This window comes from Silene latifolia, chromosome X, assembly GCF_048544455.1.
Source record: "Silene latifolia isolate original U9 population chromosome X, ASM4854445v1, whole genome shotgun sequence".
Classification (NCBI taxonomy): Eukaryota; Viridiplantae; Streptophyta; class Magnoliopsida; order Caryophyllales; family Caryophyllaceae; genus Silene; species Silene latifolia.
Window position 1 is genome coordinate 128,119,865 of NC_133537.1, and position 72,089 is coordinate 128,191,953.

Here is a 72,089-nt window from a genome sequence, read left to right on the forward strand (position 1 = left end):
TCGACCGTCTGGATGCTTTGGAGCATCGTACTAGACCCGACTACGTGAACCCGTATAAGACCCGCAACATCTGATTTCCTCTCGTCCTACCCTCATTAGCCTTCCCTTAATTAGCTTTTCTTTTTATTTCATCTTATGGTGTGTTAATCAAACTCTTATTCGGCCCACTTTGGCTTTACACATGTTTAATTCTTAGTTTGTATGCTAATTATCTTTTGATGCTTATAGTCTTGCATGTTATTTTATTTTTTATGGCGTTTTTATCTCTTGTCTCGTCTTATATTATTCTAGTCATTTTTGATTTGTTCTTAACTTTTCGATGATGTCAAGAGGGGGAAAGAACGTCTATAGTAAGCATCTACCTAAGCTTGCTCCTTGTCAAGACCGATTGTCTCTTAAAGTCCTTAAGTTTCGGTTTTTGAATAATTGTCTTAATCTTGCGTTAATCTTTATTATCAAGATAACGGTATTATATTGAGGGGGAACTTTTTCATTAGTCACAATTTTAGGAGACTTGCCATCATCAAAAAGGGGGAATTTGTTGGACCATATAGCTTATATGTTTGTGTTTTGATGATGTCAAGGTGTTTTACATTTTATATACTTGTTGCGTATAAACGTTTGTTAAGTGTTTTAGCATTAACCTATTACGAGCAACAAAGAGGATTGTGACGATTACATGAGAAGTTCAAGCCTTTGTTCAAGATCAAACAATTCAAAGATTCATTCAAGTATTATGTGAAGACGAAGTTTGTCTAAAGAATAATCAAGCTTGGATGATGATGTAGCCTATACTCGAAGATCTCCTTGAAGATTAGAATAGTATAGGTGATTATCTCGTAATGGTAATCAAAGAATGAGTTTCTTAATTAGTAAAGTTATAGCTTTGCAGCTATAACATTACTAGTAAAAGAGCTCAATGTTATAGCTCTTCTACTATAACATTGAAATGCTGAGTTTTTATACACGACTTATAAATGTTTCGAAAATTGTTTTATCATTGTTTAAAGTTTACTTTAAGTGTTTTAATGGAAGTATTTATTTTATAAAGCCCGGTTTAGTGAGGAGTCCGATTTTATGGTTGGCGTTAATTGATGGTTATTGGATCAACTTATGAGTTGGACTTTACTATCAGTTAGGGTTTCCATATAGTCTCTCCTAAAACCTAAATTCTAATTATATATTAAGATTAGGGTTTGCATGATTCACGAGCTTATGAGCCGTGTTATGCGTGTTGCCTAAGAGATATTAGGTAAAGATTTTATTCCTTTATAAAATCTTTACATATCTTATATCTTACTTAATATATTTGTTTATGGTAAAAGATATTCTTGTTTTAGGAAATCTTATCATAAATCTTAGAATTTATAGTAAAGATAATATTTGGAAAGATTATATTCTATCTTTTAGAATATTCTTTATTATCTTTTATGGCTTTTTGGAAAGAGATAATAAGAAGATATAATTTGTAATTATATTTTATTATTTCGGCTATTAGGGTTCTTGTAGAAACCGTGTAGCCTACATCTTCTTTGCCTATAAATACTTTGCTATTTACAACATCTAAAATAGAGACCTTAAGCATAAAAATTGTTTTCATATTTTAAAGAGAAAACCGTGTGTTTTTAACGAAAACCGATTTGCAATTTTGGAAGGTCGTGTATTAAAAAACTCGCATACTTGTTCTTCAGTTATCGTTATAAGATAATAGTGCTTAGTTGATTTCTTAACTTGTTCATTAACGTGAACCTTTGTTAGAATCATTAGTGCTTTCTTATTAGCGTAAGTTAGTCACTCGAGTATTTAACGGTACTCTTTGAGTTACAGCTAGAGTTAGTTGTACGAGTTGGGTTAGTAAATTTGTAATCCGTAGAAAGGTACTAAATTTATTAATCGAGAATAGTGGACGTAGGTTTCGACTTGTGAAACTGAACCACTTCAAAAATCCGTGTGTCTCTTCTTGTTTCATTCTTTCGTTTACTTTGCTTACAATCGTTAGTTGATTAGTTAAAGTTTAATGAATAAACTTTAAATAAACAATTACATACGCACAATCGAAAAAGCTTTAAAAAGTTTTAAATCCTCAATTCACCCCCCCCCCCCTCTCTTAAGTATTTTGAATAAATAGACTCTTCAGCCCCTCTTATGGTTAATTGGGTGTCCTACTTGTCTTGTGTGGTGTGGGCTAAATTATTCAAGCTGGGACTAGGTCCTAGGTGAGTATTTCGGCCTTCATCATAGATAGGCCATTATAGTCTTTGACGAGTGTATGTTCACCGCTTAATAGCCTTTGTGTCTTAGCTTGGTGGGTTTATATCCAAGTTAGGGCATGACCTCCTGACGTACTCTTAGAAGTATGTGGTCAGCTTAAGTACTAGCCAACCCTTTGGTGGACTCCTTAGGGGTACTCATGTGGTGTTATCATGGGTCTTGGATGCGGTAGTTTTCTGCATGTCGCTAGGTCTGCGCAGGTTTAGGACTAGGGTGTTTACCTTACCTCGTGGTATAGAATCGAGTTACCGAGTGACTATTGACTGTACTAAGAACTTATGCGTGTCTCTAGATATATTGTCCTTTCTTGTTTGATGATTCTATGAATCATAGAAGGTGAGATGCAAGCCGGCTATGGTTGATAGAGTTTGGATTCCCGGATGTTATGTGATTCACATGATAGTGTAGTATGAGTCGGTCTAGTATTCACATCCTAGGACTATGTGTTGTTATATTGTTGTTCACATGATAAGCACGATTGTCTAGCATCTATATGCTAAGGCTATGTGTTATTCATATTCATATTTTTATGTTTACATGTTATATTAATTATGACATTTCGTGGCTGGGAGAACTCGGAGTTACTCCCCATTTTTGTGGCTTTCGTATTTGTATAAAATGCGATCGACAGGTATGGTGATGCTTATATGGGGTTCATGGACGAGCTAGCGAGCAAAGTAACCTTGGGACTTACTTAGAATTGGTTTTATTTATGGAGACTCTTATACGAGTTTTTATGTCACATACATTTTAGGGACATATGTCTCCCTCTTTACATTTGGTTGTATAACTTTGCTATTCGCGACTTTAGCGATGGTTATGTTTTGTGTAGATACCCGTATCCGTCGATATTGGAATTTATAGAGAACCCGACAAACACCCGATGATGATAGGACACATGTATTCTTTAGTTGTCATTGTCATTATTTGGGTTCGTTTTACGATGTAGAATGAGTGTTGTCGACGGAGTATTTTATTAATTTAAATGATATTTAAATTAAGGTTTTTTTAAGATAAATTCATTTTATTGCTTTATTTTGAATTTATTTTCTAAAATTTATTTTATTGAAAATAAAATAAATAATTGATTTGAAAAATCATTTTATGAGTATATTTGATTTGAAAAATCATTTATTTTAATGTGTTAATTGTTTTGAAAAATCGATTTAAAAATCGAAAAGAACTCGTTTTAAACACGTGTTTTAGAGCTCGATTATAGCTCGGTTTTTGGGCCCGTTTTCTTTACGAGTTGGCAAGAATATCGAGTACACTAACCAACCTAAGCCTCTACCCATCCAACCCCAGTTCGAACCCCATAACCACGGCCCAAATCATGCCCCAAATCACCCCCAAACAGCCCGCATACACAAAGCAGCCCCCCCTGTTTTGCAGCTCAATCCCGAGCCCAAAACCCGCTCCAAATACCACCAAATCCCATGCCCATTAACTCTAACCCATACCCTAGTATCCTACCCATATTACCTTAGCTTAACCACCAAGAAAACCCCTCTCAAACCCTCACAAAAGCTGCTGGACAGCAGCTATGCGTGAATGAGCCCGTCTGCCTCTCCCCTCTAAAACCCTACCTTAACTCCTTATAAATACCCCCCCTTCACCATACATTCATGCCTCTAAGTTCTCCATACATACAACCATCACTTACAAGCTTTAAACTCCAGAAACAAACCCTAATTGCCTCTCAAAAACCCTCCACAAAACCGACTTGCAAACTGGAACAGTTTGTGTGTCCTCTTCGAAATACAATTCGTTCCTCCTTCAAACATCCATCAAAATTCGAGTTTATTGTTCCAAATTAACCATACAACATCCATCTACACATTATACACAGATTTACGAGCCAAATTGCCCTTGAGAGTACACGAATTCCCTCGAAAAACAGAGTGTTATACACTCTGTTTTTATGACTTTTTCTGTCTGTCAGTTCTGTTTGTGCTCGTTTTTCGTGCCCAATAACTCAAAACGAGCAGGGGTTGCTTTAATATATCTGTTCTCCTCTCTTTCTAGTTTTCAAAACATCTTTTAAATCGAATTTTCACCGTGAAACGAGAGAGAAATCGTTGTTTGAAAGTTGCTGTCCAGATTTGCCAAAAACGTGTTGTTTGCTTTGTTTCTTCGTCGACGACGGCCTCTCGAGATAAAATCTACCATCGATTACGACCCAAGACGGTGTCAACGATACATGTAGGTTGATGGTGCATCAAATCCTCCTCTTTCTCCCTTTTATTTCGTTTTTTATGTTTGTTTTTTATAGTTCGTTTTTGTTTGTTTATCGTTTTTTGTTTATCGATTGTTCTCATTAACTATGAAACTAGTTTAGTCCGAGTATGAGTTAAAGTACCACCATGAACACCCGCGTTGACTTGAGATGGGAAAGAAACCGCTACATCAGTCGGTCGTACACCCCCGTCTCATTTACATATCCTCGTGTTCAAGGTAGGGCATTAATAAAACGAATTCTGACTTCGCTCTTCGCTTTTGACCCTTCTCTTCTCTCATGTGATTCGACCTACCCCTGGACCATTTACATGTTAGTATGACCTCTGATTGTTAACATATAACTCGTTTAGATGATATTAGATCAGTTTAATAACCTAATTAGACACTTTAGGGTACATCGACATAGCTTTAAAAATCAACTAACAATTCTGTAAATAATTGAATGCATCTCTCTCTTTCACATAATTTCTCGCTAGTATAAGAGTGCGTGATTAGCACCTTCTTATTAACACTCGATGAGTTAACTTAATTAGCGAACTTGACCTAATTTGACCCCTTTTAGGCCGTGTAGAATACACCTTTGCGCGACATCCTCTCAATCGATCAACGTCGTTTCTAACTTGTTTTCTAACTTGTTTCCTATCCCGTTTCGCAATCATCTATCTAACCTAATGAACCTGACCTAGGACCTAGGGTTGGACGTGGCTTTAGGCCGTGAGGCTTGGCCGTGTCCTTTGGTCTTTCTTGTTTTGTTTGTTTTGCATCGTTTGTTCTTTATTGTTTTTTCGCTTGTAATTTATCGTTTGTTCATCGAGTTGTAATTTTCAAGTTAGCTTTCTTTTATCGAGTCAAAACCCTTTCCAAAAACCTTAGTCTTGTTTGGTTAGATGGTTGTGCCCCAATGCAAGTAAGAGCGTAGTAAATCGCATGTTGTTTAAAGCAACATGGCCCGGTTTATGCTAATGCATGCTTTGGTGTATGGCCCAATGTCTAATTCGATGAAGATTAAGTGAAACCACACATTATGAGGAGTGACCCAAGGCCGTGAGTCATGTAAGCCGTGGCCACCCCTTTGTGCACGTTTTCCTAGGCCGAATGGCCGTGTAATGCATCATGTACGGTTTTGTGTGTAGCGTTGTATTTTAGATCGAGTTGTATCTTTAATTTCTTGTTGTGTCGGCATGAAATGCCTGGGTTGTAATAGGGTAGATCCCAACGGCTCCCCCATTCCCATCAAGCCTTGTTTGTTTGCTTTACATGTTGTTAGATCAATCAACCCACATGCTAAATTACAACTTTGACAAAGTTAGTTTAGTTGCATCAAAAACGACATAGAAATTGTTGTCACATGTTAGGGTTTTAAAACGATGTTTGCATATCATATATCGTAGTAGCTATGACCTTGTTTGAAATCCGACACTTGACTTAGTAGAGGCCGTTATCGACGGGCGGAGTTAGGTGTCCTTATGGGCTTCCTAACACGTACCCTCACCCCTTACTCAAGATCTATGGTTTGTGGATCCGTCTAAATACCATTGGATTACGAGAGTCATTCAAATCGAGTGATATAGGGTACAAGTCTTTATCTTTAATCACTCGTAGTCGATTGGCTTTATGCTTTTCGATGAAAGGTGTAAAGTTGACTTGAACGGTTCCAAGTTCCCAAAAAACTTGGTGGCGACTCTAATTTGTCTTAATTCGATTCGAAAGAACCTCGAGTCGATTATGCCTAGTGTGGATCCCGAGGACGCAGTTCCCGAGGGCCTTGTCCACATTTTGAAACTTTTATTTAGACCTTGTATGTTTTGACACCTTTCAATTTGGATATCTTTATAATAGGTTCAGGTTTTAAAAATTACAGGTTTTTACCCAAATGAACCTATTACAAACATATCTATGCAGTTTTATTCTAGAATTACGTGTTTACTTATGATAGCTCACCAGGCTGTGTACATGGCCCACATATTAACACGGGTCCTTTATAGCGCATTTTGTCCTGACTCATGCGCATCCCGGAAACCTTCCCAGGAGGTCACCCATCCTAAGACTACTCCCAGCCAAGCACGCTTAACTGTAGAGTTGTTTTGCATGGATGACCATAAAAGAAAGTGCACTTTGTTGATATGAGTAGTACTTTCAATCCCTTTAAGCACTAGTCATTTAAGCCTATCACTGGACCTCTTCAATTACCGTGGGGTGTTACAGTCACCCCCACTTGAAGAACGCAACGTCCTCGTTGCGCCTGGGAGCATAACCGCTAACCCAGAATCCTCCCCCGCTAGGTGTGTGATCACAATGGAGCGTATAACCACTGCCTCCAAGAGCGTATAACAACTGCCTCCGATCACCACACGGTCGCAGGGTTGCTCTGATACCACTTGTAGCACTCCGGCCCAGACCGGGTCGGGAGCGGTTACTTATGATAGCTCATCAGGCTGAGTACATGGCCCATAGATCAACACGGGTCCTTTATAGCGCATTTTGTCCTCACTCATGCGCATCCCGGAAACCTTCCCAAGAGGTCACCCATCCTAAGACTACTCCCAGCCAAGCACGCTTAACTGTGGAGTTGTTTTGCATGGATGACCATAAAAGAAAGTGCACTTTGTTGATATGAGTAGTACTTTCAATCCCTTTAAGCACTAGTCATTTAAGCCTATCACTGGACCTCTTCAATTACCGTGGGGTGTTACAGATTTGGAGGTAGTTGATGAAGAAGAATTACAGACCTTTGTAACATTCGAGGCCTCATCAGGCCCGAGTACATTATCAGAGACCATAGATACATCTTGTGAACTATTAAGACCACAACAACCAGGTGGCAAAACTGGATGCGACAAGAGCTTATTTTCTTGCCCAGCAGTTTCAGAACATGACGACGATGTGCAAGTTACCGTCTCAACCATCTTCCCCACCAATCCAGCAACTTGATCTTGGGGAGAAGAAACAAACACTTTCCCTGCTCGAACAACTTCTGCATCTAAGGACTCAACGATAACACGCTTACCATTTTTGTTAAGTACTAGAGACTGCTTTACGGCTTCCAGCTCGTTGATAATATCTTTATTATGAGGCTCAATCAAATTGGCCTCTTTCAAAGTAGTACAGGCCTCAGATAACCTGTTCAATCTTCTAAGGGCAACCGCCTTACGAAAAAGAGTTTTAGCATTGCGGGAGAAATTTAAAACCATAGAACAGTATGTCAAAGCCACCTCAGAAGCCGGAAGCTTATTCGCACACGCTGCTAAATTTAAACACAAAGAAACAACGAGCGATAAAGATGAATTTAAATCAAGCACGGTTTTGTCTTTGACAGACGAACTCAGTAAACGACTTGCTTTATCATAACAATCACGGGCTTCAGCAAACTGATTTTGTCGAAATAGACTATTACCGAAATCTTTAAGGGCTTGGATTTGAGAAAAAGGCGAAAAATCTAACTGTGTAAGGACCTTCAGAAATTCAACTTCCTCATCCGACAACTTCTCATTACCATAAAAAAGAACAAAGTATTCAAGAAACTCATAGGGCGTCATAGGTTAACAATTAAGGTATACTCTAAAAAAACGAAAACTGAAAAAACTTACAGAAAACAGAGTGAAGGAAGGCAAGAGAGGTTTGAAAAACAAGAATAGAAAACTACTACAACCAACCAACCACACAACACCAACCCTACCACACCACCTTCACCATACGCTCGATCACAGTGTAATAGACACCACCACAATATCCCCAACAAAGGAGGTCAGGTTGCTGCTTTCAAATGAAAAACCACAGCCAACCCTTGAAGACCAACAGACGTATAGACTAGGAGAGCATTGAAAACCGAGAATACATCAGAACAAAAAAGCAAAGACGAGAGAACCGAATCTTCTGCATATTGGAATCTAGCTCCAAAAATATCCAACAACCTAATCAGCACACAGCTGTGTAAAATCGAAAATTAAGATTTGGAAATCAAACCTTTAAATCGATACCCCAGAAAGTCGATGAAATTGCGCAAAGATCTGAACTTTGACAGGAAATTGTGATTTCAGATTGCATAAAATTGGGGAAAAGGTGGATAATTTGAGGTTTAAAGTGATCGGAAACAACATAAAAGTCAGAAAGACCGATGGGGATTATGTTGATTTGGAGAAATCGTAACAGCTAGAGAAAGGTGGGTCAAAACGGAGATAAAGAGAAGCAAACTGTGGTCGAACGTTTAAGGCCGCCGGAGATTAGACGAAGAAAGACCACATCTCCGGCGGCGCCGAAGGAGCGTGTGGGAGGTGAAGGAGGAAGGCGGTGGTAGCAGACCAAGAGTTACTTAATTGAGGAGGAAAAGGTAGAAAGAGGGGAGAGGACTTTCTCTCTCTTTTCACTTGATATTCTATATTTTTTTTAGACAACGTTGTACTATTATAGATGAGAAAAAGTTCAAAAACATACATACCTGTTACCATACAAACTGAGGGCCAGTAGAGACCCACGGACTAGCAAAAGCAGAACTAACATAACTAATATTACAAACAGAGTTGACACAATTACAAAGACGACGCTTTTTAAACGGGGGATAGTGGTCAAGCTGGAGCGAGCAATCTTCTTTTCTCTTACAACATGTAGCCCGCTCTTGGGTTCCTGTAAACCTGCAAAAAGTAGTTGAACGTTTGACCATCAACATAGATTTTTTCATTACCTTAGCTCGAACCTGTCGAACAATGACGGCTAGTAGAGTTTGCCACAAATATGCTACAAACTGCTCTTGAATGCGTCTTCATAGCTGCCGAAAATACAAACTGACTTGGACATGTGAAAGAGTTAGAACCAACCTTCAGAGGTGGGTCTAAAATGGCGCCTTCAGACAATGAAACATTGGTAACCTCGCAAAAGCGATCGGAAACCTTCTCGGTTGACAAACGAGGCTTCTTAACTTCAAGAGAATTAGCCTCTTCGTCAATGAACTTAACATGAATAATAGCTGGATCAATGTCCACTGCTGGATAAGGGTTTTTTGGCAAATGAGGGTAAACGGGAACTGCCGATTCCCGTGGAGGATCGTCATGGGGAGTTCCCGACAAAGCTGATGATTGAGAGAAAAGGGGGCGAACCTTCATGTAGGCCCCAGATTTGGGATGGTAAAATTCTAGGTTCCTCCCAAGTTTCATGTTTTCGTAATCTATGCAGGACAGATACAATTTTTTGTGAGCTTGTCTTTGTTGGGGTTGGTGTCCTTAACAGTTAGTGCAAGGACTTATAAACCTCTAAAAGGATCAAAGGGCATACTTTTGGTATTATTATCAGTTGATCCACGTTTATCAATAACGGTTGGCTTGCTAGATAAGTTTGACGTTATTGTCATACAGATGGCGGTGATCAACTGGTCCCTAAAAGTCACACCTATAGGATACGTTTGAGAGACGTGACAGTATGAAAATACAGTCATGTAGATGCCAATTTTGACTAACCAGTTAGTCTGAGTTATTTGACTAATATTTAGTCAAAATGTGATGTTGAGATATGTTATTTAATACGGATTAAATAATAATGGCTAAGACGAATTAAACGGTTAATTCGTAAAATTGAATATAAGCGTTTTATATTTAATTAAATGTATATTGAATATAATTATACAATATTGTCTTTGTCGGACATGTATTAATGATTCAACTAATCCGTGTTATTAGTTGATGTTTTAATATCCGATAACCGATGACAGTTTATAATATATACCGCGTCGTATACATTTTAGCCTCGGACCACGAGTTGAACGTAAGGAGAAAGCGGAAGCCCATTCCCTCCTTGATCCACTCGGCCAAACCGAGATTAGGAGAACAAAAGGAGAGCTCCTCCTCTTGTTTAACCTAATCATGATTAGTGAAAAAGAATTAGGGTTTTGGAGATTAAGTTTTCTCTGAAACTGAGATCTCACATCTCGAAAAAAACTCACATCAAGTTCTCCCAATATTGCAAGACAATCGGAGAACACGTTCTAGCACAAGGGCATTTCTCGGACGGTCTTGGGTGCAACAATTAGGAGGGAATCTCTGTTGATTTCTGTTCTTTACGCCGTGCATCAAAGGACCCGAGGTTGAATCTTTATCTTCATCGTTTCATTGTTGTATTTCGTTTATGACCATATTTCACATGTTAAATTTACGTTATAGTCCTAAATTTAAAGGGTCTTATACGGATATTACCCCACAAGTGGTATAAGAGCGAGGCCACGTAAATTTTCATTGTGATTTTTCATAAAACGATTTTGAAACGGTAGTTTTTTGTCTCGAAATCCGTGCCTTGGATACACGGATGTTGCGTTTTTGTTGAAACCGTGACATGTTTTACACGGTTGATTCACTTTTTCCGTTTTGTTCTTTTACATATTGTTATTTTATACGGAGATTATAATAATATGTCAAGTTTTGTCAAATTATAAAATTGATTTTATGCGGTTTTGATCAAAATTGAATTTGGTTTTGTGTTCACAAACTGTTTTCACGAGGGTTTTAAGTTTTCAGAACTTGTTTGGTCTCGATCGAATGGATTTCTACTCGATCGAGAGCTTTTTCTGTCTTGTTTTTGTTCGATCGAGTCCTTGCAGTACTCGATCGACCCTGCTTTAAAACCCCACTTTGCTCGATCGAGAAGTCCTCGTACTCGATCGAGCAGATTTGCTGATAAAAGCTCTCGATCGACCTCCAGTACTGTCGATCGAGTACTTCCTGATTGGCAAACCCCTCGATCGAATGGCAGCCTCATTCGATCGAGCCCTTTTGTTCCTCGATCGAGCACTTATGTCCCTGGATCGAGGGATTTTGTTTTGCGACTTTGAAAATTTATTCTTTTTGCTTTAAATTTTCTTTTGGCCTTAATTTGTACTTTATACGGATATTGTACACTCGCTATGATTGTGAAACGGTTCACACACGTACCATTAAGTTATTTTAAAGCGTATTTAAAGTAACGGACTGTATTAGATTAAAATTAAATTGATAGAAGCGGTTTTATCACATGAATTTTAATCATTAAAAGGTGGTTTGGATAAATTTCACATAATTACGGAATTATGTCACGAATGAATTTGTTTTTAGTTGATGCATTTTATTTATCGTTAATTATGAATGTTTTTGAATGCTTTTTATTACGTATTTATTTATTTATTTTTGCAAACAGTTGTAACTTAGTGTGGCCTTAGTAGAACGTGTTACCGTAATGATGGAACACGGTCTTGGTTGTATTTTGAGATCTCGTATCTCCGTTTTGGATTTTTCACTTGTAATTACAGTTTTAATTAGAATGTAAATAGGTTTATATTTGTAATTTTAAATTGTAATTTTTGAGAAGACCAAAGATGAAGATCGGATGCTCACTCCCGCTACATGGATCAAGATGGAACATCAAGACAAGCTTGTCGGGTCCAACGGTGGATTCCAAAGTTGTTTTATGTTTTATTTTACTAGGATAGGCCACACTAGGAATTTTTATTTACGTATTGCATTCAATTTTTATTTTATCGTAACGATAGTATGCATCATTTTCCGCCTAAAAACCAAACCACCTAATTATTACATGAAAACTGACACATATAGAGGTCACGAGTTAGTTTTCTTTGACATTCTCATGTCACACGATCCATGCTAAGCCATCACCTAAATTAATTCATTCACGCAGACGCTAGTTATTCGTTCACTTAATATGAATTATAATTTAGTTGATGGGATCTTCCTCGTATAATCAAAAATTGAGAACGGTCTTTATAGGTCAAACTCCAATGAGTCCCTTCTTCGTCGGTAGGCATAATATGACCCCTTCTACGTCGGGTAAGTTGGAACCGATTGACCTATTTTATCTCAACACTATGATCACTCGTACGATCCTGTGATTATGGTGGACTATAGATAGGATTTACAGAAATCTATCGACCAAGAGTTCTTACGAAAGAATTAGCTAAGGTTGAGTTGGCTTATCGGTTTACGTAAATTGAGTCTTGGGATCACTTGTATCATTCTTGAGGGAGATCAATTATGCAAGTGCGAGAGTCTACACGTTAAAACGAATTTTTAATAGACTTAAATCACCTCGATGAGTTGCTTATTTCGTTTTTGTTTTTCTTTCTTTTTCAGTGTAGATCACGAACTTTTAAAGCGCTAATATCAAATGGTCTGGTTCTACCGATAACTCAATGCCAAGTGCCACATTGGACCGTGAGTCCTGGCTTCGGATCTTCATGAATCGGATGAATCAGTCTACTCGATCGAAGAATGATGGATCAAACTTCACGGATCGGGAGGCGGCATTACGGAATGCTGCGCTGGCCGACGGAAGCTCAAATATCTATTGGAGCCCATCCCGGCAAACCAAGGTCCCACGGCTAGAGTCTTTGAAATCACCAAGTTTAATGATTTACGTATGGAAGCGGGTGCGATTAAAAACGTACTCATTTTTGCAATGGAACCCAATTTGCAGAAACGCTTCATAGCCCATGGTGCGAACAAGATTTTCACCACGCTCACCAAGGAATTCTCGAAAGCACCGAGAATCGTGACCTATGAGCATACCACTCGCTTCTTTGATGCGAGACTCCAGAAGGGCCAACCAGTTAGCCCACACATTCTCAGCATGATTGAGAATGTCGAAAAGCTGGAGACCTTTGATTGTAAGATCAGCGAGAACATTGTGATCGACCGCATACTTCATTCACTCCACGATGGTTATTCGCAATTTAGAGCGAATTACTATATGAATGATTTGAAGAAAACTCCCCATGAATTGCACTCCCTCCTCGTACATGCACCGAGAAGGACATGAAGTTCGGTGGGAGCATGAAACAGGATGTTCTCGTTGTGACAAACAAGGGAAAGGGTAAGGGCAAAGCTCGAGCAAACCTAGCAAAGTAGGTAAGGCGAAGTTCAAGAAGTCGGGTTCGGGTAAGAGTGGACTGGTGAGTCGAGCACCTCATCGGGCGCGACAAAGAGCAAGACCGAAAACATGGAATGCCATCACCGCCACAAGATCTGGGCATTGGAGGCGCACATGTCCTGTTTATCATGAGGACATAAAAGCAGGTCGCGTTAAACCGGTTGGTATGTCTTCTTCTTCTACTTTTATTCATATGATTGAGATTAACCACGCAAGTTACGGAACTTGGGTACTTGATACTGGTTGTGGTTCTCATCTGTGTAATCATGTGCAGGGCCTCCGAAATCTCGAGCCTCTCGTAAAGGGTGAGGTTGACCTGCGTGTCGGGAATGGAGCAAGAGTGGCTGCCGTCTCGAAGGGAACATATGTGATCCAGCTTCCTAGCGGATTTGAGTTATCATTATATGATTGCTATTATGTACCCAGTCTTTCCAAAAACATTATTTCTTTTTCGCACTTGACAAACTTGGTTTTTCATTTGTAATAGAGAATAATACCTGCATTTTCTCATTACACGACATGATTTATGGCAAGGCAGTCTCCATGAATGGAATTTATGTTTTAGATCAGACAACCGAAATATTACACGTAATGAATAAAAGGTTAAAGGTTGGTGACAAAGATCAGACGTATCTATGGTAATCGCCGTATGGGACACATTAATGAGAAACGCGTAAAACAGCTCATTAAACATGGAGCTATCTCGGCCTTTGATTTTCAATCATTTGGAACGTGTGAATCATGTCTCATCGGTAAGATGACTCGAATTTCCTTCAAAGGTGTTGGAATGCGCGCTGCTGACCTATTAGGACTCATACACACGGATGTATGTGGACCTATGTCAATCACCGCACGAGAAGGCTATAGGTATTTCATCACTTTCACGGACGATTTAAGTAGATATGGATATGTCTACTTAATGAAGCACAAAAGTGAATCCTTTGAGAAATTCAAGGAATACCAGAATAGGGTGCAGAACCTATTAGGTAGGAAGATTAAAACACTGCGTTCAGATCGTGGTGGCGAGTATCTTTCTCACGAGTTTGATCAACACCTTAAAGACTGTGGGATTGCCCTACAGTTAACTCCACCTGGAACACCTCAATTGAATGGTGTGTCCGAACGGAGAAATCGAACACTACTTGATATGGTTCGATCCATGATGAGTCACACCGTGTTGCCTGACTCATTGTGGGGTTATGCTCTTTTGTCAGCCGCTCTAATTCTTAACCGAAGTCCGTCTAAAGCTGTTGACAAGACTCCATATGAACTATGGAAGGGAACGGTCCCTAACTTGTCCTTTATACGGGTTTGGGGCTACGAGGCTAATGTCAAGTGGAGACCTGAAGATAAGCTCGGCCCGCGATCGGTCAAGACATACTTTATAGGTTATCCTAAAGGAACACTTGGTCATTACTTCTATTCGCCAATCGAACAACGTGTTTTTGTTGCGGCTAGTGCGACATTCTTAGAGAAGGAATTTCTCGAGAATGCAAAGAATGATAGAACCTTCGACCTGTCGGAGATTCCAGAACCAAATACCGAGCAACCATTGGAGGAACCTATTCCTTCAATCCCGGCTGCGGTGAATATTCCTGAGGAACCTAGGAGGTCGGGAAGAGTCTCTATTCCTCCAGACAGATACATTGGTATGGTCGAGGAACATGACATAGATGACGTTCTACTCTTAACGAGTAGTGAACCCGCAACCTATAAAGGTGCCATGACTAGTTCCGACTCAAAGCTATGGCTTGAGGCCATGCAATCCGAGATGGACTCTATGTATGAGAACAACGTATGGGATCTTGTTGTCTTACCTGCTAAGGTTCGTCCCCTTCAATGCAAATGGCTTTACAAGATAAAGCATTCTGTGGAAGGTCAACAAGATATCTATAAAGCACGACTAGTTGCTAAAGGTTTCACCCAAGTGCCAGGTTTGCACTACGATGAAATTTTTGCACCCGTAGTCATCTTTGCGTTCCATTCGGATTATCTTAGCGATCGCCGCGTTTCATGACTATGAAATTTGGCAAATGGATGTGAAAACCGCCTTCTTAAACGGCTTTTTGGAGGAAGAGTTGTACATGGTACAACCCGAAGGTTTCATCGATCCACAACATCCTAAGAAAGTATGCAAACTTAAGCGTTCCATTTATGGACTTAAGCAAGCATCTCGGAGTTGGAATCATCGCTTCGACCAAGTGATTAAAGAAAATGGATTTACTCAATCGGTCGAGGAACCATCTTTATATATCAAGTCGAGTGGGAGCAAGATTGTTTTCCTAATATTGTATGTTGACGACATACTCCTGATTGGGAATGACATACCTCTCTTAACTTCGGTGAAAGTATGGTTGAAAAACCATTTCCGGATGAAAGATCTGGGAGAGGCACAAAGAATTCTAGGCATCCGTATCTATCGAGATAGATCACGACGGATGTTATCTCTCGATCGGGAGTCTTACATAGACAAAGTCCTAGAGAGATTCAAAGCATGACTAACTCCAAGAAGGGGTTTCTTCCTATGGCTCCGGGGGTGCATTTGAGCAAATCTCGAGGCACCAGAGACACCGGAAGAGAAAGAGCGCATGACACGGATTCCTTATGCTTCGGCTATAGGATCAATCATGTATGCCATGATATGCACACGTCCAGACGTGGCATATGCATTGAGTATGACAAGTCGATTCCAACAGCATCCAGGTGAATCACATTGGTTGGCTGTCAAGAACATTCTTAAGTACCTCCGGAGGACTAAAGATTGGGCATTGACTTATGGAGGCGAACAAAAGCTATGCGCAACCGGATTACGAGATGCTAGCTTTCAAACGGATCGTGATGACTCGAAATCTCGATCGGATTCGTTTTTACTCTTAATGGCGCTGATCGGTGGAAGAGTTCGAAACAAATCTATTTATGTGAGATTCTACGATCGAGTCCGAGTACTATGCCGCGTACGAAGCTACAAAGGAAGCGATATGGATGCGTCAATTCTTACATGGACTATCCGTAGTGCCTAGTTCGAATGACCCGATCACCATCTATTGCGACAATAGTGGTGCCATCTTCCAAGCTAAGGAGCCAAAGTCTAGCAACAAGTCTAGACATGTACAACGGAAAGCTCATCTAATCCGAGATTACGTGGAGCAAAAGGAAGTAGTGATAGACAAGATTGCTACCGATGATAACATAGCAGATCCTCTCACTAAAGCATTACGACAAGATAAGCATGAAGGGCATGTTAATTCCATGGGAATTAAACGTGTTCCTAAGTTGTAGTACTCTTTTATGGATTAGATTCATTCCCTTTTGTACTCTATACGACATCATCGTCTTGATATTTTATACATATTTTGTTTTTTCATGTGGAATTGTACGACAATTTTTGAACACCACAAAGTGAACTGAACGAACATTTTATTTTTCAGTCCTTAATTGCCCACATGAGCTGATAACTCTGGCAATTATTTTGTGACGTTGGTTGATGGTGGGTTCAACGAGCCATAAGTCAACCGGTTGGTGACCAATCACGAGAGGCGATTTATACGGATATCTCGTAGGACACAATTGTGACATCGACGTGGAGTCCTAAATGTTTTATAACATTCGGTGCCCGGTCGTGGATAGGACTTCTATGGTGATCCTAAGAGTCGATTCTTTTGACTATCGACTGTCTCTTGAGACTAAGGCAGATTTTGGGTGACTTTGGTTTCTTTCTCACGGTCATCCGTAACAGGGGGCCAAGTAGATTTTTTCGGGTCATTTCATGCGTGCTTAGATCGGAAGGAGTCGAGTTGAAGGAAATATTCAGCCTTTATCAGTGCACCCGATATTTCTCGGGGCCACTCGAGGAGTCAGAATCGAAATGCATGGCCATGCTCGGATACGGATTCGTTTTATCGGTTAAGTTACTCTCTAGTCGGGGAAACCACTCTAGATACGAGATCGATTGTAACATACGACCTTTGCGGATCCGGATCGCAAATTGTTTTACATTGAGTGGGAGAAATTTTAAATGAATATGAGAATCGGTTATCGCACATACACTTGTACGGACAAGTGGGAGTTTGTTGGAGCTTGTGTCCTCCAGTTAGTGCGGATAACGTCATTGCACATACACTTGTACGGACAAGTGGGAGCTTGTTGGGGTTGGTGTCCTTAACAGTTAGTGCAAGGACTTATAAACCTCTAAAAGGATCAAAGGGCATACTTTTGGTATTATTATCGGTTGATCCACGTTTATCAATAACGGTTGGCTTGCTAGATAAGTTTGACGTTATTGTCATACGGATGGCGGTGATCAACTGGTCCCTAAAAGTCACACCTATAGGATACGTTTGAGAGACGTGACAAAGTATGAAAATACGAGTCATGTAGATGCCAATTTTGACTAACCAGTTAGTCGAGTTATTTGACTAATATTTAGTCAAAATGTGATGTTGAGATATGTTATTTAATACGGATTAAATAATAATGGCTAAGACGAATTAAACGGTTAATTCGTAAAATTGAATATAAGCGTTTTATATTTAATTAAATGTATATTGAATATAATTATACAATATTGTCTTTGTCGGACATGTATTAATGATTCAACTAATCCGTGTTATTAGTTGATGTTTTAATATCCGATAACCGATGATGATTTATAATATATACCGCGTCGTATACATTTTAGCCTCGGACCACGAGTTGAACGTAAGGAGAAAACGGAAGCCCATTCCCTCCTTGATCCACTCGGCCAAACCGAGATTAGGAGAACAAAAGGAGAGCTCCTCCTCTTGTTTAACCTAATCATGATTAGTGAAAAAGAATTAGGGTTTTGGAGATTAAGTTTTCTCTGAAACTGAGATCTCACATCTCGAAAAAAACTCACATCAAGTTCTCCCAATATTGCAAGACAATCGGAGAACACGTTCTAGCACAAGGGCATTTCTCGGACGGTCTTGGGTGCAACAATTAGGAGGGAATCTCTGTTGATTTCTGTTCTTTACGCCGTGCATCAAAGGACCCGAGGTTGAATCTTTATCTTCATCGTTTCATTGTTGTATTTCGTTTATGACCATATTTCACATGTTAAATTTACGTTATAGTCCTAAATTTAAAGGGTCTTATACGGATATTACCCCACAGTCTTTTGTTAGAGAAGCTGCATTTCGTATATCCCGGGGCAAAGGGAAGAGAAGGGATAAGATCACCTTGAAATGGCAGGGGAGAGGGGGGCTCAGAAACGGAGCTAGAGTCCATAAACATGTCCGAAGTTGAGGTACTTACAACCTGGTCACAGCTAGTCGCATTGTCTAAACTTTCCATACTACTACAGGAGGCATCACTCACAGCAACAGGAGATGAAAACTTGTTATCCATATCAGCGTCAAAGAGATGTTTCTTACCTTTCTTGTCTCTTCCTAAAGGGTCCAAATGGCACGAGACCCGCTTCCCATTGGGATTCAGAAGCAAGCATTCAGAAACAGATTTAAACTCACGAGCTACATCCTTGTTTTTTGGTTCAAGATGCAGCGCATACTTAAAATCATCAAGAGCCTCCTCAAAGAGATTTAATCTCTTTAAGGCAGAACCTCGCTTAAATAAGGCTTTCACATTGCAAGGATCAAAGTTTAGGATAAGATTGCACAGACATCGGACTTCCTTAAAGTGAGAAAGGTTCAACTCACAAGCAGCTAAATTAAGGACAAGGGAGAGGGCAAGGGAAGAGGCATCAGACTGAACCTGAGTGTCCGGAGTGGTAAGAAAACCGAAGAAAGTAAGAGCCAGTTTATAAAGACTAGTAGCAAGGGGTAAATTACCGTCTTTGAAAAGAGAATTACCCCGATCCTTTATCAAATGAACAGAGTAAAAAGAGGGCTCTCCCATACTCATAATCCATTTAACTAATTCATCATCATCAAAACCATCGTCTTCCATAACCAAATATTCACCAAGATTAAGAAGAACCGACATATAATCCATTGAAAAAGAGCGGAAAGGAAACAGAGACGGATTCTGAAGCAAGAAGGAACAAAGCTCGGATTTGAAACCCTAAAAGACCAGAAAGAACAAAAAAGAAAGAGCTTACAGTGAAAGAACGGTCAAAGAATATAAAAGACGTCTTCTTGCAACTGGGCAAACCTCCAAGCTCAGGAATAGAAAGGGAAAGGTCTGAATTAAATTGTGAGTTCCAAGGAGGAGATAATGTAAATAGAATCCGATCTAGGAGGATGATGGAAAAGTAGAAAACGCGCTCGCCGGCGACCTGTTGGGGAGTGGAGAGGACGCCGGCGAGAAAGGCAGTAGACAGTAGGGAGGCTCTTTTAGCGGTGGGATATTTTGGGTGTTTTCTCTTTTAGCGGTGGGATAGGCTCTTTGTTTTCGACACTTGTTCACCGTTTTATCTTTTCACTCTTGATATTCTATATGGTTTCCACATAACTAATCTTTTTCAACAAACATTTAACATTAAGAAGTTGACATGAATCATGATAGAACAGCATTGATAAATGATAATCTCAACCATGAACTATTCCTGATCTGTTTAATTCCACGTTTCACACCCGACCCAACCCGACTCGACCCGATTATTTTGGTCATTAAAACTCACGATATATTGACAGTCAAGTCTGTTGAATCGCAGATACCTCCTTTGGAATAATAAAGCTTCATTCTTGCAACCAAAATGGTAAGTATTTGCGCTTCTGATTGTTTTCTGGGATATGATTTTTCACCCTCTTCTTCGTTTGTTTTTCTCTAATACCAGTACTTGGTAAATATTTAGGCGTTTTTGAGGTTAATTTTGTTCCTCTTAGATCTAATATTTAGATTGTATCGTCAATTTGCTCTAAGTTTTAACGGAGTTGGGATCGTATCTCCCATTTCAGTGGTCCATCTTGTGTCCCATTACTTTTATCTTCTCATACATGGTCATTTAATGTGATGATTGTCATGTGTCAGAAAGACGAGTCACGAAAATGGGACAGAGAATCCGTACCCATTTTAATGGTGATAGCTTTTGTAGGTTATGAGAAATGATGGTCAATTGCCACGTTTGTGCTCATTTATTCAAAAGGTCATATTTATCGTCATTACTGCTTGCCGAATAGAGTTTAGCTCGTTGTTAGTTGGAAATTTTAACGATTAATATAAGTTTTGATTCTTCAACTGTCATGTGTATATGAGAGGTACATTAGTTTTAACTATGTCTCTGTCCGTATAAATTTTCAACATTGATGCACACAGATGTTGGGGCTTGTGAATGCTTATTCCATATAATAATTAAACTTATCCTTTGTTTGGATAGAGGGATTTGAAGGGAAAGCGAGAGACCGAAATGGAGGGAAATAATTTCCTTTGTTTTGTTTGTGTAGCAATATATATGTGGAGGGATTTATAGAGGAGGGTTATGAAAATCTTTCCACTTCTTTTTACACTCAATTTTAGTGGTTATAACTTATAATGAATATAATGGTTAGTGAGGATTTAGAAGTTGAACGTGCTATCAGTACTTGAATGGTTCTCGAACTATGTAAAGGTATGATCTTTGATGGTCGAATACTCGAATATCATTTAGATGTGTGCTCTTCATAAACATTAACCATAACTTGTTTAGCAGTGGTGCTGCTTTAATGATCGTGATGATTGAAGCTTATGATTGTAGAATGGATTTTCACTTGGTGAACATATTTTGAATGTTGTACATTGGTACGTTCTAATTTTCATCTTTGAGTACATTTGTCGTTGTCTTCCGCATGGACAAATGTTAGGGAGATTATATGGTGTCATAGGCATTTCTCATCAGAGATCAGATTGCATATATTATGGATGGCGTCACTCATTACCTTCTAAGTTTGGATACAATTGTCATTGTTGTCTGTATTAACATGTCATGATCAGCTTTTTGATTCAGTTAGCATTTTAGGCATTGCATTGGGGCCAGAACGGGTGTTCTTGTAAATCAGTTATGTTAGTAACATTCATAGTAGGTCTTATTGATGTCAATAAGTACTGTTTGATTAGTCTGATTTTTAACGACTATGTTTATAACCTACCTTAATATAAAGCATATAACCTTGTAGCGTGGTTTTTAATGGCTTTATGCATTCATAGAAAAATAAGAAGGCATTAGATCAATGTTTGGGTATGACTGGTATGAGTTGATATCCAATTTACAGCTCATTCCATTACTCCCAGACTCCCAGTCACATTAAACTTGAATATTTGCCGTATGAACGTAGAGGGATGACATTGAAAATCCATAACAGCAAACTTGACACACTGTTAACATCAAAATTTGATTTTTTTCCCTCTTCGAATGTAATCCTATAACTTTTGTTAAGAATATTAAGTTAGATTTGGCTGTACAGGATATGTGTCCTTATATTCCTAATAGCTGAAATACCAAGACATTTTAACACTTTGTTAAGGATTGAAATAATGGACTCGCCGCGTGTAGAAATCTACACAAATATTCTATTTAAAATTTCACAAATAATAAGCATTCTAGCTGAAGGGGCTATGGGCCACATTGCCACAAACATAAGTTAGTACTAGGTTAGACTAGATGCCAGAATAAGGAGGCAACTTGGCAATGTGCATTTTATGGCTATCGATTCTTTGGTTAGAGTCTTGAAGAGGAGCTGGCATGACATGTTTCCTTCATGGAATTTGATATCCAATTGATCATCTTTGGTGAATGGGGAAGAGTTACTTCGCTCATTACGACTAAGGTAGTAGGGCATTCAGGGACACCTCTATTACAGTCTTTAATCCAGACTCAAGTAACTCGTAATAAGTACTATTTTGTTCTTATTGAGATGTCTTGTCCAATATAGTTGCTATTGTTATTTGAGTTTCAACTGGAGATACATTCTCTTCTTAGTTTTTGTGCAATTTAATCGGAGGCTCTCGTATCTATATGATGTTATATTCCCATGTTTCCTGTTTCTTTTGTCTTCTGCTTCTTTTATTTCCCTTGTGCACTGTGGTAGATATTATGTGACAAACTCAGATTTTCTGTGGTAGATATTATGTGACAAACTCAGATTTTCTGAGAGTTTCGGATGCCCCTCAAGTGTCATTAGGAAAGAATTATATCCTGAAAGTTTTTCCCCCCTCCTAGGTTAGGATAGTCTTATTTCTTATATTGATACAGGTGTTTGTTTAGAGCTGAAATTGCTGCTTACTTACCAAAAATAGGTACCAATGACTTATGTTACTTGGAATCGGTTCGAAGGGTGACACGAAAGTGCATATTCATGTGTCGGACTCGGCTATTTTATAAAAAATTTAATTTTGGATCTTAAATCAGTTTCGGAGTGTCATACACTCATACAAATGTGGAAGTTTCACGTGTCGGACACGAGTATGCGAGCTTATATGAAATTATTATCGGAGTAACATAGCCAATGACACAATTTTTTAAAACCTTGAATTTGATTTTATTTACAGGCACCCGTGAGGGGCATCCTTAACCTTCATAGAGCAGCACTACTCCAGCGACACTGTGACAAGTGGGGTGCAGGCTACAGCAGATTGTTCAACACCCAAACGGCTTCAACATCAAGTACTCCCCAGCCTCCACCCCCACCTCCTGAGAAAACTCACTTTGGTGGATTGAAAGATGAGGATCGAATTTTTACAAATCTGTATGGGATATATGACCCCTTTCTCAAAGGTGCCATGAAACGTGGTGACTGGTATAGAACCAAGGACTTGGTTTTGAAGGGTACTGACTGGATAGTAGGTGAAATGAAGAAGTCGGGCCTCCGTGGGCGTGGTGGTGCCGGTTTTCCCTCAGGTCTCAAGTGGTCTTTCATGCCGAAAGTGTCCGATGGTCGTCCATCATATCTTGTTGTCAATGCAGATGAAAGTGAACCTGGAACCTGTAAGGACAGAGAAATCATGAGGCATGATCCCCACAAACTTCTAGAAGGATGCCTCATTGTCGGAGTAGGAATGAGGGCTAGTGCAGCATACATCTATATAAGAGGTGAATATGTTAATGAACGCTTGAATCTTCTAAAGGCCAGACAGGAAGCTTATGAAGCTGGATATTTAGGCAAAAATGCATGTGGGTCTGGTTATGATTTTGACGTTCATATCCACTATGGTGCTGGTGCTTACATTTGTGGTGAAGAGACGGCTCTTTTGGAGAGTCTTGAAGGAAAGCAAGGGAAACCACGGTTGAAGCCACCTTTCCCTGCTAATGCTGGCTTGTATGGATGTCCTACCACAGTTACAAATGTGGAAAACGTAGCCGTTTCTCCTACCATCCTAAGACGTGGGCCCGAGTGGTTTGCTAGTTTTGGCAGGAAGAACAACTCTGGGACTAAACTGTTCTGCATTTCGGGTCATGTCAACAAGCCTTGCACCGTTGAGGAGGAAATGAGCATTCCATTGAAGGAATTGATTGAGAGACATTGTGGTGGCGTAAGAGGTGGATGGGACAACTTACTCGCGATAATACCCGGGGGTTCGTCGGTCCCGCTTCTTCCCAAACACTTATGTGACGACGTGTTGATGGATTTCGATGCCCTTAAGGCTGTCCAATCTGGTTTGGGGACTGCTGCCGTGATAGTAATGGATAAATCCACCGATGTTGTGGATGCAATAGCAAGGTTGTCGTATTTCTACAAGCATGAGAGTTGTGGACAATGTACTCCTTGCAGGGAGGGAACAGGCTGGCTATGGATGATTATGGAGAGGATGAAAGTTGGTAATGCAAAGCTGGAGGAAATCGATATGCTTCAAGAGATAACAAAGCAAATTGAGGGACATACTATATGTGCATTGGGAGATGCTGCTGCTTGGCCAGTTCAGGGTCTCATTAGACATTTCAGGCCTGAGCTTGAGAGAAGAATTAAGGAACATGCCGCCAAGGAGTTGATTGAGGCCGAAAAAAGAGGTCTGCTTGAGGCTGCTGCTTAGATTCTGTAACTCAGGTTATTTGTCCCCCCTTTACTAGTTTGGTCTTTCTACTTTTTGTGTGTTATATTAAGCCTATTGGACAACAATATTAATTTAATGTGTCAAAAGTCTCACGCCAACAAGTAGGAGGATTTGATGTACCCAACCATACCCCATTATTTCTGGATGTTCTAGCATCGAGATTTACATCAGTTGAGTGCACAACTTCACATTAGATTTTGTTGAACCTTAATGCGATTTAAACTCTGAGCTTTGATGTCTTGACCTAGTGGGTGAGTAGTGACACTAATATCTGGGGTTTTAGCTATATCTCAGATTATGAGGTTCAGTTTTCATCCTTGGGTGACCTAGAGACGAAAACACGACTTTTAAGCTTCAAACTCAGATAGACTTAATTAAAATATTTGTTGTTGCTTTTATAGCTTGATGACAAGCTCACATTTTTTTTTTGATTGGGCAGAGATCTCCATATGTGGGGAAAAGGAATAAGAGAAACTGTAGGGATTAATTACCCTTGTTAGTGTAAAAGTGTGAAGGTTGATCAAGCAGATGTACGTCGCAGCAGTTTGTTGAAGTGATTTATGTCTGTATTTGTTTACTACAATGACTTTGATACCTTCTGAAATGCTGAAATGTATCAGAATACAACTCTCTTTTTGTACTTGGAGATGTGTTATTTGGAGCCAATTGTCACGGTTTGCTCATTTCGAGCTCCCGTGATGCCTTAAGGATGCTTATGGTAGCTCACACAAAGCATACTCGCATATACGAAGCCTATACTAACTCCGGGAAGCTCAACAACAGTTCACTCCAGCTCACGACTAGCTCACTCAAGTCCACTCAGCTAACCCTCAGTAGAGGCAGCTCATTTCAAGTTGAGGTTAGCTAGACAAGCAACTACGGAGTCCACAAGTCCAACCATGTCGAGTAGGTGCGAATATGCCAAGGGATGTGTCCTAGGGCCTTGAACCAAGTCCCTTGTCCACATACATCCTCCTTATTCATCCTTATCCTAATCCATCCTTATCCATTCCCTCTCTTACACACAAATACACTCCCCTTGTCATCCTTATCCATTATGTCTCTCACACACCAAATACACCCCCCTTACCCCTTCATTTTGGCGCCAACCCTCAAGGAACACAATGGTTCACTCCCTCTCTCCTTTGCCGCCAACCATGAAGAGGAACAAGAGGCACCCTTTCACTCGTGCCTCCCGCCAAACGCCAAGAGGAGTGAAGGTCGCACCCCTTCACTCCATACACTTTATTTGGACGCTTATTGAAGAGGAACAAGGAGATTCTTATCCCCTTATTCACAGCATTTACCAAGAGGAGCGAGCATCGCACCCCTTCACCCCAACCATCCCTTTAGGCGCCTATATAAGGAGGCATTAGGCCTCATTTTTCATTCATTCACTTTTTGCCATCCAATTTGTAATCATTTAGCAATCAAATTGTAATATTTATTTCCGCATTTCAAGCATTGTACAAACTCATATTATTATCAATAATATTCAATCTTTCCACTGCAACTCTTGTACATTTGCTATTTTCTCTCAAATATTCTCAAGTGATATCATTTCAAAGGCCTGACTCGTACCAAGTCGAGTGTCTTGCACGAGTGGCGCACGTATTTCTCCCTCAGAAGAATAAGTACGTGACACGTGGTTACCAGAGCCGAGTTCGAACCAACCCACGCAAATTCCGTAAGTCAAAACGTGGTTACCAGAGCCAGTTTTCGACCAATTCACGCTTCATCTACATCAAATAAACGAGGTTTTCCAAACCAAGTTTTAAATCAAAGTAACGTAGTTACAAGACAAAGGTTCACATCAAAATCACACCTTATTTTCTTTTCTTCAAGTTATTTTCGATATCACCATCGAAGAATGACGGGAGCGGAAATAAACACAAACCCAACGGTCGAGAAGGCCAAGAACACTAAGGCAGCAATTGAGGCACGCTTTGGCAAGATAGAAGGCGATATTGGTGCGTGTCGAGAAGCCATGCAACAAGTCAATGAAAGGCTTGCATTTTTGGAAGTCGACAGGCCAAATCCCCAACTAACACAAGCAATTGGTATGATCAACGAACTTGCACAAGTTGTTGACGATTTGAGGGCCGAGGTTGTTTCTCTCCAAGACGGAGAAAGTGGGGGGTGCGGGCAGGAAAAGCACACCAAGGGTGAAAATTCCTGAGCCGTCCAAATATAGTGGCGAGGGGGACTCCAAGACAATTGACAACTTTCTATGGAGTATGGAACGCTACTTTCAGAATGTCCTTGTTGAGGACGACAAAATAAAAATAAGCACCGCAACGTTTTACCTAACCGAAGATGCGATCCTATGGTGGAGAAGAAGAGAAACCGACATCCAAAGAGATACATGTACCATAGATACATGGGACGAGTTCAAGGCAGATTTCAAGAAACAATTCTATCCCGAGAATGCCGGAGAATTCGTCTCGAGAAAGTTAAGAAGTTTGAAACAAACGGGATCTATTCGGGAGTATATCAAACAATTCACTACTTTCTTACTTGAGATTGACGGTATACCCGAATCACTATCTCTTCTCTACTTTAAGGATGGTCTTCATCAATGGGCCGAACAAGAAATCAAGCGTAGGGGTGTGAAAACCCTGAGTGACGCTATTGCGGTTGCCGAATCATTATATGAGAGTTCGAGTGAACCAAAGAGAGGTTTCTCGAAGAATTATGGGAGGAACGATGGAGGAAGGTATGCCTTAGATCGTTCAAAGCCAACGGGTGGCAGGACTTCTTATGACTCCAAGGACGAAGATAGGGGCAAGTCCAAGGAAAAGTCCAACGAAAACAAGAAACAACCTGATTGTTTTTTCTACATAGGGCCGCATTTCATCCGTAATTGTCCAAACAAGCAGAAATTGAACGCCATGGCCAAGGCGTACGCGGATCAGGATGAGTCCGATAAAGGGGAGGCCACCATGAGTACACTTCGTTTACTCAATGTCATGTCCAAAGAATCAAGGAAGAGGTCTGGAGCACACTGGGACGCTGGTGTTCGCAAATGATCTTCGCCTAAGAAAGGTCGTATGCCTACTAAGGACAGTGACTTAATGTTTGTTGAAGCAAGGGTAAGTGACACGCCTATTGTCTCTCTGCTTGACACGAGAGCGTCTCACAACTTCATGACCAAAGAAGTAGCCACGAAGGTGGGTATCAAGTACGGTCGAGGAACCGACACCATGAAAGCCGTGAATTCCGCGTCTATACCTATCCATGGAACCTCTTATGATGTACCAATCCAAGTAGGGGATTGGGAGGGGACGGTAGACTTTACCATCGTAACAATGGATGACCATGCCTGTGTCTTGGGGCTGTAATTCATCCGGGCCGTAGTGCCAGTCACATTTGTAGGGAATAAGGCCGTCATGGTAGAAGGCCGCACATGGGTACCGCTAGTGCCCAATCCAAAGGGAAGAAGCCGAGATCGTAGTTTGTCTACAATATACGCAACTGACGATCCAATGGGAACAGGGTCATTGGGACACCCCAAAAGAAATGACGAAGATATATGTGAGGATGGTTGTTTCCTATGTAACGGGCCTCACTATGTACGTACGTGCCCCGTGAAGAAAACACTTCTCAAAATGATGGAGAAGATAACCATTACCAAGAACTCCAAATTTGGACACTCGGGTACAAAGGGAGTTGGGAAAGGCAAAGCGTGAATCGATGAGATTCAAGGCAAGGAGTGCCATATCCAACCAACAAACATCCCATATTCGACACAAGGACAAGTCACTGATGAAACACCAATGCCAGAGAAGCCCATAGACGTAAGTGACGTATTACCATTCAATTCTCTATGGACGACTCAAGGAAAATTTCAAAATGTGGAGGCCAATGTATCAATGGACCCGAGGTCATTACACAACTTCCTTACCATTAAGAGGGCCGCACAAGATTGTATTCGCTATTCCTATGTCAAGACTACCGTTAAACCAGAAGGAGATTCCAAGCATTTAGATTGCCGCATGGCCTACAATGTACCTATTCAACTCGGAGATTGGCAAGGAGTGGCTTATTTTATGATCGCTAATGTTGAAAGCGACGAAGTATTACTTGGTGTCGATTTATTACGAACAATGGGATCTTGGAGATGGACCCCCGACCTACTCTTTTTGAATGTTGAACAACAATCCTTCGACATCAACGTGGAAGTAGAGGAGGTCCAACAAGGCTCTCTTGCCGACTTATCACAACAGGAGACTCGACCAATGGAAGTTATTTGGGGCACATCTCAAGGGGAGACGACCGAGGAATTCCAAGACAAGATTACGAGAATTCCCAAAGGAAAGATACCCAAAGGAACGAAAGATCTCCAAAAGGGAGGAAAGCCCAAGGAGACAAAGAAACCCGCCAAAGAAAAAGGGAAACCCAAGATAAAGAAAAGACCGAAGAATGGCAAATGTTTCGGATGTAGAGGCAATCACTTTTTAAATGCCTGCCCGACTGCCAATAGAAACAAGGAACGGACCCCGATGCCGAGCACAAGTCAAATGAAAGTGCAAGTGTGTATCAACGGTCCAAGCTCAAGCACCAACATAAGAATCGAGACGAAAGAAGAAGATATCCCTTGGAAAACCAACAAGAAGGTCGTGAACAAAAACCAAGGGATAACCTCAAACAAACCGTAATATCAAAAACATGGCATGGCCACAAGGAATCCAAAAGAAAATAATTACGGACATGGTCGTGCCATACTAAGGGTTGACAGGGACGTCAACCGTTCAAGTGGGGGAGAATGTCATGGTTCGCTCATTTCGAGCTCCCGTGATGCCTTAAGGATGCTTATGGTAGCTCACACAAAGCATACTCGCATATACGAAGCCTATACTAACTCCGGGAAGCTCAACAACAGTTCACTCCAGGTCACGACTAGCTCACTCAAGTCCACTCAGCTCACCCTCAGTAGAGGCAGCTCATTTCAAGTTGAGGTTAGCTGGACAAGCAACTATGGAGTCCACAAGTCCAACCATGCCGAGTAGGTGCGAATATGCTAAGGGATGTGTCCTAGGGCCTTGAACCAAGTCCCTTGTCCACATACATCCCCCTTATTCATCCTTACCCTAATCCATCCTTATCCATTCCCTCTCTCACACACAAATACACCCCCCTTGTCATCCTTATCCATTATGTCTCTCACACACCAAATACACCCCCTTACCCCTTTATTTTGGCGCCAACCCTCAAGGAACACAATGGTTCACTCCCTCTCTCCTTTGCCACCAACCATGAAGAGGAACAAAAAGCACCCCTTCACTCGTGCCTCCCGCCAAACGGCAAGAGGAGTGAAGGTCGCACCCCTTCACTCCATACACTTTATTTGGACGCCTATTGAAGAGGAACAAGATGATTCTTATCCCCTTATTCACACCATTTACCAAGAGGAGCGAGCATCGCACCCCTTCACCCCAACCATCCCTTTAGGCGCCTATATAAGGAGGCATTAGGCCTCATTTTTCATTCATTCACTTTTTGCATTCAATTTACATCCAATTTGTAATCATTTAGCAATCAAATTGTAATATTTATTTCCGCATTTCAAGCATTGTACAAACTCATATTATTATCAATAATATTCAATCTTTCCGCTGCAACTCTTGTACATTTGCTATTTTCTCTCAAATATTCTCAAGTGATATCATTTCAAAGGTCTGACTCGTACCAAGTCGAGTGTCTTGGCACGAGTGGCGCACGTATTTCTCCCTCAGAAGAATAAGTACATGACACAATGATGTACTGTATCTATTGCCTATTGGCCCTTTTTCTTTTGACAAAGCCATAATAATAATAATAATCAGATATATTTAGAACTTGAACAATTTGTGCCTGTTTCTAAGTTTTTTTTTTTACAATGCCATTACCTAGCTGTTCCTGGACCTTGAGGATGTCCCCGAGTAATGCTTGTTAGTGGTATACAATTCAGTTCTCGAGTCGTGACAAAGAATAAAAGTTGAGGTAGGTCTGTGGTTGTAACATTTGTAGCGTATTTCAGAACAAGTTTTCTTTCAAAATTCATCGATAAGTATTCAAAAGTCATGTAAATGGCAAACTGAGATGGTATTATACTATAAATAGTTTTTGAACCCGTGCACTGCACGGGTGGTAACGTAGAGTATTAATCTAATTAAATCTAAAATATAGCTTTTGGAGTGAAGATATAAGGTTAATTCATTAGTACTCACTACTCGTACACTATAGATGAAACTTTTGAAAAGTAAATAACGGCATGATTCATTTTGCTAATATTACTTAAAATAGGTAAATTGGGTCATTTGAAGCAAGTACTCATATTCTGGGAGTGTAATTATGTAAGAGTATTTTCATTAAAATAAATCAACCTATTACTCACTTGCATCGTGAGTAACTCCCTTAGATAAACTATTCATAATCATTTTGATAAATGTAAAAGAACTTCGACATTTTATCAACAGGTATGAATTTCATTAGTTTCTCAAGAGGTATGAATTTCACTAGTTTGTTTCTTTACAAAATCCTCTCTAATAGCTCAATTGATTGCCATATTTAACCACCACAAATTAAATCTCTCTACCATCACTATATTCCAAACGCAATTACTAAATCCTACATGCGATTTACTATATCCAACACACTTTACCTCTTAGTTTCCAAGACAACCCTTCATCTTTAAAAGAATTAGAAAAAGAAGTTTTTCCCTTTTCTTCCTCCTAAAACCTAATCAATTTGACAATTTTTAATTTTTGGGATTTTTAATTCATTTTCTCACAATTATTTTCATAAATTTTATTCATTTAATAATAATAATAATGATGATAATGATGATGACAATTAGTTAATTAATACCACACCCCCACAATAATCCTGTAATACCCGTCCTTTTAGGGACCCATTGACTGACGTTGACCAACCTTAGTGTTATGTCTTAGTCTTTGGGAAGCCTTACGAGCGTTGGCTGGTGAAGTGGTAAGCTTTGAGTGAGTGGTACTCGATCTAGTCGAGGCTACTCGATCGAGTAGCTTGAGTACTCGATCGAGTATGGGTCACTCGATCAAGTAAGTTAGTTACTCGATCGAGTAGCGTCTTTATAACGGGGGTTTATAATCGTGTTTTGATAGAATCGCAAATCATTTCCGCCTCTTCTCAAAAACCTAAAAGTCGTCTCTCCTTCTTCCCTTCACCCTGGTTCCTTCCATGGAAGCCTTTGAGGATGCTTGTGCCGTAGGGATGGGTTCTTTGAGTCGGGTAGCGGTTTTGACACCGATATGCTATCCGTAGTTATGTCATCGTCACCATCATCATTGTCGTTGTCGTTTTCAGTTAGGGTGTAGTAATTGTAATGGGTGATTGTACTGCTTGTATACGTGTGTTGATTGATTGATTGATATCGTGTGATCGGACTAGAGGTAGGTTCGCCTACTCAGTACTGTTGGGTGTCTAGTGTGTCTTTTGATGTGAGTTGGTTAATGTCGTGTCGGTGTGATTGATAGATTGTGATAATCGGTTGGTGTTGTGTTGTCTCGGTTGACGTGATTGTGATTATTGTATAGCTGTCTGTGATCTTCGGGGCGCGTCCCTGGCTGAGTGGAGTCACTTGCGGGAGTGGCTTCATGCCCTTGGTTCGCCCTCTGTGGAACCCGCCACATCGCACATTAAGGAAACTTGGGTTTATCGCTCGTTATGATGAGCGAGCATTTGGTGGGTACGGCTGCGGTCCCCCACTGGCAGGGCTGGTCCAGTGGACAGTCGGTGACGGTGATTGGTCGGAGTAGTTGTGGCTTGTATGTGTTCTTAGTTGTTGTAGATACCCAGTATCTGCTAAGACTCCAACAAACACCCGATGATTATCGGATTACAACATGTTTTTGAATCGCGGCGTTTGATCGACAGTTTGTGTACAACTTTACGTCGGAAAACTTAAAAACGATTTCGAAAATAAAACATTTCAAAACATTTCAAAAATACCTTGAGTGTTTAATGCACGACGACGGGGTCGCAATGACACTAACTAGAGTCAAAACCGACACCGGACCAAAAACCGACTCAAAAATTCAAATCCCGACTCCAACAACGAGTCAAACCGAGTCAACCACCAAAACAAAACTTTCCAAACCTTCTACCTTAAGTTTTCCCAGATTCATGTTGGTCAAGTACCAAACATGTGACTACAAAACCTAGGATAGAACAAATCATGATTGCGTTTGTTGTGAAAGTGACAACACAACTCGAAGAACCGCGACGTGGCTCGCGCCTCTTTGAGCAGCCCAAGTGGCCACGTCGCTCAAAACTCACACAACCACTCATTCTCCTATAAATACCCCTCAAATGCCACCCATTTGAGAGTTACGCGAGTGTCCGCCCCCTCTTTTCTCCCTTAAAATTCTCGACTCGACTTCTTAAGTCACAATCCGACGCGTATTTACGACCTACCAATCGTAAACACGAGCCTTACACATTGTTTGGTACCGTCATCGTGCATTAAATCACTTGACCGACCATTTCGACCACTACATCATCACTAAACATCTAAAACACTCTTTTTACTTACCAAAACGGTTTTAAACCGAGTTTTTTCCGATCAAACGAGTTGTTACACTTACGTCGGTCACTCGCCATAACCAAACATGTAAGTATGACGGTGTAAAAATCCTCTTTTATTATGTTTTCATTTGTTTCATGACTCTAACATGCTAAAACATGCACAACATGAACCAAAACATGGAATAAACGAGCCAAAACTGATTTTTGGTCCGAGGCAGAAGCCCCTTAGGTCGCCAACTAGCCCGCGCCTAAATGGGGTACTCAGACCAGAGATCAACTGTGTTTGTTCTCGTCATTTCCCTTAATCCATTTTTCATATTTGTAATCGGTTTTCACCATTTCAAATATTTTCGAACCATTTTTATTCTATTTCACTTGTTTTAACCATAAAACATTTTTCACCCTTGGTTCCTCATACCATTAAATCTGTGTTTTGGTGATAATATTTGGTTAATGACATTTAAAAGGTATTTTAAAGCCTTTTATTTCATTTCTTTACATTTTCAAAGAAACATATTAGTCACCAACACAAAGTCATCCTTGGTTCTACATACCATGCCGGATTTTAACCCGGGTACGATGACGAGTATCGACTAATAACATTCAAATGGACTTAAAACAATTAGTCCATAATCATTTTCAAAACTATTCATGTCAAGTTTGTCAAATCGAACCCGACACCGAATATTATCAAAATAATGATGATTATTCGAGTCTAGTTCTTCAAAACAACAAATGCGGTCTAAAGGACCCCTTCAAATCAAACCGGGTTCAAATACCCATTTTCAACACGTTTCATAACGTTTTCTAAAAGGTCAGAACACGACACATAAACCGTGGGCTAACCCGCGCCTAAACAGGCTCCCCATTTCTCATTTTCAAAACCAGAGGGAGGCCCCTTACACCGCCGGCTGGCTCACACCTCATATAGCCGTCTGGTACAGGGCCTGTTTCCTTCCAGCATTAGTCTAGGACGATCCCGACTCCGGTTAACCCGGATATAGGACGGGTCAGATGACTATTTGATTATCCACACTTGCAAAATGCCTTACTAAGACAAATGGATCATGTTATGCACCCTAAACCTAATATGGTAAATGGATGTTTAATTTCCGTCTTGCATGCAAATCAATCATTAATCCAACTCGACATCTTATACTTGATACTTGGATTAAATCAACCGACTTAGAAAGCTCTCACATGTTAGGTTTAAATCATTGGATGCGCATTCATGCATTTAAACCGTTTTATCAACTTTTGCATTCAACCAACCAAGATCGATCAATAGAGGCCGCTAAACGCGGGCGGGTTTAGGTGTCTGATTAAAGGGCTTCCCAATACGTACCTTCACCTCTTACTCAGAAACTTTGGATAGTGGACGACCTTATCCAGGGCGTACGAGAGTCATTCTAGAGATAGGATGCTAAAGAGGGACGATTTCCTTATCTTTAGTACCTATGTCAAACGCTGCTTTGTGCTTCGATTTGACCGAGGTATAAAGTGGAATTCGAACGGGTTCCAGGCATCCCCCAAATACTTGGTGGCGACTCCGAACATCTCTAATCGTTTCGAGACCCTAACCGAGATGAAACCGACCGATCTAAAACGATCCGGTCAAAAACATCTTTACGCCGCCGAGCGTGGCTTTCAAAAAGACCGCTGCCATTGTCCACAGATCGAAGTGGGCATACGCAGGTGGGCCCGTGTCCACAGATTGGCGACTCCGCTGGGGAAAAGTAGGACACTTACGTCTTTGTGATCCCTAGATGGTGAGACTCGAACGAGGTCTTGGTTGGAATGCATTAATTGATATTACGGTCACGGTCGGGTTCCTTGTCCGGGCCCACAACCTAACCCTTTTCGACCAATTGGCTCGTTTTGTCGGCGAGAATTTTCTCATCCCCGCGTTTCGAATCCCGATTGAGTCAAACATACCGTTGACGTTACACATTTCTGTTTCGTCAAAGAGCTTTCATCACTTTGGAGCACGAGGCTAGGGCACCCTCCTTACACATTTTGTTTGGATTGGTATCCCTCTCGCAAATCGGGGTTTGATTGCTTGGTGTGTAACCCACCCTTTTAAGCCAAAACCCGTGTCAGCATAATGCATAATATAATGAAACTGTGAGTGCTTATGTGCTACTTGATCATAAGTCCTTCCATGTCATTTTCAAATTTTCAAAAAACACCCTTTTCGCGCCGTTATAATGGACATTTCAAACCTCGGTCTTTCGCCGACCGTTGCACGCCTTTCTAGGCCGTCGTAATGACGATTTACAAACTCGGTTTTGTATAACCATTTCAACACACCTTTCTAGGCCATCGTAATGACGATTTTCAAACCCGGTTTTGTATAACCATTTCAACACACCTTTCTAGGCCGTCGTAATGACGATTTTCAAACCCGGTTTTGTATAACCATTTCAATACGCCTTTCTAGGCCGTCATAATGACGATTTTCAAACTCGGTTTTGTATAACCATTTCAAATCACCTTTATACGCCGTTATAATCGCCGCGTCTAGACACGGATTTTAACCCGTTTCGCGTCGACAATGGCTCTTTCAAAACCCGAGAAAAGCACACGCCCTTTTCTCGAGACACTTTCGGGATCCCAAGGACCATGCACCGTCCCCGAGACCTCTTCAAACCTTTCAAACTCGATTTTCAAAACATACAATTTTGAATTTCAAAAACCGTCTTGGGAAACAATGCACTGTTTTCCGAGCCGACTCAAACCCAAACCGTCTTTTGCAAATAAACTTAAGACAACCCTTTCAACTGATCGACTTGCGGAGATCCCTATTCTTCGGAAGCCGCCCATTAAAGCGACAAACGAATCTTTTTGAAAATTTCTATTTTCGAAAACTTCAATCCACCATTCCAATTCCGCCTCCTGTCTATCGAGTCAAAGCAAACGTACTTATGGGTCTTTACTTATGAGTCGTCTCACTACGAGACCCGTCCAACGGCGTCACGCCGTCATGTTGGACTCGTGTCAAAAGTTCGGTCAACACCGTCACGTCATAAATCGAGTCGGCACCGAGGGACCACACACGGTCACCCCGTCTTGTTGGGTCTGATCTTTGTCTCATCCTTTGTGTTGTCTGCGTTCAGTCTTGGAACCGTGTCGGATTGAGTTGTAATGTGAGCCGTTTTTCTGCCTCAGAGCGATGGCCCCGTCTTCAGCTTCGTCCAACAACAACAATGATAACAACAGAGATGTCACAACCGATCACTAGCCACCGCTACCGCTCTTAAGGACACCCTGGATCGCGTCGAGACCCGTATCGACGCCCTGGAGAACAAAGAAATCGGGAACATAATACCCCACCCTCGATGAAGCCGAGAAGAGGTGAAACTCTTGGAAAACGACTCCTAGCCCGGGGTAACAATATCCATCTTGAGAACAACCGAAGGTTCGAACCTGTTGGGGACCAGTTACCTGACAACTTCACCCTAACCGATGTGCCTAAGTTCAAGGGAGTGGAGGAATATCCGTGCTTTCAAGGACTACATAGCCATTAAGGGGGTCAAACATGAGCTTTTTACCCGGATCTTCCCATCCTCTTTAGAGCCGATTCCTCGCCAATGGTACTACTCCTTGGATCCGAAAAATCTTACTACTTGGGATGAGATCGCAGTTGAGTTTGCCAAACAGTATGCCGACAATGTCGAGATCCAGGCCAACACCCGTACTCTCGAAGTGTTAACCCAAAACGACAAGGAAGGGTTCACTGAGTTCCTAACCCGGTGGAGGAGGGTGAGTACTCAATTGGTCGAAGAAGTTCGAGTGAATCAACTCTGGTGGAAAAGTTTGTCAACAATCTCCGCCCGGTTTATGCCAACCTACTGAGGTATCAGAATATCAAGACTTTTCAAGATCTGCAGATTCTGGGGACGCGTATTAAGGACGACCTCCGAAAGGGTGTCTTAGCCAAGACCACTGGCAGAGGTTACCAGGGATCCACCTCAATCAGATCTCGCCCTTATGGTTAGACAAACAAGATCGATGAGGTTAACCTCATCGAACCATCCGCTAAGAAAACTGAGCGCCCCCAGAGAGTGTTCACCAACATAGGGTCGACTTATGCAAGTGCCATGAAAAGGCTCATGGACCAAGGGAAGCTACAACCGATCGGACCCACCCCGGATCCGACCGACGCCAAGAAGTCCCGATTCTGGAACCTCAATGCCTACTGTCAGTATCATCGAGGGAAAGGGCATGATACCGAAAATTGCTTCAAACTCAAGCACCGCATTCAAGACATGATTGAGAAGGGAGATTTGCCTTTACCCCCACCAACTAAGCCGAATAACAAGACGAATCCTTTGGGAATTCACGCCATTTCTGATTCCCCTCTCACCTCATCCTGCCAATTGACGACGAGGTAAATGCTTTGGAAAAAGATCCTTCAGACGGAGTGTTTGTGTTCAGTGCTGCCACTATGCTCACTATGTTTCAACAAGTGGAAGAGGCCATAGCCAGCCTCTCTGAAAGAATCACCCGACTCGACGACGCCTACCGTCGACTCATCTTCAATCCACCGCAACCGCGCCCAAGGGAGAATTCCCCAAGCATTCAAAACTACCCACCCCGGGATGGATTGCTCCCGCGACCATTCTGGCATAGACCTCACGAAAATCACCATCAAAATAACTACCCCCATAAAAATCGCCCTCACAAAAATATTCCCCACAAGAACTACCCACCGAGGAATACCTCTCCAAGGTATCCTCGAGACTTCGAAATTAACGGCATATGGAGAGATGATGTTGAGGATGTCTATATCCTCCCAGGGAAGGAGAAGCGGGCGAAAGAAATCGGACATCTCACCCGGTCCGGACGTCCCTATCAAAATCAGAACAATCCAACGGTCGTTCCAACAACGAATGACCAGATCGTCCCAGAGGCAGACACTCAACCAAAGGCCCCCCGAGAACTCAATCCTGAAACAGCTCCAGAAAGCAAAAGCCGAAATCTCAATTTGGCAACTGATCGCTACGTCTTTTGAGCATCGACATGCCTTGCTGCAGGCCTTGGGAAAATTAACCGTGCCCTCCACCTCTTCCCCAGAAGAAATAGTGGCGCACATGATGAGGGACGCCCCTAATCTGAATAACCCGGTCGTCTTCTCCGACGAGGACATGCCTCCGTTCGGAGCCAACCATAACCTGGCCCTGTACGTCACCGTACAATGCCTCCAGAATAATATACCCATGGTCCTCGTGGATGACGGTTCCGCCGTGAATGTCATTCCTCTCAAAACTGCCCACAGGCTGGGTGTCAAGGAATCTGATTTGATCCCAACAAATCAAGGAGTACGCGCCTGCGACGACACTCTTCGCAAGGTCGCTGGGCTACTCACTTTGACCGTCGCAACCAGACCACTAGAAAGACAAACCAGTTTTCAAGTAGTCGACATCGACGCGTCCTTCAACATGCTCCTGGGGCGTCCCTGGATTCACGCCGTCAAGGCGGTCACATCAACTCTCCACCAGAAGATCAGGGTCCCCTTCAACGGGGAAAACGATCACGATTCCCGCTTCCCCAATCAAAGCAGTTATGAGAAGGGGGATAGCCTCCCAAGCCATTGAGGAGGACGACAATGAAATGTGGGGTTTCCAAGCCATAAACGCCATAACTGATGAATCGGCGCCCTCTGATTGCGACCCGTTCACCAACCTCACGGTCAACCGTATTATGATGCGTCAGGGTTACTTCCCGGGTTTGCCGCTCAATCCACTAAAGGACCCATTTCCTCCCTTGAAATAGGCTAAGGTCCCCAACATTCCCTTTGGGCTGGGGTACGAACCTACTGACGAAGATATCCGGGAGATGAACCTCCTAGTCCGAAAACGCAAGAAGCACGGGGTTATCCTCCGTCCTTACCACCTGACTCTCAACGGATACTTTTTTCCCGAGGGAGAGTCCGAGCTCTACCACGGCTTTCCGGAACCAATCTATGACTCTGTGGCGAAGGCTAGGTACCCGGGAGTGGAAGTCTTCCAGAACTGCTACTTTATCCCCGACAACATCGAAGCCGCATCAACTGAGTCCAAGCCGTCACCATGCCTTGACGGACAAGCTGTGACACTCCTGTTTGGGGAAGATAACTTCAAACACCTCGACTATGAGGACATCATCAACATCGCCCTGAAAGACAATCAATTTGATCCAACCGCCTTGATCTCCGATACTGACCCGGAGAAAGCCACCCAGGGCTGGAGGAAAACCATCAAGTGGACCGATCGCTGTGGCCGCATTCTCAAGATAACAACGGAAAAGGCCCTATGTTCAAGGAGGGAAGTGAAGAAGGATCTGAGTCTGAGTCTGAGTCGGAGTCGGAGTCAGTGTCATGGCTCCTAACACTCCTGATGTCCCAGTCAAGGTCCCCTTCCCACTATTTTATCACAAAATCGTGGCGATTCGTAGGTCGAGTCTACTAGGGTCACCCCCACTCTCATGAACGGTGACAACCGGAGCTTCCGGGGCCACTTCCTCTGTTGTGTCGCCTCTGACTGATCACGAGATGTCTGTCCTTTCCGAGCTTTTCGCTCGTGTCAACTTAATGAATGCTAAGTTTGCTTATGACTCGTCTCAATTTAACTGAAATGCGATTCTGAATGACTATGAGGAATTTGGCTTGAGTGACTACCCACCTCACTTAGCCAAAGAACTTGACAAACGGGAAACCAGAACCCCCATCATTGAGGAAACCGAGCCTATTAACGTAGGAACCGACAACACACCTCAAGAACTTAGGATAGGGACAACCCTGGATCCCTCGGAAAGACAACAGTTAATTGACCTCCTCCACGAATACAAGGACGTGTTCGCCTGGTCTTACAGAGACATGCCTGGGATTGACAGGGAAATTGCAGAGCACCGGATACCCATTAAACCCGGGGCTAAACCTGTGAAGCAGAAGCTACGCCGGATGCATCCTGAGTGGGCCCTAAAAATCAAGGAAGAAGTGGACAAACAGTTCAAGGTTGGGTTCATCAAAGTGTCGGAATACTCAGATTGGGTGGCCAACATTGTGCCGGTACCAAAGAAAGACGGAAGAATTCGGGTTTGCGTCGACTTCAGGGTTCTGAACAAGGCGAGTCCAAAGGACGACTTCCCCTTGCCACATGTTGACATTCTGGTGGACAACACTGCCGAGCATTCTCTCCTATCCTTCATGGACGGGTATGCTGGGTACAACCAGATTAAAATGGCTAAAGAAGACATGCACAAGACTGCGTTCACTACACAGTGGGGTACATATTGCTACACAGTCATGCCTTTCGGCCTCATCAACGCCGAAGCAACCTATCAGAGAACCGCTACCACTCTCCTACATGATATGATGCACAAGGAGGTAGAGGTGTATGTCGATGACATGATTGTCAAATCAAAAGAACGGGACGGCCACATCAGCGCCCTCCGAAAATTCTTCGCTCGTCTGCGGAAATATAACATGAGACTAAATCCTCAGAAGTGCGCATTCGGGGTCACCTCCGGAAAACTCTTGGGACATGTCGTCAGCAAGAGAGGCATTGAGATTGATCCAACCAAAATCAAAGCCCTTCAACAAATGCCTCGGCCTAGGAACGAGAAGGAGATTCGGGGATTTCTCGGTCAGGTCCAATACATCAGCCGGTTAATTGCCAAGCTCACTATGATTTGTGAACCAATATTCAAAAAGCTTCGTGCCTCCGATCACACCGATTGGGACGACGATTGTTGTCGAAAGCCTTGACGGGATAAAGTAAATCCTATCCAAACCTCCTGTCCTCATGCCACCTCAACCGGGGATTCCTCTATCCCTATACCTGACTGTTACCAACACAGCCATGGGAGCAATGCTAGCACAAACAGTTGGTAGCGAAGAGCGGGCCATCTATTACATCAGCAAAAAGTTCATTGAGTACAAGACGAGGTATAGCCGACTGGAAAAGACATGCCTTGCCCTAGTATGGTCAACAAAGAAGCTGCGACATTACATGCTCAGCTACACGGTCCACATCTACTCCAAGATGGACCCGGTTAAATACATCTTCGAGAAACCCGTACTAAACGGAAGGCTGTCTAGATGGACACTGATGCTGTCCGAGTTTGATCTCAAGTTCGTACCCCTCAAGGTTATCAAGGGAAGAGCAGTCGCTGATTTCCTGGCACAGAATCCCGTCAACGAGGACCCAACGACCGACACATGGTCACTTTCTGACGAAGACATCCTTTGTGCCGACTCCGACGCATGGGACCTATACTTTGATGGTGCATCTAATCCGAGAGGCTTCGGGGTAGGAATCCTTCTAATATCACCAGAGGGAGAACATGTTCTGATCTCGGTCAAGCTAGACTTCGCCGTCACCAACAATGTCGCTGAATATGAAGCATGTCTCATCGGCCTACAACCAGCCATTACACTTGGCATCAAGAGATTGAGGGTCCACGGCGATTCCTCGCTCATCATCAATCAGGTGTCCGGATCATGGAAAATCCGATCTGACAGCTTAGCTCCCTACCGAGCAAGGATCAATCAAGAGGCCGAGTTCTTCGACCAAGTCGACTACTTCCATTTGCCGCGAGAGGAAAATCAATTTGCTGATGCCCTGGCAAAACTTGCCGCGCTCGTCAACATACCTGACGACATGACGTCAATGCCCCTATGTGTTGAAAGACAGAGCGAGCCAGCTCACATTTGTGCCATTATCGACGACGAGGAAAGCCATGATGAACCTTGGTACCAAGCCATCCCCATTACAAAACCAAAAACAAATTCCCTCCCAACTCTGATTAAAGATGACAAAGAGCCATCCGTTTACTTGCATCACAATTCGTGATAAACCAAAATCAACTCTAGAAAAGAACACCCCAAGGAATTCTCCTCCTTTGCATTGACCATCACAAAGCCAAGAAAGTCATGGGAGAGGTTCACGACGGAGAATGTGGCCCTCACAAGAGTGCAATGATGCTTACACGGAAAATCATGCGGCTAGGTTACTACTGGACCACCATGGAAGCCGATTGCCGTAACTACGTCAAACATTGCCACAATTGCCAAATCTTCGCCAACATACAACACATACCACCATCCCTTTTGTACACCATGACGTCACCCTGGCCTTTCTCAACCTGGGGCATCAACATCATCGAGAAAGTCAACCCGATAGGCACCAAGGGGCATTGCTTCGTCCTCGTCGCCATCGACTACTTTACCAAATGGGTAGAAGCACAGTCATATGCAGTCTTGTCCGCCAAACAAGTGGCCAAGTTCATTCAAAATAACATCATCTGCCGATATGGGGTACCCCATGAAATCATCAGCGACCAAGGCTCTCACTTCCGGGCGGAAACTCAAGCTTTGCTGGACAAATACAAGATCAAACGACATCGATCATCCCCCTACCGTCCCCAAACTAACGGAGCGGTGGAGGCAGCGAACAAAACTCTTGTCACCATTATCAAGAAAATGCAAGACAACTACCGCGATTGGCCGAGCAAACTCCCATTCGCACTCTAGGGATACCTAACCTCCATTCGAACACCGACAGGCGCCACACCCTTCTACCTAGCATACGGTATGTAGGCGGTTCAACCAGTGGAGTTAGAGGTCCTATCTCTATGCATCCTACTGGGGAGTCAAGTCCTTGAGGCGGAATGGACCCGTCGAAGGTACGAACAACTCACTCTTCTAGACGAACGACGACTCAACGCCTTGCACAACGTCCAGCTATACCAACGACGTATACAACGGGCATTCAACAAGAAGGTTAAACCCAGAAACATCCAGGAGGGCGACTTGGTCCTCAAATCAGTTCGAGCACCATTACTCGTCGATCCGAGGGGAACAAACCCAACTGGGCCGGGCCATACTTGGTCATGAAAATACTTTCGGGGGGCGCAGTAAGACTGAGCGACCTAGATGGGGAGGACTTTACAAACCCGACCAACCTAGACCAACTCAAGAAATACTACCCTTGAACCCTAGCAATCAACGTCCTAGCCTAGTTTTACAACTAGCAACGTCCTCAACCCTTTTCAAGTCAAGTTCCTCAACGTGTTCTGATTTGAAATTGCATGTTTTATCGAGTCTATGCTGCGGCACTTTGCCCGTTTCGAATGTCCTTTGATCTGTCAAAGGCAACGTCCATTTGCACTAAAACATTTCGAACTCCCGAACTACGATCATGGTTTGATTTCACCTCGTCGGGTGAATACGTAGGCAGTCCTTTCTTTCACAAGAAGGATACAACCATTCCCACAATAAAAAAAAAGCACATTACCCACATACATCCCAAAAAAGAAAGAAAGGGAAAACCATTCCCTTTCCCACCAACATAAAAAAATGAGCCTTTCTCCCTTTCCACAAAATACCACTTTCCCAAGTGCAATTGTTTAGGACGATTCAAATCGAATTGCCTTCACCAAATGGATGGAAGAAACAAGCGTTCACAATTTTCGACACGGGCAATCCTCTTATTTAATTAATAATGGGAGGGATTACAATTTCAACAACAAATAAAGCTCGACGAGTCTACAACTTGTCAAAGCTAAGGTGTCAACTAACACACCTCACATAATAAAACTAGCACAAAACGCACAACAACTAGCTAGTACAACATAATAAAAACTCACAACAATAATACAACATAATAATAAAGTGGGTAATGGAGGTCTTCACTCTTCCATTCTACCCTTGCCTTTTCCTTCGGGGTACATCTTCCCCTTGCTCCTCTTGTTGGCCCGCCTAGCATGGACTTCCTCTTCGGTACGGATCCTCAACGGATCTAAGATGGCGATGGCCTCCGGTCTAGAACAAGACCCCATATTCGACCCAAGACGAGCCAATGCACCGCCCACCATATTCTTGGGGCCGGAACTCCTCCTCTTCGGTGGTCTCATCACATCGGGAGTAGCTCCATCAACATACTCCTCAAAGAAGGCGCGGTTGGCCTTGCCAACCTCTCGGTACTTCAAGTCAACAACCTCGTCCTTACGAAATTTGGATCTCTCTTCCAAGGACGGAGCTTGTGACCATTTGACATAAGCGGGAGTCACCCATATCGTGGCAACGGGTTTTGGTACCTCCCAAAGCGGCAGAGTGTCCCACCACCTTTCGAAGACCTCCACAAGCTCGAAGTTCCGGAAAACATTCTCTTGGATAAGAGTATCTTGAGCGGGCACCTTTTGTTGACGCCCCATTTGCCTGATGAGCCTTTCGGGATAAATGAAGGAAACAACCTTCAAACCCACCACCATCAAAGAACGAGGACTAGCACCCGAAGCAGGCAACCCCGTAAAGGACCTCAAGTGCCACCACGGCACCACCCAACGGATGTGAGGACCACCCTCCTCCGCTAATCTTGCGGTCCAATAGGCCTCGGTGGAAGCAAAACTATCCGGGTACAACTTCTTCCTCATAGTAAGGTGACGGAAGGAGTAAGAAGAAGGATTAACCGGAGGCTCTACATACCTTAGCCTCTCCAATAGCCACACTTGAAGGATCCTCGGGGATCCGAAAGAGGGAGCTTCTCCACAATAGCCTTCCTTGTCCAAAGCTTGGATAATCTCCCCAAGCACCAACCATGATGGATCTCTACCATGCTCCATTTGCTCATTCACATGGATAAGGGTCATGCTACCATGGCATCTTGGCCCCTTCTTCTTCAAGACATCAACAAAGAGGTACACATGGACAAGGCAAAATGAAAGAGCCCTTCTCCTAGCCACCTCCGAGACATTAACATCTAATCGGTTTGAAAAGATGTTGATAGGAGCCAACATATCCACACCATGTAGAGCAAGAAGAAAGTTGATTTGGCTTGTTGATAAGCCCAACATGGAATGGAATTTCTCCTTGTAGCACAACCGAGTCGGAGGAAGCACCGGAACACAACCCGGCCACCCACCAATGGCTCCAACTTCTTCGGCAAGAGGACAAAGCTCACCTTTCGGGAAAACGAAAACATGGTGTTTCGAATCCCAAAACCGAGAACATGCTTCAAGAAATGAAGGTTGCACCTTGACTTGACGGAGCACCAACAATTAACCAACTCCCATGCAAGCGAGTTGATACTTTTCGGGAGGTGACAAATCCCGGCACCATTGTCGCAATGCGTTCTCAAAAGCATCCATGAAATATTTTTGTGGAAGAAGAAGAGGTTTTGTAGAGATGATTTTGTGTTTCGGATGATGAAACAATGACGCACGAACGTCCCTATTTATACAAAATGATCAGCGCATTTTTCATAAAAGAGGAGAGCCGGCTTCCATTGCCAGGCCGCTCGCGCCTCTTTGATGCTTCTCCAGGATTCCCGCTGTTGACTTGTCTCTTTCAACATGTGTTTTCTCCTGACACCTCAAACCTCCCGCCAGGAAGCTCATTCCTCTTCGGGATGATCCGGGACATTTTGTGTTTCCTCACACTCACATTTCCTTGTTTTCGCGTTTTACGAAATCCGACACGGTTTCCATGACGCAGCTTTAAACATACGAATTTTTCTTTCTTTTTTTTTAAGGGGGGAAGGGCTAGTCGCCCCGATCCGCGATGGATCGTTTCCATGTCAATCGAAATTCCGAAATTTTTTCGCTTTTTTCGCAATTTTCCATCAAAAATCAAAATCGAAGATTGATAACACGACGTCAATTTTCCTCAAAAATTCAAGCACTCAAAAATTCGAGTCTTGACCTCAAAAATCAAATATACTCGCAAAAATCCTTTTCTAAAATTCTTTCCTGACGGTTTGAGTTTGAATTTTTTGAGTCAACTTCAATAATTTCGACGCAATTTAATTCACGACACGAGTTAATTGCTCAAATTTTCAAATCATTTCCTTTTGAATTCCGAACGTGACGATTTGTCATGGAATTTTCAAAATTCATTTCAAAATTTCAATTTTAACTTCAAGTCGTCTTGGTTAATTTTGATTTTCAAACAAATGCTTTACGTGTTTTCAATCAAAGTGCTTCTACGTGTTTGCGTTTATCTATATGTGCTATCTGTTGCCTGTTTTCTACACTAACGATGCAGGAACTGGTGCAAATCAAAAGGAGAATCAAACAGCCGACAGCGCTCCTCCGAAACACAACACAAAAAAGCCAAAAATCACAAAATAAACCACAATCCAAAAACACATATATACAAACCGCCTCACGCAAAATGTAAATATGTACATACAAGAGTCCAAGACACGGACAAACTACAAAAACTACTCGACGTCTCCCGTCGGACCAGTCCTGGTCTCACTAGGAGTCACCGCTAACGCGGACACCACCACCTGCTCAGACTCCCTCTCCGGAGAACTCTCCAGCGTCTCCTCCTCCATCACGACGCGAACCTCCGCCGCAGCCAACTGAGCCCTTGACAGAGGCAATCTCCGCGTCTCGACTCCGCAGTTCGTCCTCACGATGCCTCAAGTCCTGGTCCCGACGGATGATCCCCAGCTCCTGGCCCGCGATCATCGACCTGGCTGCCTCCAACTCAGAACGGACCCGAGCAAGCTCCGCCGGATCCGCAGTGCCCTACAAAACACAATAACAGATCCTCAAGATCTAAAAACGTGAAATACAACACCAAACACACAAAAATAGCACACAAAACGTACCTGAGAAAGCCGAGCCTCACTCGTAGCCAGGTCACCAGCAAGCGCCCTCCAGCGGTTGGCCATCCGCCACAAGTTCTGGTGACTAACAGTCGTCACCTGCAAAACAAAAATGTCCTTCAATACAATGTAAGGCAAAGTATAATCGGAGGAAGTGTTCAAGTCAGGAACTCACCCTCAGAACAATCAACCTCTACTCCATGCCGGCATCGGTCACCTCGCCGCCGCGGGCTCCGGTAAGCGCAACTGAAGCTCCTCGCCACCCGGCCCCTGAAAAGTGGTCTCCGTCGGGAAAGCTGGGGGCTGAGTCCTCATCAGCGGGTCGACTCCCTACCATTTGGATCCGCATCAAAGATGACAAACCCTCCTATTAAGGGAGGCAATGGAAACAAAAAAACAGAGGAAAACATACCTCAATCGGGTACCAAGCAAGCCTCGACAACCGGAAGGTGTCGTAGTCAACGCCCCGCAACAACAACTCCTCACCTCCCCGACCGTGAAGGTGCTCCTCAACCTCGTCAGGGGTCGACTCCTGGAACAACACCCTAGGCGGGTCAACCGGTACGACGAAAGTCTCGGTAAAGCACTGGCGAACCAAACGCTCGCCCAAGTACCAAACCGGCTCAATCGCCGTCTTCAAATACAGACGCAGGGAGCTGCGAGGCCGCAAACGCTCCCTGATGGCAGCCGGTACACCCGTGTAGTGCTCCCAAGGCCGCCCAACAAACTGCATTCAAAACAAAGCTATTCAGCTGACTGGGGGCTTCATGAGCTACCTAATCATCCTATCTCTATCTATGTAGGAGAAGGGGAAGAGAGCAGAAACTTACATCAGCAACCCGAAGCTTGTTCACGCGACGCCTGCGTCCTCGTAAGTCGACTTAATCGACTTCTTCCGAGCCACCGTCCAGCCCCTCACGGCAGGGTAAGCCGAAGGAACACCGTCTGAGGTCTCTGGACGCAGAGGAGTGAAGTAAGCATACAACCAAGCCTGTAATCAAACACAACAAACACAAATAAGCCAATTTCTCAAAAATTGCCAAAATCAAAATCAAAATCAAACTAAAAAAAAAAAAAACTCGTACCTCAAAGATGAGGCCAGGACCAACTAAGGCAGGAGCACTACCCGCTCCCACTGTCTCCGGACGCACCGCCGCATGCAAGTACCGGGTGAAGCTCGCCAAAGCCGGCGTAACCCAGTCAAACCGACCCAAAGTGTCAAGGTCGGTGAGGAGAGGAAGCACCTTGGTCGACAAGCGCTCACCCTTGTCACCAAAGTATGTGGCACCCAAGAGGTACCACAACCACAGCCACGCCTCCTTCGTGTCGGCCTCAACCTCTGCCTCCGGGCTCGCCAATGGCGTCGGAGTAACACCTGCCACCCTCCCAGTGAAGTGGTCCTTCACGTTTGAACTCGCGATCAAGTACGGTAACGTCGGAAGGCTCCGGCAAAGCAGTACCGATCAAAGTAGTGACCGGAGGAGAGGACACTCTCTCCGGCGTCTCGGTAAACTCAATGGGCAACTCACCCCAGGGAAGGCCGGATACCATGGCAAAATCCTTTAAAGTCACGCCAACCTCCCCAAACTGCACGTGGAACGACGACGTCGTATCCCAGTACCGATCCAACATAGCGCGGATCAAACACAAGTTCGCCCTAATAGAAGACGAACCCTAATAGAAGACCTGTGAATGTTCCGCCAAGCGGCCACCAACGGCCCAAAAGCCGACCTCTCTATCAACGCCCTGGACACGGCTCGGAGAACGTCGTAGAAACCCAAGCAGGTAGAGAAGCCCGAGAAAGTCCTCATGGTGCCAATCTCCTGAAATCAAAAAAACAGACAACGTCAGAATGCCTATTTAGGCCCGATACTTCAAAAATGACAAAATTCAATCGGGGAACACGACTCACCATGCCCTCGTGAGCACGGTAGGAAAGGTGTCGGTCCAGTCGAAGCAACAACTGGCTGTCGTCAAAACCCTCGGCCCACTCAGGCGCGCGCCCGAAAAGCAACCCCCCGCGGGGCCGTAACTCGCTGGCTCTCCAACTCACGACGTCAAGATCGCCCTCATTGTCTCCGCTCTCCGCCTCTTATGGCCGCGAGACTCAACATGGTGGGTAGGGCCCGGCTCAACGACCACGACAACGCCCCTGCAACGTCCGCCGGTCGCAGGGGACGACGCTGCCTCGTAGAAACCCTCTTCCCGGAGGTACTCGCCTCAGCCCCAGTCTGAGCTCTCCCAGTGCTAGCAGCCCCAACAACGGGCTCCTCACGCTCTTCGACGGCCCCTGAGGCCCCAACAATCTGGCCAGGAGGTCTCTCCTCCTCGGTGACGTCCTCCACAACCACAGCGGGCGTGCTAACCGGGCCCGTCCCGAACAACTCCTTAAGAGTCGCAGCCATGAACTCGGCCTGCCCCGAACACTCTCTTACAAACAAAAAACGTCAGCCGGAATTTCGGCATTACGACGGCATGAAATGGATAAATCCAAAAAAAAAGACAAAAACAACTGCAACGCAAAACAAGGGCAATCCCGCCCAAAATCCAACCAAACAAAAATTCACAAAACACAAACACGAAAACGACTCGCCCCTCTTTTCAAGCAAAAGACGAGTCAAAATCACAAAAACGACATTTCAAGACCCATACAAGGTCCGCCTACAAACCAAAATACATTCCCGGCACAATGGGGTATTTTTCTACGGCTCAAAAAGGCAATTCATACGCTAATTTGAGCCCAAACCGGTCAAAAATTCGAAAACGACCGCAAAAAGGCAAACGTGATTTTATCACGCCTCAAAACGACCTAAATTACCAATAAGGTCCATTTCAAGGCAAACTGACTCAATTCAAGCTCAAACATGCGCTTATTTTGTCAGATGTAAGACCGTCACAAAAGGCAAAAATCCAATTTTGCCCACAAATATCCAATGAAGGTCCATAAATGGCGAATACGGGTTTTCCCAACTACAATGCAACCTAGTGGGACCCACTACCCAAGCAAATAAACTTGGCATTGCAAAATGAGACGGTTTCTCGCCTCACTCACGTTTTTCGAGCATAGGGAGCGGGAACGGGGACCAAAATGCAAACTAAAAGCATCCCTATACTCCTAAACAGGTTTCTAACCTAATGCAAGCATCAATTTCACTCGAAATAGGCTCAATCAAAAACGCCCAATTCGATTTTTAGGGTAAAATTCGCCCTAATTCAATCAAGCTAAAGATCAACAAATTTGAATGGATTCAAGAGGAAATACTTACCTTGAGATGACATTGTTGATGATGGCACGAGTAGAAGCTAGCAAAGGTCCTTCAAATGGCGATTTTTGCGGGTTTTTGTGTCGAAAGGAAGAAGATGAAGTGAGGTTGATATGCGGACCAACCTCGCGTCTTTTACAGAAAAATAGGGAAGCCCCTTTGGTTCGCCAGGTGGCTCGCGCCTAAACCAAGCCTCCCCTTTGCTCTTTCAGCGGATTCTGGGCTTTAGCCCAATTTCCCGTGTTAAACTTCAAGTTTTCATTCGACAATTTATAAGGTCGTCATTTTTCTCAAAAACAAATAGCGAAGACTTAAATTCACTATTTTCGAAGGCTTTAAACGACGGCACATAAACCGTCCCTCCAATCGAATAGTGAAAATTTAAATTCACTATTTTCGAAAATTTTCAAGCAAACGACGATCAAAACCGCCAATTTCAAAAATAATGGTGAAATCAAAATTCACCATTTCCCTTCAAAATTTCAAAAAATAATAGCGAAAATTCAAAAAACGCTATTTCTCCAAATTTTAAGCGACGACAATTAAAACCGTCATTTTCAAGATAATAGTTGGGAATTGAATTCCACTATTCTCATCAAATGTCAACGGCGGCACATAAACCGTCTCTTCAATTAATAGTGAAGATTCCAAATTCACTATTCTCATCAAATGTCAACGGCGGCACATAAACCGTCACTTAAATTAATAGTGAAGATTCCAAATTCACTATTTTCATCAAATGTCAACGGCGGCACATAAACCGTTACTTCAATTAATAGTGAAGATTCCAAATTCACTATTTCTTACAAATGTCAACGGCGGCATATAAACCGTCACTTCAAAACGCAATAGCAAACTCAAATTTGCTATTTTCCTTCAAAATTAAAACAAACGGCGATCAAAACCGCCACTTCAAGTTCAAAGAAGAACGGCGAATGGCGAAGATTCCAAATTCACTATTCTTTCAAATACCAGCAGGGGGCTTCCTCGCGGAACCCGCTTATTCCAAAAACAGTGATAGTGAAAATCCATACTCACTATTCCCACAGCGGCATCACGAGTTCGCTACTTTCAAAACAAGCCCATTCGACGCGGCTACTCCCATGGTCCATTAGCCGACCGTACCCATGGCTGGCGAGCCTTTGTCCGCAAGCATTCAAGGACACATCCCGAAGATGCCTCGGGTACATTTCCTTGCCATGGCTAGCGAGCCTTTGTCCGCAAGCATTCAAGGACACATCCCGAAGATGCCTCGGGTACATTTCCTTATCATGGCTGGTGAGCCTTTGTCCGCAAGCATTCAAAGACACATCCCGAAGATGCCTCGGGTACATTTCCTTATCATGGCTGGCGAGCCTTTATCCGCAACCTTCCAAGGACAGATCCCGAAGATGCCTCGGGCACATTTCCTTACCACAGCTGGCGATACTTTGTCCGCAAACGTGCAAGGACATATCCGAAGATGCCTCAGGTATGACTCCTTCTTATGGTTGGCGAGCCTTTATACGTAGTCTAACGGACTTTAAACGACCCACACGGACAGTCTACAGACTCTAAACTGATCCCGATGATAGGTCCTTGGCTCGTACCCTCGAGTCGCCTTGGCGTCGCCATCCCCGACGGCAGGTCCTTGGCCCGAATCCTTTTGAGCCGCCTCGACGTCGCTTGGGTCTCCAGGTTGTAATCTTCGATTGACCTGGGGGCTCTACTTTGACTTTCGCCCTGTCCAAGCCTCAGTCAAAGTGGGGGCTCTGTAGATACCCAGTATCTGCTAAGACTCCAACAAACACCCGATGATTATCGGACTACAACATGTTTTGGAATCGCGGCGTTTGATCGACAGTTTGTGTACAACTTTACGTCGGAAAACTTAAAACGATTTCGAAAATAAAACATTTCAAAACATTTCAAAAATACCTGGAGTGTTTAATGCACGACGATGGGGTCGCAATGACACTAACTAGAGTCAAAACCGACACCGGACCAAAACCGACTCAAAAATTCAAATCCCGACTCCAACAACGAGTCAAACTGAGTCAACCACCAAAAACAAAACTTTCCAAACCTTCTACCATAAGTTTTCCCGAATTCATGTTGGTCAAGTACCAAACATGTGACTACAAAACCTAGGATAGAACAAATCATGATTGCGTTTGTTGTGAAAGTGACAACACAACTCGATGAACCGCGACGTGGCTCGCGCCTCTTTGAGCAGCCCAAGTGGCCACGTCGCTCATAACTCACACAACCACTCATTCTCCTATAAATACCCCTCAAATGCCACCCATATGAGAGTTACGCGAGTGTCTGCCCCCTCTTTTCTCCCTTAAAATTCTCGACTCGACTTCTTAAGTCACAATCCGACGCGTATTTACGACCTACCGATCGTAAACACGAGCCTTACACATTGTTTGGTACCATCATCGTGCATTAAATCACTTGACCGACCATTTCGACCACTACACCATCACTAAACATCTAAAACACTCGTTTTATTTACCAAAACGGTTTTAAACCGAGTTTTTTCCGATCAAACGAGTTGTTACACTTACGTCGGTCACTCGCCATAACCAAACATGTAAGTATGAGGGTGTAAAAATCCTCTTTTATTATGTTTTCATTTGTTTCATGACTCTAACATGCTAAAACATGCACAACATGAACCAAAACATGGAATAAACGAGCCAAAACTGATTTTTGGTCTGAGGCAGAAGCCCCTTAGGTCGCCAACTAGCCCGCGCCTAAATGGGGTACTCAGACCAGAGATCAACCGTGTTTGTTCTCGACATTTCCCTTAATCCATTTTTCATATTTGTAATCGGTTTTCACCATTTCAAGTATTTTCGAACCATTTTTATTCTATTTCACTTGTTTTAACCATAAAACATTTTTCACCCTTGGTTCCTCATACCATGATGGTTAAATCCGTGTTTCGGTGATAATATTTGGTTAATGACGTTTAAAAGGTATTTTAAAGCCTTTTATTTCATTTCTTTACATTTTCAAAGAAACATATTAGTCACCAACACAAAGTCATCCTTGGTTCTACATACCATGCCGGATTTTAACCCGGGTACGATGACGAGTATCGACTACTAACATTCAAATGGACTTAAAACAATTAGTCCATAATAATTTTCAAAACTATTCATGTCAAGTTTGTCAAATCGAACCCGACACCGAATATTATCAAAATAATGATGATAATTCGAGTCGAGTTCTTCAAATCAACAAATGCGGTCTAAACGACCCCTTCAAATCAAACCGGGTTCAAATACCCATTTTCAACACGTTTCATAACGTTTTCTAAAAGGTCAGAACACGGCACATAAACCGTGGGCTAACGCGCGCCTAAACAGGCTCCCCATTTCTCATTTTCAAAACCAGAGGGAGGCCCCTTACACCGCCGGCTCGCGCCTCATATAGCCGTCTGGTACAGGGCTTGTTCCTTTCCAGCATTAGTCTAGGACGATCCCGACTCCGGTTAACCCGGATATAGGACGGGTCAGATGACTATTTGATTATCCACACTTGCAAAATGCCTTACTAAGACAAATGGATCATGTTATGTACCCTAAACCTAATACGGTAAATGAATGTTTAATTTCCGTCTTGCATGCACATCAATCATTAATCCAACTCGACATCTTATACTTGATACTTGGATTAAATCAACCGACTTAGAAATCTCTCACATGTTAGGTTTAAATCATTGGATGCGCATTCATGCATTTAAACCGTTTTATCAACTTTTGCATTCAACTAAACAAGATCGATCAGTAGAGGCCGCTAAACGCGGGCGGGATTGGGTGTCTGATTAAAGGGCTTCCCAATACGTACCTTCACCTCTTACTCAGAAACTTTGGATAGTGGACGACCTTATCCAGGGCGTACGAGAGTCATTCTAGAGATAGGATGCTAAAGAGGGACGATTTCCTTATCTTTAGTACCTATGTCAAACGCTTGGTGGCGACTCCGAACATCTCTAATCGTTTCAAGACCCTAACCGAGACGAAACCGACCGATCTAAAACGATCCGGTCGAAAGCATCTTTACGCCGCCGAGCGTGGCTTTCAAAAAGACCGCTGCCATTGTCCACAGATCGAAGTGGGCATACGCAGGTGGGCCCGTGTCCACAGTTGTGCCTGTAGTGTGTTGGCTGTTGTTGTTGTGTATTTACTCAGTTACTGACCTTGTGTGGTTTGTCTTCTTGTTGTTTCTGTTGTGTCTGCCGTGATTCCTTATGGTGAGCAGTCAGTCTTAGCAGGTGATGTTTCGGTTGATAGGTGGATACTTGGCGGGATGAGTCCTTCACGAGTTTTGACAGAAGTGTAGATCACATAGTTGGTAGTAGTCTGAGTTGTGTCTTTGTTATCTTAGTTTGTTTAAATCACTTGTAATAAATTTTAATTGTTCTTTTATCGACATTTGGTTATTACTGTCCTCGGGCAACCGAGATGGTAACGCCCTTATATGGTAGGGAAGGTCTTGTTAAGGCTCCTTGGTATATGGGGGTGTTACAAAGTGGGGCTCACTTGTAATCACTATCACCGACTTTTCTTATGTCTCATGATTGGTAGTGGATTTTATCTCGTTTTCAGTTGGTACTTTCTTGGATGCTCGGTTTGTATGGTTGGCCATAAGGCCGTATTTTGAATACTGTTAGACTTTTATGCAGGATTTGGGGGTCGGGCTAGCATTCCGACTCTTATTTATATGGTTATATGCCTTATGTTTGATGTTCAAAGGACTTTTCGACCTGTTGCAACTCGGTCGAGTGCCCCTCACTCGATCGAGTAACTGCAGGTGTGTCATTGGAGGAGCATTCTGATCTCTGGCTACTCGATCGAGTAGCTGATGAACTCGATCGAGTAGGCCAGATCGATCGAGTGTCACTGTTACAGGCACATTTCGATTTTAGAATTGTTTGAATCATCATATTATTGGATAATTTTACATTAATCTTTATTGTTGGTGCTTTGTAACATGATTTAGCTTCACCGTTGGTTTTGTAAGTATGTGTGGTCGTCTTATAAATGTAGTTCTCAATTTCATACGGTAGATGTGGGTCGGAATGATGAAACAAATCAATGAGGAACCGTAATGCGTGGCGGTATTGTCCCAAGTTGATAATTATATACATATGTATATCTATATCTTGTTTGTCGTGGTTGAGTAATGTCTAGAAAGTGTTGATTCTGTCATAAGTCGGATATGCATTTTGATCAATTCACATAGTTTTTAGTGGTATTTGTGTTACTTTGTAATCTGTGTGCGGTCAAGTTGGATAAGTCGAATACTTTGTTTATAATATTGTCGCTTGGTCGGTATGGTTGTATAACAAATAGTTGTTGAATTTGCCGCTAGTTTGTATCGATATATCCACAATGTATTACGTAGTATCTGTGATTTTATGTTGTATGAGTTGTAATTAAGTAATGTCAAGGAGTAGGTTTTGTTAGCATGAATCAATGTTGTTTTGGTGATTTATGAGTAATGTCAAAGTAATGTCGTCTGTATCGGTTTGAGGGTCCGGGAAGTTGTGTGACGGTGAACTTCGGGGACGAAGTTCCTTTTAAGAGGGGAAGAGTAATGTCGCAAAAGAAAAATGATGTAATTATAACAATTTTGCGGTATTTGTGTGGTATTTTAAGGTATGTGAATGATGGTTTGAATAGTTTTATATGACTGTTTTGGATAGATTCATGGTGGTTATAGTGCAATTGAGTTAGAATTGATAATTGTTGAATGAAACAGCATGTTGTATACTTTATTTCGGTAGTTATTCGCTATGATGACTTGAGAATTCAATGTTATTAGCAGAATTGTGTGGTAAGGTCAGAGTAATCGAGTATAGTGAAACATATGTGGCGTAAGTCAGGAACATGTGTTGTTGTGAGCTTGTGACAAAACCGTTGGGTTGTGTGTTTTGTAAGTGGTAATTGTTGACCAGTGATGAATGAAAGTATAGTCCTGTGGTTGTTGATAGGACAAGAGTTGGTCGTCACACATCCAATCAAACACATTTATAATACTTAACAAACAACTAGTTAGTGATTAGTCGAGGTTGATCCATGGGACGGTGTGCTTTGGGTGCTAAGTCTATCTATCTCAATTTATGATAGTGTCACAATTTGTTTGGGTTTGTAGTGGTGTCTAAAATAATGCAAGCGATAATGTAAAATAACCAATAAAGCAAATACGGGTGTAAACAAGTAATTAAAGGTGCGAGGATATCATGGGTTCATAGGGGATTCATGTGAGTTGATCATACAAAGATGTTCACAAAGTTGCAAGCAATTAACGTTGTAAAGGAACCGAGTTGGTTTATGTCTTACGGTTCTTAGGAAGAGTTGGGTCCCGGAGCCGAATCGATTAGATTGTACAACACCTACAAGTCGACTTAATTTCCTCCTAATCACTTCTATGCCTGGTCTAACAAGACTCGAGTTGGTTTATATCTTACAAGTCAAGTTGAATAGATAAGAGATGGTTATAAATGCAAGGATTCATAGGCTTTGCATTTCATCAAACATAACATGTGCATAGGTTGACATCACAACAAGCAAGCAATCTAGTTATGAAAACATATTAGATTAAACATGATTAGTCCTATCTTGGATTCCCCTAATTACCCACTAATCCTAGTTTAGTAACTACTCACTCATTATCATAGGAAACATGTCAACAAGGTTGTTAATCATATTAACAAGTATAAACATGATAAGAGCGTAAGGAAATAAACAATAAAGAGTAAAGAGTAAAGGAATTATACCAAACTTGAGATGATCCAAATAATAAAGCAAAGAATAAAAGAAGAGATCTTGATTGATTGATGAAAGGTTGTCAATCCTCCAATAATAACCCAATTGATACCGTCGTTTTGTATCAAAATTAAATTTATAAATCCGAACTAAAACTATAGACAGTGATAGTAAGGGTCGAACCACAGAGAGACAAGATCAATTCTATTTGATAAATTTTAATCTATTGATGTAACAATTTAAATGGGGGTTTTGAATTGGTTTGATTCTAAAGACTAATTGACAAAATAAAGAGTTTCTCAAATAAAAAAAAGATAGATCAGGAACTTCGGTTCACCATGGCTAAGGTCAGGTCAAAAGATATAGCAGAGGTCTTGTAACGGTCTCAGGGAGTAAGAGCAAGCCTTTCGATCAATGCTCAAATTTAACCTTACGGTCTTCTAATTCCCTAGAATTTCTCAAGCTTTCGCTCAAAGGAAATTCCAAAACTAATGAAAACTTAACCTACTAATCTTTCAATCTAGCAAGATGGGTTTATCAAAAGGAAACAAGATTGATACGGAAGAAATCATACTAATAAATCGACCTAATTTATGCCATGGCTCACCTCGTTCCCAATCAAGAAAATTAGCTATGCATGATTAAAACTATAACAATTGCAAATTTAAAGACATACAATGAAATTGACATGGTTGAAATTGAACTTAAGACAAAAGATTAAAACTGAATTGCTTATATAAAAACTAGTAACAACAAGAAATAAAGAAGAAGGAAATTGTAATAAAGCTTACTAATCGATTGATGAACAAAGTAATTGAAAAGGGGAATCCGTCGCCTCCAAAACTAGATCTAAACTTCAGTTTTTTTCAATAATGAAAAGCATAACCTAAAATTGCTGCGTAGCTACTGATAAACGATGCCAAAAAGTTAATTACAATTAGACTTTTAAAAGTCTAACACGTAAAATCAATATCAGCCTCGCGGCCTGGTCGATCGACTAAGGGGCATGGTCGATCGACCAGGCCAATGCAGTGCAGTATCTCCTGCTGAACGTCCATGCTCGATCGACTGAAGAGGTTGGTCGATCGACCAACTGAGCTATGCAGTGACTTCCTCCTCTCTTCAAATCAGCCACTTCACTCCAATGCACGCATCCCAAGGTGAGTGAATACGAACTCCCTTCTTCCAAGCTTCCCTGAAGTTGCCTTCGGAGGACGATTTAGGCTTAATTTAGCTCACTTCCACTCATTCCTACAATAAATCATAGAAATCGCAAAGTAAACCGTTTCGGGAGAAATAGTAGCTTAAAGCTAACAAATACGCATGGAAATACGTGCCAAAACTGCAAATAAAGTGTATAGAATATGCACGTATAAAATCTCCCCAAACCAAACCTTGCTTGTCCCCAATCAAGCACTAAATGCAACTAAAAGGACCTAATGGAAAAGAGTATATCTCAGAGCTAGCTACAAGTCAATGCTAAACCGTTTAATGCACATAATCAACTACTGCAAAGCTCAAAGCAAGTGAACAAATTTATGCATATTATGGAATTAAATCGGGCGTTCGACCTTGCAAGACTCATAAATTTGGACTCTCCCGGGTCACTCTTCTCTCAGCAAGGCAAATGGTAAGAAAATATGTAGAAGAGAGGGAAGAAAATAGGACTCTCACCTAGATCATGACGACCGACAAAACATGTATGCTTGACTAGTATGAATAATGATTCTAGCTACCGTACACACGCATAATCACCGTCAAGGACTATTACATGCCGAACTATTGCAAGATTTGGATATGTGAGGCTAAGTGGGAAAGAAAGGGCAAAACAAGTATGGAAATGTGAGGGTAAGAAGCCAAGCTAGTGATAGCTAGTACCTAACAAACCACCAGAAACCGTATCCCGTTCCTCCAACTCGAAAAATAAACCATTGCCTCTAAATGTCTAGGCAACACACTATCCCAAAACAAACACCTCCAATTCATAAAATAAGCACATGAGGTGTGTTCTCAACTCAGCCGAATTTTTTTTCTTATTTTTTTTCAAATTCCTTTTTTTTTTCTTTCTTTCTGTTTTTTTTTTCATTTTCTTTTTCCTGGATGGGCAGTCGATCGACCATCAGACCCAGTCGATCGACCACCTCTGCTGGACTATACTCACTGCCCAGATCAACTTCCCTTTTTCTTTCATTTTTCTGAGTTTTTTTTTTCTTTTCCTCTCCTGACTTTCTCTTTTTCAGGCTGACACATTAGCAACTCCTGCAATTCTCATAAATACTCACTCCAACAGTACAAAAACGAACCAAAACTGCTATAATTCGACAAATTCCTCTACTACTACCTAGCTCGGCACAATGGTAGGCTAAGTATGGGATGTAGTTAAGGGCAACTGGCAGATATGGCTTATAGTGGAGTTAAATGGGGCAAAATGAGAAAGGGGGAGATGCAATAGTTCTCAAAACACGTAATACCGACCACAAACCGATGCGTATAGGCAATAAGCAATCAAAACTCATACACGTGCAAAACATGAAATGAAGGGAGTACTACTCTCAATCCTAAATTAACCGGTCATGAATGTCACCACTTATAGGCTCTATATCTCAGAAAGTATAAGTAGTTTGCCAAAAATAAATGAGTCAAGTCTAATAACCCGAAGTAAATTCCACAATAAAATTTGAGAAATCACTTTTAATTCTCGCTAAGCAGTTGTGAAAAGGCAAGGAGTGGCATATATTTGACTAATAGTGCAATGTCATCATTAATAAACTCCAATCCGACTCGACTATATGCAAAAGTAAACGTGATATTTTTTTGATTTTTATGAATTTTTCGATTTTTTTTGTTTTTAAAAAACTAAAACAAATGCAAGCTAAAATGCAATAAACGTGTGACTGAAATGCAATAAAAAAAACAAATGCAGATGCAATAGACATATGCAAATATCCTCTCCAAACCAAAACGCACAATGCCCTCATTGTGCTCAACAGCAAATCACCAACATTCACAACAATATAGGGAGGAATAAAAGCAACAACAAATGAAAATGAAACTAACAAAAAAAAATAGGAAACTCACAAAAGACGACCTCCCCAAACCAGCCAAAAACGGGGGAGGTCTGAATGCGTCTAGTCACCACCATCATACTCAGAAAAACTATCCTCCTCGGACCCCGAGTCATCCTCCTCCTCCGCCTCAACAGCGGCGACAGTAGTAGTAGTGGGAGCAGCTCTCGTGGCAGGCTGAGGGTAACCGCCCACCGGAGGAACAAAGAAGGACGGGTGAGTCCAGGCACCACGTGGGAGCATCCCCGTCCGAGCGTACTCCACGTAAACTGGGTACAGGGCCAGGGCCGTGTCCAATCTGTGCTGATCAAAACTCCTGCACAGATCACCCAAAACACGTGAAACCGCCCTTTGGTCCATGACCGCAGGGATAACCATAGGTGGAGGGGGACGAAAAGTGGCCGGGAAACCCGTGGGGGCAAGAGTAAAGGAGGAAGAGGCCTGTGAAAAGGAGGCACGAGCTCGCCTCGAAGTGCTAGCAGTAGCGGTGTGATACCCGTCGTTGTGAGTACCAAAAATAAAATTTATAATTCCTATTAAGACTAACCTAGGCTAGTGGTAACAGGGTCGAACCACAAGGAGGCAGATGTAAATCTTAGTTGATTTATATTCAGTCTAAGGTAATAATTGTGGGGGTTGAGTTGGGATGGTCTATAGCTAAGAACAAATAAAGATAATAAACTAAAAAGACGGTTTAACAGATAAAGAAAGGGGTACTAGGATGATCGGTTCATTATAGCTTCGGCGGCAGCAAACTAAGTTGGTCTGAGTCAACACAGGTGAGGCGGGAAATAAAGAGGTCCTCTCGGCCCACTCTTAACAAATAGCATCTTTCGATCTCGCTATAGGTCCCTAATATCACTAATACTAACTTTCGTTCTGAAAAGTGACTAATGGTCTAAACTATACCTATCTTTCGATCTTAGCACAGTTTAGTCGATTCAATTGATGGTCTAACAACATACCCTACCTTTCGATCTAATGGGTTTGTCATAAATTAAGTATCTAACTGGTCGCATGCATTCGATTCGTTAAACACAACATTAAAATCAATTAAAACGAAATAAAGCTCACGAGGTCAGTCGATCGACCGGGTAAGGTGGTCGATCGACCAACACGCGGGTTTAGGCCGTGTCTAATCTAATGTCGCCTATGCTACAATTTGCCTACATCCTAGCACAAACTATTTAGCTACTCATGCTAAGGGTGAAAACAATAACATTGACGATGAAACTAGCTACTGAATTCATGCTTAAGACAGTAAAGAAAGCAATTAACATAAACAATGAAATTGGTTGCGGGAAATTAGCTAGCAATTCTAAACTATTGATAAAATAAAGATGAACTAAAATTAGGGCAGAAGAATACCGAATTGCAGAGGAAAGATTAGTTATTAAGAACCGAAAATCCAATGCTCAACAATCCCAAACCCTAACTATCTATCAAGAACCGTATGCGGAAACTTAATGAAAATTACTGAATAGAACTTAGGTAAAAACTTGGATGAAAACTGAATGCTAAACTAGGTATTCTCAGTTACGTTATATAGAAAGTGTACGTAACAATTATTCCAAAACCTAAACTTAACGGGCTTCAAGTTCCTCGGTCTTTTAATTCACGCCGGAACAAGCAGTGTGGTCGATCGACTAAGGTAGGTGGTCGATCGACTGGTCCTCAGTGTACAGTAGCTTCTGGAAACCGAACATTGGTCGATCGACTGAGGGTGATGGTCGATCGACTATTTGAGCTGCTACTTGACTTCTCAAAACTCGTGGACTTGTCTTTTGGGCCTTGAAATGCGCACCAAGCTCGTTCCTTAAGCGAATACTTCTCGTCACATGAAGCGAGAATACTGGGACGGATTTAGCTCGATTTCCGCTGGATTCTTCACATTTCTGCAATAATGTACAAAAATACGGAAGTAGACGGAAATAGGGAGAAATGTAGCATAAACTACACGAATGAGCTCTGAAACGCGTGTAAAATGCGATGTAAAACATCATATAAAAGACACGCATCAAACTTCCCCAAACCGAACCCTTGCTTGTCCCCAAGCAAGAACTAGACTCGATCTAATGACCTAATGGAACGAGTTCAATCTCAGAGCGAATTGCAACATGCAAAGCCTAAACCATTTTAATGCAACAACCAACAATCAACTAGCAAATGAATCATGCAAACGAGTTATGAAGCCGTTAAAAACATGCTGAACCGCCAACTGTAGAGACTTATCAAATTGGACTCTCACGGGTCGCTCGAATCACTCAATAAATACAGGTGAATATATGTAAGATAGAAAGAATTAATTTTTTAGTGACTCTCACCTAACTACGACCTATGAAGACATGCCAGCAATAGAATATGAAAGAAATCTCTATGACCGTACATATGCATTCCAACCAAACAGATGACCAATGACACATGCCGAGGTATATATGGGATATGTGAGGTATGGGTAAGAAGAGGCAAAACATTTTATGGAAAGGTGGAGGTACAGGTGATCAAGCTAGTACCAAGACGGAACCAAATGGCAACATCCAACTTCTTGCCCATAATCAAACGAAGCGGTGCTATAGCAAGCACAAAACTCACAATCTCCAAAATACTAAATTAATAAACTCCCCATAAAATATAAATGAAACATGGGAGCAAAAATCGCCAAAAGATAAGGATTAAATTATGCGAATTGATTTCTTTCTAGGATCTTCAGTCGATCGACTATAATTGGCAGTCGATCGACTGCTTTGAACAGTACATAACTCTCTCTTTTTCCTTTTCTTTTTCTTTTTCTATTTCCTTTTTTTTTCTTTTGTTTCTTTCTTTCCTTTTTCATTTTCCAATCATCATCTCAACAGAGCATATGCCACCAAAAACGAGTAACAATCCCAAAAACTAAACTACTAGCTTGACAAAGGACAGGCTAAATGTAGGATGTAGTAGATGGGACAAAAAAGGATATTTTTGGTAGTGTGGAGTTTATGGGCAAAATGAATAAAGGAAGACCTCTACCATATGTGTCAACAAACCACAAACCGAACGCATACAGGTATTAAGCAGATCAAGTTCATATTTATGCAAATTAAGGAAACATGTCTCATAAGGAGTACTACTCACATTCCTAAATAAACCGGTCATAGATTTCACCAGTTATAGGCTCTAAATCTCAGAAATATGATGTAGCTTGCCAATTTTCTAAGTCAGGTCTCAAGTCCAGCAAATAATTAACGAAAACTCGTAGGTATGCATAAACGATTCTACTAATAACATGTTGATTAGCAAGGCTTAGGCAAAACAGGTGCAAATGCAAAATCATCATAGAAATACTATCGTTCCGACTCAACCTATATGCTAAAATAAACGTGCATTTTATGGAAAATTTTTTTAAAATTTTTGAAATTTTTTTTTTAATGTTTTCTGTATATATAAGAGAAATGAAATAAACAATGCAAAACAGAATTAAACGTGAATGCAAGCAAATGATATGCGACGCAAAACCCTTCCCCAAACCAAATCGCACAATGTCCCCATTGTGCAAAATCATATAATGAAGAAAAGAGAAATGGGAATTTGCGAGAAATAAATAAATATGACATGAAGTAAAGAAATCAGGAACTCACAAGACTTTAAGCGCAAAGGAAACCTCCCCAAACCAGCGTGAGCTAGGAGGTTTCAGTAGCTAGCAGTGCTATCATAAGTGCCTGAAAAGACGGAAAAATACCACGCATAAGACTGAGAAAACAATTTTGAAGCGGTAAAATTGTGCATAAATGAGAGAACAGAAGAAATATATAAATTTTACGGAAGATAAAAGGGAGTAGAGAACTCCCTTAAGTCCGCAAATCGACCAAACACAGCAGGGGAGAGGTCGTGAACAAATACAGCAGCAGCAGTGGTCGATCGACCAAGAAGATCGGTCGATCGATCAAGTGGGCGTGAACAGTAGCTCCTGTAATCCTGCAAATCGGTCGATCGACCATATAGGCCAGTCGATCGACTGAAAACACTGCTGCGACATCTTAATTCTTCGTATTAGCTCAATAACTAGAGCTACCGAGGTCTAAAACCTGCAAATGCACAATAATACGCGCCCAAAATTGCTCAAAACCCAGAATAAAGTCTAAAGTACTTAAAAATCCTAAATAAGCGAAATAAAATGCGAAGTTTTCGCGCACACAAAAAGCAATAAAAATTGGTTTAACAAAAGCAAATAAAATGAAGTTTATAACGAGCTCGATCAACTAATAGTTGATCAAGAAGGACCACGGTATGGCCCACTTCGTCGGCTTCTGGCTAGTAGAGGTAGCCTCAATGGTGCTCATCTTATCAGCTGCACCCTTCTCAGCTTCGACAGTCGGAGAGCTCAACGGATCAACTTCGTCATTTCCCCAATCAAGGGTCTCTTTGGGCTCATCGGAATCCAAGTCGGACTCCTTTGCTTTGACAGGCTCGTCATCAACTACCTCATCAATTCCATAGCTCAGGCAACCAATACCTTCTCTTTGAATGATAGGCTTTGTCGCAGCTAGAGTGACCTGCAACGCATCCTTCCCCAAACCAGCTCCTGCAATGTCTAAACAACAGATCCTTCCTCCTTTCTGCTCCCAATCTGGGGCGGAGGGGTTAGCACAGGAGTAGTAATAGAGACAGGCAATTCAGGAAGCACAAAGTACGATTTCTTTTCATAAACCGTATTACAAGTAACAGCCACATGGGGTCCTTCTTTTTTTAGCAGTTGGGCAAAAATGATAGAATGTTTCCCAACTTTGAAAGTCAAAGTTCCAGAGCCTACGTCAATAATCGCACTAAAGCGGTGTGCGAAACGGCCTACCTAGGATGATCGGTATATGGGCATCCTCAGGCATGTCAAGGACAACAAAGTCAACAGGGAAGAAAAACGTCCCTATTTGGACGGGTATGTCCTCTAGGACTCCTATAGGCTCGACCGCAGATCGGTCACCATCCGAAACTGTCATGTCCGTGATAGCAAACCGGTCAACTTAAGCTTCCTAGCTAGACTCAAGGGCATGACGCTTATACTAGCCCCTAGATCACACAATGCCTTCTCAATTGAGAAGGTACCTATTTTGCAAGGAACAGAAAAGCTACCCGGATCCTCTAACTTATGGGGCGCAGTGTGAGACAGATAAGAGCAAGACTCCTTAGTAAGTGCGACAGTGTGCACTGTTTCAAGTGATCGCTTTTTGGACAAAAGTTGTTTCATAAATTTAGTATAAGCGGGCACTTGGTTTACTAACTCAAGGAAGGGGACTTGTACATTCAGACTACGGATAACTTTTTCAAATTTGCTGAAAGATACCTGTTCCTTGGTCGGCACTAGCCTCTCCGGGTAAGGGGCTGTAAGAAGTACCTTAGCCCTCTCCTCCAAATCACGCGCGCCGGCATCCTTGGACTTAAGCTGGAAGTCCGTCACCTTCTCTTTGTTGAAGCTAGACCCCTCCTCAGACCGTCTCAAATGAGAACCATTAATCGTCATTGGGTCGAACTTCGGGGGGGATCGACCCATCAAAGACTCGGGTCTTGTCCTAAAGTCTTGGATGTGGTACCTTGAAACAAATGGTCTCGCAGAGTATTTGGCATTAAAGGACGAAATTCCCCAGCATCAGCAGCGATCTCGGTCGATCGACCACTCTCCCGGCCGATCGACCCCGTGCTGATTCGAAGCTCCAGTAACCCGTACTTGATCGATCGACTAGGTATATCGATCGATCGACCGATATACCCGGTAGACTACATTTCTTTGATTTATTCGTTGAAGCTTTCTTTTGACTTGTTTCCGGCTCATCTTTTTCAACAGTGTCCTCGACCATGGCAGGACCATCAAGGGTGGACCCGCTCCTCAAGGTGATGGCATTTAAGGTCTCCTTTTGGTCAGTTTGGGTTGGCAAGTGTCCGGGAGCCCGAGTGTTGCTTTTGCTAGCCAATTGAGCAATTTGGCTCTCTAGTAGCTTCATCCCGGCCTCTCTTGCTTGGGACTCCTTTAGCAACAGGTTCTTAAGCTCGAAAAATTCAGAAGTCTGCGATTGTTGCTGCGGCACATAAGGAGGTTTCGATATTGTTGTTGCTTTTGATGAGGGGGCACATAGGGTTCTTCTTTGCGGCGGAGCTTGAGTTGGGTTCGGGACATTTTGACTCCTCCAACTCAAGTTCGGATGGGTATTCGGCTCATAGTAGGTGTTGGTCTGCCTATAGTGTTGAAAGGCAGCACAAGACTCAAAGGGACTAGGGCAGTTCTTCGAAACGTGCCCCTCAGCTCCACACCTTTCACAGACGAAGGGACCGTCGACACAAAGATTGACTTGGTACATCCCACCTTTAGAGGCTCCTCCTAGTTCATACTTGTCAAATCTCGCAGTGAGAGCCTCAAGTGCAGCAACAGAGGAAGATTCAGCAGCTCTCCTCTGGTTCCCTCTAGAATTCCCATACTCGGCCTTGTGGGTAGCTAGATCGTCAATGATCTTCCACCCCTTGGTTGCTCCCAAATTCTCAGCAAATCGTCCATTGGCTGCAACATCCAAAATGGCCCTCTGATCGTCGTACAATCCATTGTAGAAATGATTGCACAAGCTCCACTTTTCGAACCCATGGTGCGGTATGGTTCGCACCAACTTCTTAAATCGGACCCATTCTTCGTGGAAATTCTCATCTGGCCCTTGTTTAAAGCCCGTGATTTGAGCTCTAATGGCAATCGTCCTCGAAGCAGAAAAGTACTTCTTGTAGAATGCCAATGCTAATTAATTCCAATCGGTGATCCCCTGAACGGTTCGGTCCAAATCTCTATACCACTCCCTTGCAGCATCACGAAGGGAGAAGATGAACATGGTCTCCTTGATCTGGTCTTGGGTCACGCCGGCTGGTGGGGGTATGGAACAGTAGTCAATAAAGGTCTCCATATGCTTAGCTGCATCTTCATTTGCAGCTCCCCCGAACTGGTTCTTCTCAACCATGCTAATGTATGAAGGCTTTGGTTCGAACTTCCTGGCATCTCCTGGTAATTCGAACCCCTTATCTAAGTTTTCAGCTGTCGGCTCAGAATGACTAGCTATACTTGCTTCCTCGGCCATGACTGGAATTTCTGGAGAAGTAACTGTCTCGGCTGAAGAAGTGGAAACGGGTGAAGACTGTGGGTCTTCTTCGAACAGATTGTTCTCGTAATAGCTTGACAGAGTACTCAGCTCTTCCTCTGTCGGTAGTACTCTTTGTGTTCGTCTCAACTCGCGCAAGGATTTCTCTATCTCAGGGTCAAATGGCACTAGTTCACCACCCTGTGACCTGCGCATAAGTGGAAACTACAAAAAAGAATATAAGAAAAGTTTAAGGAACAGAAGTCCCTTAAACTAAGAAAGACTAAAAATAAAACAACTAAAATTAGGACTATTGCCTCCCCGGCAACGGCGCCAAAATTTGATACCCGTCGTTGTGAGTACCAAAAATAAAATTTATAATTCCTATTAAGACTAACCTAGGCTAGTGGTAACAGGGTCGAACCACAAGGAGGCAGATGTAAATCTTAGTTGATTTATATTCAGTCTAAGGTAACAATTGTGGGGGTTGAGTTGAGATGGTCTATAGCTAAGAACAAATAAAGATAATAAACTAAAAAGACGGTTTAATAGATAAAGAAAGGGGTACTAGGATGATCGGTTCATTATAGCTTCGGCGGCAGCAAACTAAGTTGGTCTGAGTCAACACAGGTGAGGCGGGAAATAAAGAGGTCCTCTCGGCCCACTCTTAACAAATAGCATCTTTCGATCTCGCTATAGGTCCCTAATATCACTAATACTAACTTTCGTTCTGAAAAGTGACTAATGGTCTAAACTATACCTATCTTTCGATCTTAGCACAGTTTAGTCGATTCAATTGATGGTCTAACAACATACCCTACCTTTCGATCTAATGGGTTTGTCATAAATTAAGTATCTAACTGGTCGCATGCATTCGATTCGTTAAACACAACATTAAAATCAATTAAAACGAAATAAAGCTCACGAGGTCAGTCGATCGACCGGGTAAGGTGGTCGATTGACCAACACGCGGGTTCAGGCCGTGTCTAATCTAATGCCGCCTATGCTACAATTTGCCTACATCCTAGCACAAACTATTTCGCTACTCATGCTAAGGGTGAAAACAATAACATTGACGATGAAACTAGCTACTGAATTCATGCTTAAGACGGTAAAGAAAGCAATTAACATAAACAATGAAATTGGTTGCGGGAAACTAGCTAGCAATTCTAAACTATTGATAAAATAAAGATGAACTAAAATTAGGGCAGAAGAATACCGAATTGCAGAGGAAAGATTAGTTATTAAGAACCGAAAATCCAATGCTCAACAATCCCAAACCCTAACTATCTATCAAGAACCGTATGCGGAAACTTAATGAAAATTACTGAATAGAACTTAGGTAAAAACTTGGATGAAAACTGAATGCTAAACTAGGTATTCTTAGTTACGTTATATAGAAAGTGTACGTAACAATTAATCCAAAACCTAAACTTAACGGGCTTCAAGTTCCTCGGTCTTTTAATTCACGTCTGGAACAGCAGTGTGGTCGATCGACTAAGGTAGGTGGTCGATCGACTGGTCCTCAGTGTACAGTAGCTTCTGGAACAGGAACATTGGTCGATCGACTGAGGGTGATGGTCGATCGACTATTTGAGCTGCTACTTGACTTCTCAAAACTCGTGGACTTGTCTTTTGGGCCTTGAAATGCGCACCAAGCTCGTTCCTTAAGCGAATACTTCTCGTCACATGTGAAGCAGAATACTCGGGGACGGATTTAGCTCGATTTCCGCTGGATTCTTCACATTTCTGCAATAATGTACAAAAATACGGAAGTAGACGGAAATAGGGAGAAATGTAGCATAAACTACACGAATGAGCTCTGAAACGCGTGTAAAATGGGATGTAAAACATCATATAAAAGACACGCATCACGGTGCCCGCCCCAATAAGGAGCCTGTAGCTAGGCAAGGGCGGGCGAGCTGCCCCCAAAACAGTGGTAAGGGGCAGGATAGGAGGGAGGCCAAGGACAGGGATGCGGTCGCAGATGAAAGAGTCAATCTTCCACCGACTCCGACTATTGACCCACTTCACAGACCTCGCGTAGGCAAGATCCATGAAGCGTAGGTCAGGGTCAATAGGGGCCTCCTCTCGAGGGAAAAGAAGAACTAGACGGTTGGCGATACGCGTCACCAACCCACCACAAACAATAGTGGCCAAAGTGCCCTCACTTATAGTGTGAAAGTGAGCGGCAGTCAAATAAGCTATGTTATAGATACGGGCTACTCGAGTTTCAATGTTCAGATAGCCCGCCAAGATAGACAATTCAATGGTATTCACATTATTTGAATCCTTGCGGCCGAAAATGGTATTATCCATCAGCCGTAAAAAATAACGAAAAGGGGGCAAGTGGACGGAAGCGCCCATCCTCTTAGGGCCGTTCCAGACAGAGATACACGACCACATGACCCGGTGCACATCAGAAGTTTCCGAGGTGTTACCCTCGAAATAAAGACCCAAATAACCAAAAAAGTCGGCTAATGTCTGGGAGTAGGTGACATTGAATAGCCGAAAAGAAATGCAGGGGCTACTCCTATTGGCTTCAAAAGAAGCCTGGTCAAAAGCATAAGACGAGAAAAACTCGAGGGTCAAAGTGTAGTAAGTGAACTCAATCATGTCCACAAGACCCGACATTCCTGTCCCATTTAGCAGAGACACAACAGACTCAAAACAACCTAATTTCTCTAAAGTAGGCCGATGAAGAAAACGAGTGGCCTGAACTTTCATTTTTGCGACAAAGAGAGCGAATTTAGCTCGCTGAGTAGAGGTAGAGAAAGTAACCTGCGGATAGTCAGGTAGACTATCCGTAGTATCCTCGATCATCAACGGCGGACCCCGCGGCCGTTTGGCAGCTCCCTGACTGGATTGACCTTCGAACATCGGCTGCTTTCCTTTTGTCAATGTTGTTTCCTACAAACAACAAATTAGCAACAAGCTTCCCTTAATCCCAAACATTGACAATTTATGAAACCCCAGCCAAAATCAGAAATTGGAAATGAAATTAGGGTTTCGAACAATTGAGGAAAACGGAATCAAACATCTCCTAGTTGCTAGGATGGCTTGAAAATCAAAGGAATGAGATAACAAAGGCAATTAAAGCATAAATTCGACAAGAAATCAACCCCAAATCGATTTCCCCCAAATCGATTTTTCCGACACAATGTAACAATGCTCGAAATTTGGGCATAAAAGTGCTGCGAGAATCGAATTCAAAGGATTAGAAGAGGATTAGGAACATACCTTTGTTGAGAACTCGGGAATTTGACCAAGAAAAAGTCGAGAATAAGGGGGATTTGCAAGGGAAATCGCAAGAAAGGGGAAAAACAAGGGTTTCTATTTTTTGATTAAATTAGAATGAAAGAATGAATGAAGAATGAAATAGAACTCCCCTTATTAATTCGTCCTCTGATGTCGCGTGCTGGTCGATCGACCACCAAGCCCAGTCGATCGACCAGTTTTCTCCCATACAGCTTTCTGATCATCGCGTAGTGGTCGATCGACCACTCTACCCAGTCGATCGACCAGTCTTCACTTAAAACAGCTTTTGCCTGTTTTCTCATCAGTCGATCGACTGATGAACATGGTCGATCGACTGCTTGTGCTGGCAATTAATCTGAAATACGTCAAAATTTATTTTTCCACTTCAATTTCCCGTCCTTCTCTCATGAACATTCAGAAAACCATCCTACGCACTTTGCATAAAATAAATCCCTGCAAAAATTCTCAAAGGCGCACATTTTTCAAACCAAGAAATTGCTGATTAAAAGGAAATAACTAAAGCTCCTGATGCATATTAATTGAAATAAAACTGTAAAGTTCCTAATTACAAAGGTTTACAAGCCGGGTTGCCTCCCGGTTAGTGCTGGTTTAAGAGGTCCCGCACGACCTTTTTACCTCGCCATAGCTTCTAAAATTGGGTCAAAGTACAAGATTTCGACCCGCCCAACGAAATCGTCTCGCACCGTGATAATGTTTCACATATTGGCCATTAACATTGAACCTTTCTCCACAGAGGTCTCAATTCAACCGATCCGAATTTTGTAACCGCTTTGTGACCGTATAGGGCAGTCCACCTGGATTTCACTTACCAGGAAATAAACGGATACGAGCATTAAAAAGAAGTACCTTATCGCCAATATGGAACTCGCGCTTGATGATTCTATTGTCGTGCCTGCGCTTCGTTTTCTCTTTGTAGATCCTAGCATTATCATAGGCCAGCAGCCTAAATTCCTCCAGCTCATTCAGCTGTGTCATGCGTTTCTCACGAGAGAGGTTAGGATCCAAAATCAAATCACATATAGCCCACCAAGACTTACGCTCCAAATCAACAGGTAAATGACATGTCTTACCATAAATCAATCGGTATGGTGACATCCCAATTGGCGTTTTAAACGCGGTCCTATAAGCCCATAAGACATCATCTAACTTAAGACTCCAATCTTTCCGTGATTTAGAAACAACTTTAGCTAAAACTTCTTTCAATTCTCTGTTAGAAATCTCAACCTGACCACTAGTTTGGGGGTGATACCCCAAACATCTACGATGTTGGACACCGATTTTAGTCAATAAAGAACTAAGTTGTTTCTCTTTAAAATGCATTCCACCATCGCTAATGACAACCCTAGGGACACCAAAACGAGGGAAAATAATCTTTTTAAACAGTTTAATCACGGCTTTTGCATCGCAATGGGGAGTAGCGATAGCTTCTACCCATTTGGACACATAATCTACAGCTACGAGGATATATTTATTACCTTGACTGCTCGGAAAAGGTCCTTGATAATCAATGCCCCAGACATAAAAAATCTCAACCTCTAGAATGCCTACCTGTGGCATCTCATGTCTCCTTGAAATATTCCCCGATCTTTGACAAGCATTGCACTCAGCAACAAAATTGCGACTATCTGCATGCAAAGTTGGCCAATAGAAACCAGATTGGAGTACCTTAGTCACAGTCCGGGACGGACCATGGTGACCACCATAGGCAGAAGAGTGGCAAGCTTCTAGGATATCCTTCACCTCCCATTGAGGCACACATCTCCAGATAAGACCGTCTGCGCATTCCTTGAAAACATAAGGATCATCCCAAAAGTATTGTCTAGCATCATAAGCGAACCGCTTTCACGCCATGAAAGCTCGGGTGGTATCTTACATCACGGGAAAATTAGCATAATCGGCGAACCACGGAGGTGGATAAGACCCCGAATTAGTAATAGCTAACGAGACTCTTATCGGAAATGAATCATTAATGGGTAACGAATCCTCCTTTCACAATCAGTAAACGAGATAGATGGTCAGCCACCACATTCTCTGCACCTTTCTTATCTTTGATCTCCAAATCAAACTCCTGCAAAAGGAGTATCCACCTCAAAAGTCTCGGCTTCGCATCCTTCCTAAGAAAGAGAGTCTTCAGCGCTGCATTGTCAGT

The 72,089-nt window shown here is 42.5% G+C and overlaps 1 protein-coding gene across 1 annotated transcript; it reads left to right on the top strand.

Moving 5' to 3' along the window:
• Positions 1-19,952: 19,952 nt before the first annotated feature.
• Positions 19,953-25,013, top strand: LOC141623595 (NADH dehydrogenase [ubiquinone] flavoprotein 1, mitochondrial-like). Its single transcript, XM_074439703.1, has 3 exons — positions 19,953-20,083; positions 22,849-24,304; positions 24,788-25,013. The coding sequence occupies exons 1-3, from the start codon at positions 20,081-20,083 to the stop codon at positions 24,814-24,816; spliced, it is 1,488 nt and encodes a 495-aa protein (XP_074295804.1). The 5' UTR covers positions 19,953-20,080; the 3' UTR covers positions 24,817-25,013.
• Positions 25,014-72,089: the final 47,076 nt, after the last annotated feature.

Excerpts from the sequence above, each read along its gene's own strand:
- LOC141623595 (XM_074439703.1), top strand. Across the intron at positions 24,305-24,787 it reads GATTGAGGCCGAAAAAAGAG|AGATCTCCATATGTGGGGAA; the intron begins GTCTGCTTGAGG and ends TTGATTGGGCAG.